Raw genomic sequence first — 72,089 nt, forward strand, 5'->3', positions numbered from 1 at the left:
TTTCATTTGCTCCCTTTAAAAATATCATTTGGCAATTACCAAGTATAGGTTCCCTGTCGGGAACGATCTCAATTTCAATTGCATTGCTACAATGTCCCCAAAGAACATAAAGACGTATTAGAATTTCCACTGACTTACCTCTCAAATTGCCTCTTAGTCCCCAAAGTGGCATGTATGCTTTTTGTCAAGCCAGGAGCTTCGGTTTTTGAATTAGAAACCATGGTCACTGTTATCAGATGGGAGCGACAGAAAATCACCAAGTGACAGAAAGACCAGAAAGACGAGGGCTGCCCTCCCGGGGCTTTGATTTTTCAAACAGCGCTTAACCTTTGGGTGCTTATGTGCAATGTTTGGTGATCTACAGAAGACCATCTGCTTGTCTGAAAACTCAGGATCGTAAGAATGCCCACGTGACCAAAACCATAAGAATGCACACACGATCCGTAGTTGTTCTCAGGAAAGGCGAGGCAAACCCACCTGAAACAACACTGTGCCTTGCATTTTAAGGCACAGACCGTGAGGTTTTAAAGATCCGGGCTACAGGTAATGTTTTTGTTCACAGAGGTAAGAGACGCCGTGAGGTCAAAACAAACACTAAGCAGTTAGGATTTTATCCAAATATCATAGCCCATTGTGCCTACGAAGAGACGGGGGACCCGTCATAGGTGTTACAGACAGACGCAGCTTCTGCAACCCCTGAGGATTTTCGCTGAGCAGAGCCTCTCTGGAAAAGAGAGGCAGCGTCCAAAAGCAGGCAGCCTCCCGCCAGAGGGACTCCTTTCGGAGTCTTGGGCTCTATGGGATCCTGAGCTCACCCAAGTCGCCCTCAGCGCCTGAGCCCGGTCCACTGGTGTTAAGTAAGCTGAATCCCCGTGGTGAGCGCCAGGGCTTGTCCGTCAGTGTCAGGTTGGAAAGCGGGACACGTCTGACTCCCGGACAGTTGCAGACGAAGGACACGCCCTCTCGGGCTGGGAACCGTGGCCCCAGACTGGGGTTCCCTATCACCACTCCGGCAGGTGCCCACCGGAAGGGTTCACGTGGGAATCCGGCTCCTGAGAGAGTCTGCCACGCTAGCGATCGCCACGTCACTTGTCCACATCTGTCCCCGTGCCGTGGGCACGGCAACACGTCCCTCACCACACCTCGCACAGGGCCCAAAGCGAAGGCTTGGGACTTCCTAACGCAGAAGCTGCCACTGCATGCCAGACCCTGACAAATGAGCTCTCTTGCCCCTCCCTGGGGGGAGCCACCTCGAGGGTGTGTGTTCCTTGGTGCACCGGCTCCCCTCACACTGCTCTCTGTGCTCTCTGTTGACTCGGGGAATCGCAGGACTCACCATACTGCCCTGATTCCTGAAGTGAATCTGTGATGATGCTGACTTACTGGAACCCCGGATTTCTGGAAACAGCAACGATCAAGAATCCTTCACCCTGGACGCCTGGGTGGCTCAGTCGGTTGAGCGTCCGACTTTGGCTCAGGTCACGATCTCACAGTTCGTGAGTTTAAGCCCTGCATCGGGCTCTGTGCTGATGGCTCAGAGCCTGGAGCCCAATTCGGATTCTGGGTCTCCCTCTCTCTCTGCCCCTCCCCTGCATGTGCTCTGTCTCTGTCTCAAGAATAAATAAACATTAAAAAAGAAAGAAAGAAAGAAAGAAAGAAAAAGAAAACTGTAAGATGTTGATGAACAGACAAAGAGAAGAGAGGGGGTGCCTGGGTGGCTCAGTCAGTTAAGCGTCTGACTTCGGCTCAGGTCATGATCTCACGGTTCGTGAGTTCAAGCCCCGCATCGGGCTCTGTGCTGACAGCTCAGAGCCTGGAGCCTATTTCAGATTCTGTGTCTCCTTCTCTCTCTGACCCTCCCCCGTTCATGCTCTGTCTCTCTCTGTCTCAAAAATAAAAATAAACGTTAAAAAAATTTAAAAAAAATTTTTATTGCTGTTTTTAAAGTAGACTATTCACCTCTTGAATGTACTTACTCAATTAAGGAATCCTTTTGAAGTTTTATTGGACTAATTGCCTCAATTCCTTCGATACTAAAAAGCTGTGTTGCTACATTGAGCACTATTTGGGGAAAAAAAAGAACAGCCTTGGTCATTAGATTAAGATCCTAATGCAAAATTCTTGGCTCACATTTTCCACATAAATTTAGTCTCAAAAGGGCACTACACAACACAGGAAGGAAGAGGCAATGCTTCATAAAATCCTAATTTCTTAACTGACAAAAAAAAAAAAATTGAGACATCAGGTAGGTGGTTAAATAGTCCACAATTTCTTTTTTTTTTTTTTAATGTTTATTATTTTTTGTCCGGGGGAGAGGCAGGGAGAGAGGGAGACACAGAATCCGAAGCAGGCTCCAGGCTCCGAGCTGTCAGCACAGAGCCCAACACGGGGCTTGAACTCACGGACCACAAGGTCATGCCCTGAGCCAAAGTCAGACACTTAACCGATTGAGCCACACAGGTGCCTCGACAGTCCACAATTTCTAATTTGTTGCTTTGAGGAATAAATATTTTTAAACTGACCGTCATGCTGTTCTAGAAAGTACCATACGTGTATAATATTTCCTTGGATATATTTTAAGATACTTTAAGAAAATAATTTTTAGTTTACAAGTTTAAATCTATGTAATAAAAGAAAGCTGTTAATGATAAAAATAATTTTTTGAAACATTGCTAACAATAATCTTGCTTCTACAGCAGGGTGCTCTCTCTCTCTCTCTCTCTCTCTCTATATATATATATATATATCCAGGGCTATACAACAGGTAAGAAGAAATAGGTAGAAATTGGTAAGGGGCCTTTTTTCACACAGAGGGGCACCCAGGGAGTGTTGAGATCGGTACATTTTTGGGGTACTATATTTTTGCCTAAATTCTCAGCTCCTAAATTCAATTTGACCAGTTTGAAAATGCTTTACGGACTTATTTCCACAGCCTTAGCACAGGCCTTACCAGAGTCTGTGCTCAGTTGCAGGTTTTATTATGATCATATGCCACCTGAATTGAAATGAAAGATAGATGTAGAAATAAGAACATTTTTAACTTCCAGCCGTTAGATATATAAGTTCTCATCCACTGTCCAAGATACTTCCCTTTCCTTGAAGAACCAGGAAACTGAATGGATTGTCTGAATGTTGGTAAATGAACAAGAACATAGAGAAAAAATAATGGTGTTACCTTAAAGACGTGTCTACTTAGGACATGAAAACAGTATGGTGAATTATGCGGATCTCATCACAAAATAAATCTGTGACCAAGATGGTTATGCCTCCCAGATTTGAATTCTTTGTGCAGATAATACATATTTATTTTTTAAGCGTTCGAAGCATATTTTTTAATCGATGAAGCATATTAAGTATTTATTAAGCATTATCTAGGTAACTTACAAAGATGTTTGCCTAACTCCTCACGATGACCGTGTGAGGTTGCTATGTCCCCATGCCCATGTTACAGATGAGTAAACTGAGTTCCTCATTCAATACCATGTTCTCGGCAGGTGGTACAAGAAACCAAGCCCTGTTGTTTTGATGACACCGGTAGTTCTCGCACATTTTTGTCTCAAGACCCCTTTACACAATTAAAAATGACCAAGGATCCCAAAGAACTTTTGCTTATGTGGATTATATCTATTGATATTTATCACATTAGAAAAAGAAACCGAGACTCTTAGTAATATTTGTTGATTTGTTTTAAAATAACAATAATAAATTGGGGCACCTGGGTGGCTCAGTCGGTTGAGCGTCTGACTTCGGCTCGGGTCATGGTCTCACGGCTCGTGAGTTCGAGCCCCGCGTCGGGCTCTGGGCTGACGGCTCAGAGCCTGGAGCCTGCTTCGGATTCTGTGTCTCCCTCTCTCTCTGCCCCTCCTCCGTTCATGCTCTCTCTCTCTCTCTCTCTCTGTCAAAAATAAATAAAAACATTAAAAAATTATTTAAATAACAATCATAAATATGTCATGTGAATAGAAATATGTTTTTAAGAAAAATGGGTCTTTTCCAAAACAAATAAGCAAAAATTAGTGGTCAGTATGGCTCTGTTTTACATTTGTGCAAATCTAATGCCTCGTATAACAGAAGACAGCTGAGAGCTCCTAATTGCTCTTACATTCTGTCTGTTGTTGCAAGATGTTGTTTTGGTTGAAGTATATGAAGCAAACACCGAGGCATTAAGAGTTTCTCAGTTTTAAGATTGCTTTCCTGTGGGATGGACCCAACTGCCAAGGTCCCAGCATCTCTATGGGAACAAGCTTGGAGAGAAGGGGGACATGGGCCTCCGTGAAGAAGAAGGCATCTCACGGCAAATTTAGATTTTTCACAGTTCTTCCCTGAGATTGGCCCCACTTCAAATGCTGTCAATGTCATCATCTCTTTCTTCTCATTTTGGAACATCCCAAGTCTTAAGCCCCGTGTACGACAGCTAATTCTACCATAATGCATATGAAGCTCCAATGAAATTATTGCTTGCTTATTGTTCCCCCCAACGGAGTCGCGTGAGACTCTAAAGCGGACAAGAGTAAGAACTGTGTCACTCAAATCTGTAATCCCAACTCCTAACCCAGCGCCGATCACTGAAAATATATCGCCAAGTATCTGTCTGAACAAAGTATTGCAGGAGGAACTGTGCACCTCACTCAAGTCAATCCCACCTCTGCCTAACATAAAACCCACTGCCCATTCCCAGCTTCTCGATTACTCTTAATGCTAAACCATCTCCTACTGAAATAGTCTTAAATGGCCATTGTCCCACATGGCCACTGCCTTCCTTAAGGCCCCAAGGCCCTCCAAGGGACCCTTAGAAACCCTCACTCCATTTTCTTTCCAGAACAAAACCTACTGTCATGCACTTTAAGGCAATAAGGCAATTACCTTGATCCTAAGCAGAATCTTCTGACTTGAGTTTGCATTTCTCCACAAATGAGAGGTTGGAACCTTGTGAGAAAAGCTATAAATAAAATACATTTTCTTTAACATAGGATTGCCTTAAAATAATCCCGTTTGCTGTTGGATCTTCAGTGAATCAGGGGCCTGTTTCATCTCCAGGGTAGCCTGTGCCAGTGAGACTGGAGAGCCGCCCACTGATGTTCTCATCAGCCCTACTGCAGCCTGAATTCTTTCCAGAACTCCTTGTCATTGCCAGCAGGAGACCGTCCGCTTCTCCAACAGTCTTCCTGTGTGTGAATTGTCGACACGCAAAATACAAACACACTCACAGTCACACTTCGAAAACATCGAAACTACTTAACGCAGGTAAAATTGTAACACAAAATAAAACGAAGCCGCCTGCATCCAAACTGCTTTGATACTTAAAGGAAAACAGGTTTCTCCTCATGTTTTTGTGGGTTTTTTTTTTTCCTGCGGATATCTGCCCTCTACTTTTGTGATCAGCGTCCGGTTGTGAAGACAAACAAAAAGCGAAAGAGAGAAGTGGCAATAGGCTAGGAGTCCTGTGTGAAATGCATGCTAACGGGAAGGAGTCGAATCAGTTACAAGTAGCTTTGCTTCGAGTTTTTCAACCTGATTATTCACCCTCTTGAGAGCGTCGTGGTAGAAGTAATGGCAAGTATTTCTGTCTAGTAGTGAGCCCTCAAGATCATTTTTTACTCATTTCCAAGAGCCAAGGAAAATAGAAAGTAGGCAAGACTAAAAGGGTGAATATTCGTTTCTTCACTCAATCGCCTTAGGCCACAGCCGGTCCTGAAGTTTGCCTTCGTCCAATCGTCTGGAATCCTGCCGTGAGATCTCAGGCTCTAGCCTTCGGATCTGCCAAAGCTTTACTTTGGACCTGTGTTTCTCTCCCTATGTCAGCCAGATAAAGACTTCGATTTTCTGCCTCCATTTTCCAGTAGGAAGTCGGACCTCGTTCTGCCTTATGAAGGTGCTGAACGAATCTTGACTACAGGGTGCACGGCACAGCAATTACACAGACTTTTCAGATTTCAGTGTGATTTCAGTGTGTCCGATCGAAGGGTCCTTTTTTCAATGAGGTCTTCCCTGATGCCTGAAAATCTGCCCCCACGCTCTTTCTTACATAAAATTCCCATTTATTTTTCATTGTATATTAAATACTGGGTTTAGTTATCTACTATCTGTCTCCTCCATTGGCCTGCAAATTACATGAGAGCATGGGGATCAATACACATTTATTGATTGTAAGAAATGATGAATGAGGGTGGCTCAGTCAATTAAGCGTCTGACTTCGACTCAGGTCATGATCTCGCAGTTCATGAGTTCGAGCCCCGCATCAGGCTCTGCACTGACAGTGTGGAACCTGCTTCGGATTCTCTCTCTTTCTCTCTTTCTCTCTCCCTCCCTCTCTCTGCTCCTCCCGGACTCGTGCTTTTTCTCTCTCTCAAAACAAATACATGATCTTAAAAATATATATGATGAATGAATATGTAGTGAGTAAATACTTTTCCTATGATTTGAAAAAATAACCACTCTCATACTCTCTGCACAGATTCTTTTTCTTCAGTCTTCATGTGGGTGACCTTAAGAGTGTGTTGGGGGGGGGGCGCCTGGGTGGCTCAGTCGGTTAACGTCCGACTTCAGCTCAGGTCACGATCTCGCGGTCCGTGGGTTCGAGCCCCGCGTCGGGCTCTGGGCTGATGGCTCAGAGCCCGGAGCCGGCTTCCGATTCTGTGTTTCCCTCTCTCTCTGCCCCTCCCCCATTCATGCTCTGTCTCTCTCTGTCTCAAAAATAAATAAACGTTAAAAAAAATAAAAAAAAAAAAAGAGTGTGTTGGGAATTCTCAGAAAAATCCCCCTAAAAGTAACCCCCCTAAAAGTTGCCACATGGCGTGTAATGAATACTGAACTATGCAGAGACATGGCTCTAATTCCCACTCTGTGAAAAATGCTTACCGCCTTGGGCTCTAATACCTTCTCTAGGTCTTTGTGATCTTATCTACAACTCTGTGGTCAATAATTTTGCCAAAAAAGGCTTCAGGTAACTAAATAACCTCGATCAATAATTTATACAATCGCTTTTCTTGGTCTCACTCACCCACCTTTCTGTGTCCCTATCATCCATTCTGTGAATGGATGGGTTTCCTGCCAGGATTCAACTATGAATTTCCCAAAAGCATCCTGTATATTTAATTCTTGGAACGTGAATTCTGTCCCCCTCATGATATTACAACATGTTTCAGAGAAACTCTACGCAATGATATGGATCTTTGATTGGCAGGAATCGCTGATGATTAAGCTTTAGAGTTTTGGGTCAATATCCCTGACATTCCAAGTGATTGATAATTAAAGATTTAAAAGGAAGGAACAAAGAAAGATAAGAAAAGAGGAGCTGCATTTGAAGGAATTCTGCACTACAGTGTGTAATATTCACAGTACAAGTTTTTTAATAGAAATAATGCTTAATTCATTAATTTGAAAGCTTTGGGCTTTTTAGAGTTTTAAGAAACCTATCCCACGTGTAGTATTTATTGTGTATTAACTCTATAAACTACATATCATACTCTACTGATTTATTTTATTTTTCTTCTTATGCTTACTCACTTAATTGCAATTGCCACACCTCCTATAAATACCGAGAACTTGGGGAGTAGTCAGTAGTTACTTTTAACAATAATTTTGTAGTTATTTGTGAAATTATTGTTTAAAGGTTTGCATTTAGTGCTATTTTCTATATGCAGGCAATACACTCTAAAAGTTGATGGGTTTGAAGAGGAGAAGGGCACAGTCAACCAAAATTTTCACTATTTTTCCATGTCCATTTTTTCTAATATTTCTCTGCTTTTACTCTTGCTCACTTACTTCATTCTAACATTAAAGAAAAGCCCACGTTGGGGTGCCTGGGTGGCTCAGTCGGTTAAGCATCCGACTTCAGCTCAGGTCACGATGTCGCGGTACGTGAGTTTGAGCCCCCCGTCGGGCTCTGGGCTGATGGCTCAGAGCCTGGAGCCTGCTTCTGATTCTGTGTCTCCCTCTCTCTCTGCCCCTTCCCCGTTCATGCTCTGTCTCTCTCTGTGTCAAAAATTAATAAATGTTAAAAAAAAATTAAAAAAAAAAAAGAAAAGAAAAGCCCACGTAACTGAAAAGTCCACTGATGCTCAAAAAATAATTCTTACAGTTACTTTGAAATTTAATTAGTTTGAGTGGCATCCATGAAACTGTGGACTAAGGACCTCTGAAAATTCTGTTCTCCATAAAACCAATTAGAAAGCGGCTAGAAATAGTCAGAATCGACTTTTTCAGACCTCTGGAAATTAAGAAAAGGCTTCCAGCTATCTGGGGAGAAATTACTTAAGAAAGTGGATGAATCTGGGTAAGAATGGTGGACATTGTGGCCTTTCAATTTGCCTGATTCAACTCCTTCCTTCTCCACACCCACAGTAATCTTGGAGACCAAAAGTCACAACACAATGAAAATGGAAGTCACCAGAGAATGCAAAACTTAAAACTTCTTCAAGACCTCATTCTTCCCCAAATGGTCATGTTTTGTTCTGTCTGATGGTTGCCTAGAAGATTCTACTTGCAAGACTACCTTTAATCTGACTCAGAATTTTCCCAGGGAGGCCTTTTGCCCTGGGATCATTTGTTGGGGGTTGGGGGTTGGGGGTGAGGGGCAATTGTTAAATTTATCAATTGCTGGAGGAATGACAACTGGGGCAGGCGTCAGACTAACCAAAAAGCTTAGAAAGAAAATATAAGCGACAAGATCTCCGTAGCGGCTTTGAAGAGCTCCAACATATTCCTAGGGATCTAGAAGGTCACTCACAGGTGTAGGACCGGGCACATACTGAGGACACACCCGGGAGCCCCTGCACATCTCACCTTGGGCTGATCTTGAGCTCTGCACAAGCGGGAAGCGAAGGGCGAGACAGAGGTCAGTTGCCTGAGTTTTGAAACTGTCTCAACCAACACACAGAGGCCTTCAGCAAAGACTGGGAGACTGGCTGGTCCCGGGAGCGCAAGGAAGTCTCTGTCCGGTCATTAGCCAAACACTAACTAAGAAAAGATTTCAGTGGATACACACAACAAATAACGTAGACTTTACAGAATTAGTTCAGAAAAGGCCATCTCTCCATCCCATCAGTTGTGTCGCTATGCATTAAGAACACAGTATTTTTTAGAAGAAGTAAAGAGGGGCGCCTGGGTGGTTCAGTCGGTTAAGCGTCCAACTCTCGGTTTTGGCTCAGGTTATGATCTTACAGTTCGTGACAATGAATCATGTATCAGATGATTCTGATACAGAATCATCAGGCAGTTCAGAGCCTACTTAGGATTCTCTCTCTCTCCCCCTTTCTCTGCCCCTCCCATGTTTCCCTCTCTCTCAAAATAAATAAATAAACTTGAAAAAAAAACATTAAAAAAAAGAAGTAAAGAAAACAATCCCAATCACAATAACATCAAAAACAATAAAATATTTAGGCATAAATGTAACCAAGGGGTTCAAAGATCTGTACACTGAAAATTACAAGACATTGTTGAAAGAAATTGAAGAAGTCACAAAGAAGTGGAAAGATATTCCATGCTAATGAATTGGAAAAATTAATATTGTGAAAACGTCCATACTACCAAGAACCATCTGCGAATTTAATTTAACGTCCGTCAATTCCAACGACTTTTTTTTTTTTTACAAAAACGGAAAAAAGATTACAAAATGTGTATGGAATTATAAAAGACACCAAATAACTAAAGCATTACTAAGAAAGAACAAAGCTGGAGACATCAAACTATATTACACAGCTTTTGGAATGACTATCATTTTAAAAAGACAGTCAGTAAGTGCTGGTGAGAACATGGAGAAAAGGAACCTTGGTGCTCTGTTGACAGGAATGTGAATTGGTACAGCCACTGTGAAAAGCAGCAGGGGGTTCCTCCAAAAAAATTAAAAATAAAAATGCCATATGACCCAGTGATCCCACTTCTGGGTATATACCCAAAGGAAAACTAAAGCAGTCTATCTAAATAATATCTGTACTCTCAGGCTTATCACAGCATTACTCACAATAGCCAAGACATGGAAATAATCTAAATGTCCATCAATAGATGAGCGAATAAATATTTCATCTATGAAATATTGTTCACAATATTTCACAATGAAATACACAATGAAATATTGTTCAGCCATGAGAAAGAAGAAAATCCTGCCATCTCTGACAACGTGAGGGCATTATGCTAAATGAAATTAGTCAGAGAAAGACAAATACTATATGATCTCACCTACGTGTGGAACCAGAAAAAATGGAACTCCTAGAAACAGTAAAATGGTGGTTAGCAGGAGGTGGGGGGTGGGAGAATTGGGGAAGTGTTGATCCAAAGGTACAAACTTCCAGCTGGAAGACGAGTAAGTTCTGGGGAATCTAATGCACAGCATTGTGATTCTAGTTAATAGCACTATATTATATATTTGAAAATTGTTAATGAGGTAGTTCTTAAATGTCCCACCACAAAACAAGAGGTAATTATGTCGTCTAATGAAGCTTTGAGCTAAGGCTAAGGGGGTAATCATATTGCAGTATAGAAGTACAGTCAACCTTTGAACAACATGAGTTAGGGACGCACAGTTGTAAATCCAATGGATAAGTTTGAACTCTCCAAAATCGTAACTACCAATGTTAGGCAGGAAGCTGGGCATGAGCGACAGGTGGATGGACAGCCCCAACCCAGGACCGCCCCGGGACCACCCGTTGCAACCATCTGGCAGTGGGTCTGTGGTCACAACATCCCGGCCCAGGAAGAGTTAACTTTGATATGCTTGTTGCGCTTGTACAGACCTGACCTATGTCCCTAGAATAGAAATAATGTTGCGACTTCCTACCCCATGCAGGTATGTTAAATACATCTTGGGAAAGGACATGCCTTGTTGGCTAATTATTATATAATCCGGGACTGTCCCTCAAATGTTGCCACCTTAGAACCCACGGGAAAAGCGAAATTGATAGAAGCCCACACCCTAGAGTTTCTAGGGCCTTTGTCTCTTCTCACTTGGCCTGTTCCTCCCTTGGAGTGTCTTTTTTTTTTTTTTTTTTAATTTTTTTTTTTTCAAATTTTTTATTTATTTTTGGGACAGAGAGAGACAGAGCATGAACGGGGGAGGGGCAGAGAGAGAGGGAGACACAGAATCGGAAACAGGCTCCAGGCTCTGAGCCATCAGCCCAGAGCCCGATGCGGGGCTCGAACTCACGGGCCGCGAGATCGTGACCTGGCTGAAGTCGGACGCTTAACCAACTGCGCCACCCAGGCGCCCCTGGAGTGTCCTTTTAATAACACCTTGCTCAGCTGTACTTTCCTTTCCCTGTCCTGGAATTCTTTACTGTGGCAGCGGAAAGGACCAGGGCTTTGTTCCTTTTCCATCTAACTCTCCGTGACACTAAGAGCCTACTGTTGACCGGAAGCCTTACCGGTAACTTAAACAGTTGATTAATACATTTTGTATGTTTTACGTATTATATACTGTTATCTTAAAGTAAACTACAGACAATAGAATGTTTTAAAGAAAATCATAAGAGAGAAAAAATAAATTTGTGGCACTCTACTGTATTGAAAAATAGCCACTTATAACAGGACTCATGCAGTTCAAACCTGTGTTGTCCAAGAGTTGTCCTATGTGTCAATGGATACGTTGTTCCCAAACTTATGCAATGCTATACGCTCTATGCAATGCTATATGTCAATTAGATCTAAATTAAAAAATTCTGCTAAATGAAAGAAGGCAGGCACGAAAGGCCAAATATTGTAAGATTCTATTTATATGAAATCTCCACAAGAGTCAAATCGGTAGAGACAAAAAGGAGATTGGTTGTTAACAGGGGCTGGAGGAAGCCAAGAATGGGGTATAATTGCCAACAGGACCCTGGTCTCTTTGCAGGTGGTGAAAATGTTTTGGAATGAAATAGGGGTGATGGTTGCACAACCCTGTGGATACTAAAACCCAATGAATTATACCCATGAAGGTGAACTTCAGACATAGGAATCACATATCAACTTCAAAAAGGAAAAATGAAAATGCAAACGCCAAATGGGAAAACACTCAAAATACATTTTGTATAATACCCAAAATAGTTAAACAATAATCCAGGATAAACGCAAAATTTACTTAAATCAATAGAAAATAAAAATTGCTGGAGAAAAATGAGCATAAAATATAGAGAAAAAAAGTAAAAAATAAGTACAAGTGTGAAGAAGCATATGGAAATTTTCAAACTCGTTAATGATTCAAGAAATATAAATGCGAAAATAATAAAGTATTCTGACTTTATATCGGAGATTCTCTGATATGACAGATGGTGAAGCAGAATTTCTTGATGTTGCTAATGGAATCTTCTTGATTACAACTGGGCAATATCTGTCAAATTTTCCATTGAGATAAAATTGACATATAATACTATGACATATAATACTAATTTCAAGTGTACAACATGACGATTCAGTATTTGTATGTATTGCAAAATGATCACCACGCTAAGTCTGGTTAACATCTACGTATCACCACGCACACAATTTTTTTCTTGTGATGAGAACTTTAAGATCTACTCTCTTAGCAATTGTCAAATATGCAATACAGGCACGCCTGGGAGGCTCAGTCGGTTAAGCATTCAATTCTTGGTTTCGCCTCAGGTCGTGATCTTGCGGTTCCTGAGATCCAGCCCCACAGGGGCTCTGTGCTGACAGCATGGAGCCTGCTTGGGGTTCTCTCTCTCCCTCTCTCTCCGCCCTTCCCCCATTTGCATGTGTGCTCTCTCTCTTAAAAAAAATACACTTAAAAAAACCCAAATATGCAATACAATATTATTAACTACAGTCACCACCGTACATTACGTCCCCAGGATTTATATATTTTATATCTGGAAGTTTGCATTTTTTGACGGCCTTCAGCCATTTCACTTACCCCCTCACGCCCTCCCTCTGGCAACCACCTATCTGTTCTCTGTATCTGTGGGTTCAGAGTTTCGGTTTTTGTTTGCTTTTCAGATTCCACTTGCAAGTGAGATCATACAGTATTTGTCTTGCTCTCTCCGACTTCTTTCACTTAGCATTATGCTCTCAAGGTGCACCCACGTTATCACAATGACAAGACTGCATTCTTTTTTATGGCTGAATAATATTCCGTAGATACATATACGCTATATTTTCTTGACCCACTTCCTCCTTGATGGGCACTCAGGTTGCTTCCAGATCTTGGCCATTGTAAACAACGCTGCTGAGAACATGAAAGTGCATACGTCTTTCAATTTAGAGTTTTCCTTTCTTTCACGTATATACCCAGGAGCGGGATGGCTGGATCATGTCGTAGTTCTGATTTTAGTTTTCCAAGGAGCTCCCGTGCCGTTCGCCATGATGGCTGCACCAATCTATCTCTTGTCTATCTGATAATAGTCATCTTGCAGGTGTGAATAAGTGGTATCTCATTGTGGTTTTGGTTTGCATGTGCCTGGTGATGAGTGATGGTGAGCCTTTGCGTGTTTTCTTCAGAAAAATGTCTATCGAGATTTAAAAATAATGATTGTATCCCATAGTTCCTTCTCTAGAAACTGAGGAAATAATTAGCTGTGTACGCCTTCCTAACATAAGAATACGTATTAGAGTATGAGTGATACCTATACCAATACTAACTAAAAACCTTATACTATAAACGACATAAACTTATAAGTATAGAAAATACTAAATTATGACACTCAGATACAATGGCATGCTCTTTGGTCATTTAGAATAATGTGTTTGAGGAATAGTTACTGGCATGGGGAAACGCAAAAGATATCATTCAAATAAAAAGTAGGGTACAGGGGAGCCTGGGTGGCTCATGATCTCACGGCTCGTGAGTTTGAGCCCCGTGTTGGGCTCTGTGCTGACAGCTCAGAGTTTGGAGCCTGCTTCAGATTCTGTCTCCCTCTCTCTCTTCCCCTCCCCGGCTCTCTGCCCCTCTCTCCCCCAAAAATAAATAAACATTAAAAAAATTAAAAAAGAAAGAAAGAATTTTTAGAAAGTAGGGTACAAAACTTACAGAGAATAAACCCAATAATGAAGCGTTTGTAGACGCCTAAGAAATGACTGGAAGAAAATACATGTTCATGATAGTTAACCATAAGGTGGGATTATGTGTCACATTCACATTTTTTTATAGAATTCTACAAATGTCCTTCTGATGCATAGGTACCAATTTACTTAGAAATCTGCTACTAAAAATCCCCAAATTCCTTCTCTTCCTATGCTGAATGCCAGGAACTCCTGGGTAACCCCTACATAATGTGAACCTGTGCTCCTAGACCACCATTGGACGAGCTTCACTCCATCCCTCAGACTTTGCCTTTTATTGACCAAGCTGCCCTCTGGGCTAGTCTTGTTCTGGTTTGTTTTAGGCATTCCTAAGGCTGACGCATGGGCTATAGGACGGGCGTCAGCCTAACTCAGCTTCTACCAAATGCACTCCAATACTTATGCCAAGGTGCTGTTGAACGAGGTACTTGAGTCTTTTACTCTTGAAGAAAAAAGGAAGAAATTGTATGAAAGAGTTATTTTAGTATAATCATTGGCTTTTCTGCCCCTGTGTTCACATACGTTTCCAGATTTTTCTTTTCTTATTTATTTATTTATTTATTTATTTATTTATTTATTTAGAGGGGGGTGGGAGAGAGAGCACGAGCAGGGGAAGGACAAGGAGAGGAGGAGAGAGAGAGAATCCCGAGCAGGCTTGTCGACCCAGAGCCTGACGCGGGGCTCCAACCCATGAACTGTGAGATCTTAGCCTGAGCCAAAATCAGGAGTCAGTTGCTTAACCGACTGAGCCACCCAGGCACCCCGATATTCCCAACTTTTAAAATGGGCGGCTGCAAATAACTCTTTCAGTGCATCGATGGATTGACCCAAGCCATATCCATATGAGTTCTGGGGCAGAAAAGACTTGTGCTAACATCAACTGTAATGCTTAGAAGAGTTAAAGAGGTTGTCTTCCATAATGTCACAATAAACTATGAAGCTGCAATTAAGTGAAACAAGTTGAGCTCATATTCCTGATCTAATATTGGGTACGTTATGTTCTTGCTAGTGTGAAAGCCTTTCCTGCTGTGCTTATTGTTTGCCTATTTCAGGCTAGTAAATATCAGAGATCTTCTGCCTAAGGGCTGTGCTTTTCCCTCGAGTCCATGGGAGCCTGGGTTTGAGTGTTCACCTTCATAGTTGCTTCAAAAACAAATCTGAGTGATAATTCTGTAAAGTTAAAAGAGGCAGATAATATTGAAAACCTCCCTGCTTGTTAAGTGCGTCATCCACATAAATTCTCCTGTCCCTAGTAAAAGGGAAAAGACAAAGTTCTGCATCATTTGACTTCGGCCTCCTCTCACGCCTCCTTCCCCACATCCCAATTTCCTCCATCAGCCTTTGGATGTTGCCACGGGGTCCCCTCGCTCCCACCCACCCAGAAGCTCATCCTGACTTCCACCACGTGCCGGGTTGAGTCCCTCTGTCACATGTCCAATCATTGGTGCCGTGGGCAGATCAGGTTTTGTGGGGCCTGAAGCTTATGCATCATGGGGGCCTTATTTTAAAAGAATAATTAAATAAATATGAAATTGGGTACAAGAACAAATACTTATTTAGGATGAGAAGATAAATCTCAAAGGTCACAAGCATAACAAAATCCAGAAAAAATAGCATTACAATTTTACCAATTAACTGCCCGACACTCTGCCGAAATACTTTTTGCCTACATTTTTCCCCCCCCTGTGGTCGCCTCACTTGTCTTCTAAATACTGAGAATTTTCATCATCGTGTTCTCTAAAGAAAACAAGATGATGCAATCCTTCCACTAACACATTTGACCAAAGCTTATTTTATGTTGGTAGTTGGGATGCATAAAATATGAAACGTCCCTAAAGTTAATGCATAAAACATGAAACTTCACATGCAACCACAGTACTGCTATTTCTTTATACTCTCAAACACAAGAATTCTGATTACTTTGATTTCCTATAATTCAGGAAAGATAAAGTGAATGTATGATACATTGGTATCGATTGGTCTCTGATTATAATTTAAAAAAAATTTTAACGTTTATTTATTTTTGAGACAGAGAGAGACAGAGCATGAACAGGGGAGGGGCAGAGAGAGAGGGAGACACAGAATCCGAAGCAGGCTCCAGGCTCCGAGCTGTCAGCCCAGAGCCCGACGCGGGGCTCGAACTCACGGACCACGAGATCGTGACCTGAGCTGAAGTCGGACGCTTAACTGACTGAGCCACCCAGGCGCCCTGATCTCTGATTATAATTTTACAGTCTGATTATTGAAAGAATTTTCCAGAGACTAGCTTCTGGTTTCTTGAATTTCAAACTTTTAGTGCTTGACACTGTGACATGCATTCTCCCTGATTTGTAGCCAATAGCCTCCTTTCCAGCACTCCATGAGTCACCCGTTGGGCAGTAGGAATATTCCTGGAACATTCCACCCCGTATTAGTTTCCTATGGTTGCTGTCACAAATTATCACGAACTTGGTCACTTTAAGTGGTAAACATTTACTCTCTTACAGTCCTGGAGTTCAGAAATCTGAAATCGCTGTTAATGAGCCCAAGTCAATATGTCAGCACGATCATACTCCCTCTGGAAGTACCAGGAGAGAATCCATTCCTTGTCCTGCATGCCGTCTTGGCATCTTGTCGTGTGTGGCCTCTTCCTCCATTTTCATATCTTGCATCAGTGGTGACATTTCCTTCTTCTCTCTTCTCACATCTCTTTGAGGTTGCATGTAAGGCCTGCCTGGATAACCCAGGATAATCTCCCCATGTCAAGATTCTTTTTTTTTTTTTTTTACTTTATTTATTTATCAGGAGAGACAGAGTGAGGGGGGGCAGAGAAAGAAGGAGAGAGAGAATCCCAAGAAGGCTCAGTGCTGTCAGCACAGAGTTCAGTGCAGGGCTCAATCCCACGATCCGTGAGATCATGACCCGCACTGAAACCCAAAGTCAGTTGCTTAACCAACTGAGCCACCCAGGCGCCCCTCCCCACCTCTGTTTGGCCAGGTAAGGTCACGTTCACAGGTCCCAGGAATTTGGACCTGCGGATCTTTGGGCGCCATTACTTATCCTATCACATACCCCTTCCTTGAGTCTCATAAATGACTTGACTTTACGTGGAAGTAACTACAAACCACGTAAATGGCTCTCACTAAATCCAAGCTAACATAGTCCCAACTTAATTTTTTCTTTGCTGGACACCCAAAATGGCCTACAATTATTTCAATACTATCTTGCAAAGGGGGAAATGTGACAAAAGTCAGACCGTAAGAGACAGCTATCTTCATCAATTGCGATTAAAATATCTAACTTTTGCAAACTGAACAAAAAAACACAAGACAATCCTATAAACGTCTTACTGGAACCCTTCCCAGCATTTTGCAACTTCAATTTTATTAGATTCAAAGCAAATGCAGCTCTGTGTGGTCCCTGCCTCAATCATTACACTTAATACTTATGCTATAATTGTCTCTTTCCTGGCCTGTCTCCACCAAAAACTCTTTAGGTTCCTGCAGTTTGGGACGTCATTAATGTATGCCTGGTACTCAAAAATACTTCGTAAGCAAGTAAACCAAATGAGTGGGGACAGCAGCACTTTGGATTTGAACCTGAATGGGAAGCCCAGACCTGTTATAGAACTTTGGAGAAGTTACTTGCACTTCCGAGCTGCATTTTTCATCTGTAGCATTGTTAAAAACACCTACCAGAGAGTAGGATTAAAATGAGACCATGCATAAGAAGAAAGTTTCTTACACACACACACACACACACACACACACACACAGTGCTCACATCAAGTACCACAGTTTTGTAAAACCATTTCTTATCTTTTTTTTAGGAGATGATTTGAAGTGTCTCAACTACATAGAAGGTTGGAGCATCAAAGAACCGTCGAACCTTCGAAACCTCTTGTGTGTCAGTTTACTTTATCTATAAAACGGGAATGATAGTTCATGACCACCTAAACATTTTCTGTGAAGACAAATTTGTATAATCTCCTAGATCACTCAGTTTAGCATGCGGTTGGTATTCAGACACATCAGGTATTAATCACGGCAGTAAAAATATACAACTAGTTGAAGGGGAAAGTGCAGGTTAGAATCTGACGTTCTTCTGGTCCAGAGCCCCATGCTGCCTGTAGAACCATGTTAGGTGATACAAATAAAAAGGAGCTGCTCAGAGAAGGTGAAGAGAGCACACTGTCCCTGCTTTTACCTAAAGTATACGAAAAGGGACAGGGAGGGGTGCCTGGGTGGCTCAGAGGGTTGGGCATCTGACTTAGGTTCAGGTCATGACCTCACAGTTTATGAGCTCAAGTCTAGCATCTATGTTGGCACCAGAGAGCCTGATTCGGATTCTCTGTCCCCCTCTCTCTGCTCCTCCCCAACTTGCACTCTCTCTCTCAAAAATAAACATTAAAATAAGAGAAAAGGGACAGGGGATATTAATAATGTTAGTATCGGATGAAAATAGCATGGAGGTAGGAGGATCCTACATGGAAACAGGAAGGACCTCGTGGTTATTCCCTATCCTCCAATGTCAACTTCTTTTTTTTTTTTTTTTTATGTTTTTATTTATTTTTGAGAGAGACAGAGAGCAGGGGAGGGGCAGAGAGAGAGAGAGGGAAACGCAGGATCCAAAGCAGGCTCCAGGCTCTGAGCTGTCAGCACAGAGCCCAACATGGGGCTTGAACCCACAAACTGTGAGATCATGACCCGAGCCAAATTCGAACACTGAACCGACTGAGCCACCCAGACACCCCTCCAAAGTCAATTTTTTTAGGGAGACCCACCCTACCCGACTCTTCCCTACCACTCAGCCTCACCCACCTGCGCAAAAGTCTTCTTCCTGTGGCTCTATTTTTACTTAGCGTTTCTCACTTGCCTATATGATAGATACTGTATTTATGATTTTCATTTTCTTTCTTCCTGTACTAGACTCCCCCAAAACAAGAATTATTCACAGGCTTTTATTTTATTATTTTATTTTTTTGCCTCATGAAGTATCCTCAGTTTCTAGAAAAAAAAAATGCCTGGCACAGAGTGAGTATGTGATAAATATTGAATGGATTGTGTTGAATGGATGAATAAAAGATACACGTTCCAAAAGATACACGTTCTTTTTTGATATATAGCTATGGGGGGGGAGGGGGATGTAAGAATTTTGTAAGCTCCCAATTATGAAAACAACAGATTACACTGAGGTTGGTCTCATTTTAATAAATTACTTAATCAGTTAGTGTTATGCCCAGAATTCGTGATCCCCAAAGACCACCAGGGAGCTGAGTCCGATGCAAAAGCAAAAGAGCCTTGATTCGAGCTAGCTCGAGCTCAGTCCCCTACCTGCACCCACGCAGCGGTGAGATACCAGGGAGAGAGAGCGAGTTTCAAAAGCACAGAGGTTTTATAGGGGTCTAGGGGCAGCTGATTGGCTGGGAAAGGGTCAGAGTCCTGTTACGCAGGTCGCTGGGCATGTTTTGATCAGGAAGTTTGAATGGGTGAGCGGGAGGTTACTCAAGGGGAGGAGGTGTGGTCTAGGTGAAGGACACAGAACAAAATGGAGTTGGCCGGCGTAGGCCTGCCCTTTCATTAGCAAGCCTTGACTCAATCCAGTTTGGAATAATCACTGTGCCAAGCCCTTTATAAAGGTGTACAGAAGAATTTATAGACAAACTACTTATAATCTGGCCAAGGACACAAAAGCAACAGACTTTTGGATGATTACTGCCCATTGCCAACTACTATGGAATTGTTTGGCTCAGACAAAGTGTATTGATTGAGTTCAGCGTACGGGGCAATAATTAAGGACAAGAGGAGTGGGGACGTCTCCATGGAGGGTGTAAGGACTTTTGAAAATTGGATGTAAGACTGTCCTCTCTCTAACGATCTTGTCATCTTTTCATCAATTTCACTGTTGAAATGGAGACATCGTCATTACCCTGACCTCAAAGCTCCTCCACCTTAATAATTTCATGCCTTTCATTTCATATTCATTCCCACTCCCTTAGCTCATATTCCTTTTTTATTAAAATATAATTGACACATAATGTTATATCGATTGCAGGTGTACCACCTAGTGATTCAATAATTCTATACATTCCTCAGGGTTCAGCACGGTAGGTGTAGTCACCATCTGTCACCGTACAACATTGTGACAATATTATTAACTATACTCATTACACTGTGCTTTTCATCTCTGTGACTCATTTATCTTCAAGCTGGAAGTTTGCACCTTTTTAATTCCCTTTACCTACTTCACTCATAGATTTCTGTAAAAGAAAAACACAAAAAAAGAAGCCTGAAGCAAAAACATGCGTCACTCTGTTGCCGCATGCGCAAATCCAGAAAAGGAGGAGTGAGCACGAAGAGGGGGCAGGAAGAGGGGGCAGGAAGAGAAGACGGCAGGCACAGAGAGGTAGGATACGGAACTGGCCCTCCGTGGTCCCAAGTGCACCTGCTTGTCGAACTCATGGGACTGCCCTCCATAAAGCCACATGAACTCCCCTCCCTCACAACATGCAGCCAGAGAAGAGGGAGCAGAATTTCTGGAAGAGCCTCCCGTTAGTCAAACGTTGACTGTGAGGAATGTTAACTTACCTAAACTTGCGGGTTGCACATGTGCAGCGGCCAAATGGGCACCAGGACATAGTTGACGCCTCACAGGAGAAAGATGGCGGGCAGAAGGCCGGAGGCGTGCGGTGTGGGCAGGGGGGGGCAGGCGGGGGCCGCCAACCACTGCAGCTGGGCCTGGGTTAGAACCAGTGGCCGAGATCTCTTCGTAGATCTGAAGCCGCTGGACCAACCGCTGAGCAAAGCACTGTGCAAACGAGAACAAAACACCAGAGACAAAATCCCACCACTTACATTGGCCAGACACACTGTAAAGAGTCTCAGGAGACTTGAAACCGGGCCCCGTCTTCGACTCTTCTCTGGCTCTGGCCTTCCCTTTTGCTCATATCATCGTAAGAGTAAAATCACTCTTTCTGACTAATGCTTAAAAAAAAATTAAAGAAAAAAAAAACCTAAATAGAAAGTAAAAGAAAGCAACACCGTAGTTTTGTGAAGGCCTTTCACGGCAAAAATCAAGGTTAAGGGTCAGGAGACTATGATTTTGTAGCAAAACAGACTCCAGATTATCGCTAGGACTTTGAACTGCCTTCAGAGGAAAATTGTGGCCATGCTGTCACTGTCATCATCAACACCAGGACCTGTCAAAGCCTGGCGGCAGGGAGGTCACCCAGTTAACAATGCAATGTTTGTTGTGCGTTCACAATAAGAGGGTAAAGGAATGAAAGATCACAGCCTTTTTGAAGACGCGGTATAACAAAATACTCTTCCTCACTGTGTTTAGGAGTATCTGTGGAGATGTCAACACTAAAAAAGATAACAGGGTGTCGCTTAGCTGCCTCTGATGAGATTGGACAATGACATCACTCAGAATGTAACCAAGGCTGCCCAGGCCACGTGTCCCTCAGACACTCTTTCTCTCTGTTGCGGAGAGAGATCTGGAAGCTCATTCCCTCTCCCAGGTCCCTGGCTTCTGAAGCTTCTCTGGCCCCACTGTTCCCATGAGATGAGCATTTTTTCCAGAATGGACGTTTAATATGTAAGCAAAGGAAAATGAGTACAATTCTCCACGTGCAAAGACATGGGCGTGTTTGGACAGCATGTGCTAAAGCCGAGATCAGCGGGCACAACAATGCTGGTGGGGAACACAGCTCCTGGTTCCTTGTCTGGAGGGGTTTTTTTGGTGTGAGATTCGTCACCTTAAGTACTTCAGGTACGAACTGCATCCCAGCCGTTATATAGTAAATAAGATAAATCCAAACAGAAATGATTTCTTTTCCTTGTTAGTGTCAGTCAGTTCACGATGTGAACCGCAGTCAGTTATTTTTCTAATGACAAGACATAAACTGCCCGATCATGGAGGCTTACACACACAATTGCTGCTGTATCAGATGATTTTATTAGCCTCAGACTAAAAAAAAAAAAAAAAGCCTCTATGAACCTCTAGCCTTTTGATTAACTGCCAATCATTCTATTACAGAGTAAAGCCAGTTTGAGTTTCAAGTACTGTAATCAGTCCATCTAATCAGTGAATAGCCTTTGGAAGAAAGTTTCGAGCCAGCATTTGGAAGTCAGGCAGGGGCAGTCATTTGGGGACTAGGTTGCTGAATAGAAAATTCATCTTTCTGGCTGCAGTTAGAGTAGCACAATAGCTTGGAGGTACAGCTCCTTTGAGAAGGGATCTAAAACCAACTCTGGCTTAATGATTCCCTTTTTGGGGGCGGTGGGTGGCAAAATTAGCTATCTATTATATAATTTGAGTCTCAATACAATTCTCTGTGGTTGGGAAGTTATCTCAATTTTTATGCTACAGACAAGGAAAAGTGAGACAGAAAATAGCTGGGTTCACATTGGGCCAGTAACTGTGTGGACTAGATTTTCGGTCCCTTTTGAACCTTAGTTCAGCGCTCTTCCCGTACATCAACATTCACTATCCGAATGTTGTGCATTCACACTGAGTGCACACACACGGTACTGTGAGGTGACGGCCCAGCGTGGCATGTCCTCGTGCTGGCTCGCGCGGACCAAATGAAGGGGACGACAGGGGAACAAAGCCATTTCCTTGCTCAAAAATGATCACCAACATTTATTGAGCCTTTTCTATGAGTGAACACATACTGGATCCTGTATTTGAATCATAAAAGGCTTTCTGCCTCTTACTGTCCAGTAAAAAGAGGACCTCAAACGCGATCGCTAACCAAATGAGTGACTCATGCTGAGCATCAGATGAGAAGAGCCATGAGAGGGGGCATGAATGTGCGTAGAAGACCCTGCCAGGGACAGGCTGCATTAGACGCAGGGAGTTCGGTTGCCACGAAGCGTGTACAGAACGCAGTCACGTGACAAAAGCTGCAGGTGGAGATGGGATTTCCAACATAAAGATCATTTTTCTTGGAATCTAGAAAGGGATTAGTCTTGGTGGTAAAAATGAGTTGAGCAGCGTGATTAAAGCAGCTAATGCAGATTTCGGTACAAAATTTTAGGAGCCTACGTGAATCAAGTATTGTTGCCATCCAGCCTGAAATTCCCGGATAACTTAAGCAAATTGTTTTGTTCTATGCTTATAGACAGTGTCACTCCACTACCTAATAATGAGGTTTAATAAGCCTTTCTCCTACTTCTTTTGCATGGAACGTATAGTGGAAAAAAACCAAGCTATTTGTCACAAGGCATTATAATAATATGCACTGAAAGGGCCTTAATAATTTAGTTATTTCTAATGTATTATACATCGCATGTTTTTTAAAAATTCAGAAATGAATTCCGTGCTTTTAAAACATCTTCTGTATTACTTCCTCACAGACATCCTGGCGAATGGACGGTTTATATCAAACTTTGATAATTGTTTTAACTGATCGACAACTTCCCATGATTCACTTTGAGGCTCCCCAAGGACCTCAGGGTTGGTCACCACTCGTCGCAATGGAATAATTGCTTACTTACTTGCGTTCTTGAAACATGGATTGATTTTTATAATAAGACTCCACGGAGCCTGGAGTAGAACCGAACACGGAGACTTTGCAGATGGGACACTGGTCACGTCTTGTTGCTAGGTGCTTGAAAATGTTAAGCAGAGTTCACAAGTATTTCTCTTACTAAAAATCGAGTTCTTATTCTTTTTTTCTTTCATATTGGAGCAAGCCCATCTGGAGACCATTAAAATAGACTTCTACTTTGGAAGGTTTGCTTTCTCACAGAAGGGAAATCTGTGGAAATGGGAATTTGCTCGCTGGAAATGAATAGCAGACACGCGAGACGAGAACTCTCCACAGAGGTGTGAACAGGCTTGAGGAAAAGCAATTAAACAACTTGAAGTGGCCTTGGCCTTCAACAGTACGGAGCCTTCGTCGGTTGCATGGGGACGCAGGGGACTGAGGAGAGGCAGCCGCTGAAGGAGAGGCCCCTCTGACCGGAAGGAGCTCGGGCCTTCCGGAAGAAGAGGAGGAAGCCGCTGCCAAACCACAGGGCCGCGGGAAGGAGCCAGGGAAGCAAACCCCTTGACCTTCCCCCACTTCCGCCCTCTAAACTATTAGTGCCTCTCACCGACAAGACGCGGCCAGAAGCTAGAAGGCCAGGATCGCAAGGGATGTAGCTCAGACAGCAGGGCAGTGATGTAGCTCTTGAGGAGCAGAGAAGGAGGAAGAACGGTGGTCAGGAACTATGGGAAGGCCAGACAGGGGACGCTCAGGACGGTCCAGGCCTTTGTCCCTCAGTGGTCACTCTTGCCTTTGGGATGTCAGGAGTTCTTTATATGGACGAAAAATGTGTCCTCAATGCAAGGGTCACACAAATTTCCATGTCATTGGAAGTACTATTGTGAGATGATGTCAGTTGAGTCGTACTCCCTTCTAAAACCTAAAATGTTGACATCACTAATGATATTCATTATATAAAGTGAGGAGAAGGAAGAAAACCATTCATTGACATAAGATGTTACTGCTCCGGCTTCGGATTTTGTAAGTTGGTCGGGAGACCCGAGTTTACCGTCATAACCGTGATTTTTTACAACTTACCTTCCTGTGAACTCTCTGCCAGCATCTCAGCTGGAAAGGATTCTTTAGTTGGTGAAGTGAGCCAAAACCCTTACTCATGCGGGTCTGGGTTCTTGGAGGTCCTGTCTTTATAGAGTGACCACAGTTTTCATTGAATGCAATTATTCGACAAGGCACTGACCAGAAAGCATCCCTGAGAATCCTCTCGATTCCTCACATGGAGAGCCTTTCCCTGTTCTGTATCAACCACCCAGTTTCCTCTCCAGGTAACTGGGATTGAAATGTCTGGATGTGGCGTGCATCGTAAGAACTCCAAAGAGCTAGGAAGCATTATCAGCTTCCAGTGGAATGGGAGCGGGATTCTGGTGGGAGCAGATATTTGAACCTTTAAGCATACTTGGTCCAAAACGGTGGGGAAGCAAAGTCAATTTTTCTGATATGCGTTATTGGGTTTAATAGTGACAGAGGCCACTCTCAGCACCTCTTCTCCTTGGTTCCACACCTGAATATTCTGGATGTAGGAGGAATGACACTCTGATTTAAGGCACATACGGCATCCTGTGAATGGTGTCCTCTCCTAGATAATAACTGAAGCTTCTTCTGCAGGTGATTTCACCATCATATCAGGCTGGTGATATGTCATCTGGATGACATGACCTCTGGGTCAGACATGTTACTTCTGTGGGCGTGGGCTCATTTGTCAAAAGAAAAAAATGACCAGGGGAAGTTTTGATTGAGGTATCGTGTTGATGAAGAAGGCCTTCTGTAGGTTCACAAATAGTGCCAGAGACAAGGAAGGTAAACTCAGATCTGAGGGGTGATCCATGCTGAGTTGTGGATGGATTCTTGGACTCCATCCCTGCTATCACACCTTGGTGGTGGTGCATGGGCCCAGGACACAAGCACCAGGGTGGCAGGAAAAGGCTGTCTGACACCACAGAATACTCATTTCATTCCTCCTCGCCGTGGAGGCTACCTCCGTAGCACTGGTGGCAATGCTCAACTAGCCTCACCTTCTGAAACCATTCCAAGAGGGCTGGCCACAAACGTTCTCGTCACATGTCCTTCTTCTTCTTCGTTTAACCGGGCAACTCATTAGTCACTGTCCACACATCACCGCAGACCATCCCTCAGACCGTCGCTTCCGTAGAGTGCCCAAGCAAACGTACTGCTCACCGTTCTCCCCAGTAGGACAATACCCTTTCAAAGGCACGTTGGAATGGTGCTCTAGAAAGATGCAAATCCCCTTCCGGCTGGGGTCATACAGGTTACAGATTTATCTACAACTAGGCCCGTATTCTTTTCTGTTACTTGGTCACAGGGAACTTTTCTTGAGATGCTAAGTGTGGATTGAGGGAGATATTTTGAAGCAGCAGGAGAAGGCCGCCCGGGGGGGGGGGGGGCTGTGACCTTCATTAAGGTCAATCTCTCTCCAAGCAGGGAGGGAGCTGGAACATAAAAACTCTGATAGCTCTCTTCTAGCACCTCCAATCTGTCAGTGCGTCACTTGGCTAACCCAGCTGGAAGCCAAAAAGCAAGTATCAGGTTAATTCCAGGGCTATAAAGCACCATACGGAAGGATGGAAAATCAATCTGCAGGGACCAGGGACCAGAGGGAGGAGGTATGTATGTATCAGATTTCCTCTTTGCTTCTTCCTTCCTTCCCCCTCTTTCTTCTCTGTGTCTCTTTCTCTGTGTCCGTCTCTGCCTCTCTCACACGTCCACACACACCACACACATAGGCACATTCATGCCTGCATGAACGGTAAAAGCCTCTTGTTAATTTGCAAGATAAATGTCATTCGTTGCCTTCTGTGATGGCAAATGGGCTTTTGAAAATCATTAACAGTGCCCTCAAACACGGCTCTTCCGAAAAGTACGCGGAGCCTCTGGCTGTCGAAAAAGGTAACTTGCTTTTCCAAACCATTGCCCCAGAGTCTAAAAACGCAGCGTCTCAGCCTAGTGACTTGAAATGCCCGTGGGAAAACGTTTATTTTAGGTGCACTCAGTCCTCTGACAGCTTGTCTCATGGGCAGCCATCATCGTCAGCAGCATATTTAAAATTCTGGAGCCCGTTTATATTTGTTTCAGGATCTTTTAATTGAATAATAAATAATTTTGAGGTACTGGGCTCAGGGCTGAGTTGACTCCACAGATGATGGATTTTCTACAAAACTAATCAAAGAAAGTTTCAAAATCCATTCGGGGTTAATGTAATTACAGAATGATTCCAGAAGATGGTTTGAAAGAGTATAATGACACAGTGGCGAAAGAGCCGAAGTTTGGAAGAGGCTGTCAAAATTGCTCAAAAATTAAACCTTTGGGGCGCCTGGGTGGTTCCGTCGGTTAAGCTTCTGACTCCGGCTCAGGTCATGATCTCAAGGTCTGCGAGTTCGAGCCCCGCGTCGGGCTCTGTGCTGATGGCTCGGAGCCTGGAGCCTGCCTCCGATTCTGTGTCTCCCTCTCTCTCTCTGCCTCTCCCCTGCTCATAACTCTGTCTCTCCTTCTCTCTCTCAAAAACAGATAAACATTAAAAAAAAATTTTTTTTTAAAGATGAACCTTTACGTTTTAAGTAAATATTTTGATCGGTATTCATAGAAAGCATATGTAAACGAAGTGGGTGCGAACTTGCTGGGCAAACCATGTTCTTTTATTTTATTTTTCCCTCGGAGCCCAGAGGTTCTAATCAAATACTGTCCCTAGAAGAAGTTTATAAATGTATTCAAATAAAGATACCAGGAAATTGAAAATTATGTCACTTGTGATACTGTTTATGACATCAAGGGCATTCAAGACATTACAAAGCAAGCTCAGATGTCCAGTACCCTATGGAAGCTTTGGTCTACACACAAAGAGGGCACCTTCCGGGGGGCCTCTGAGAACTGTACCCAGCCACTCCCGTCCGATCCCCAGGCTGAGACACCTGACCAGCTTCTAGTGGCTTAAGACCGCTCTCCTGGGCCCACCCAGCCCCCTTTCGAGCTTCTGTCTGGAAAAGCTCGGGGCTGCCAAAAGAATTTATTGTTTGCTCTTGCCTGCACTTGAGGATAGGCCCTTTCCTCCCTTAATTAGAGCACTTTGGACTTACAATTGTGAATCCTTCCTCTGTCCCTTTGAGGTATATACGCGTCTCCTACAATTTAGGAGTGAGTGTCTTTCTCACAGACCTGAAAACCAGTCCTTTGAAATGTACTCATCAGGAAGGACTGGCCTCTATGTCCCAGTCTCAGTGGGAGAATAAAATCTTAACTTGTATAACTAATTGCCAGCTAGCAGATACATTGGGCCTAACTGCATCTCCGCAGACCCTTTGTAATTTCTCACCCCCCTGAACCCTACTGAGGTCCCGCTTGCCCCCTCCCGCTCCTTATTCCTATTCATTCTCCCTTTAAAATGCCTAGCTATCTCCTGGGCCCCTGGGTGGCTCAGTCTAAGTGTCAGACTTCGGCTCAGGTCGTGATCTCACGGTTCTTGAGTTCGAGCCCCGGGGCTGGCTCTGAGCTGTCTAGCCGCTGCCCAAATTAGAAGGGGGCTCAGCTCTTTCTCTCACTGTCAGCAGTCACTGGATAAGATGTTTTCACCGCTTTAACTAATATCCAGCTTTGTTTATCTTTGACCAAACCACCTGTGGGCACCAGTGGAGCGGTCCCTCTGTAACCAGTAGTCATGAGACCCCCTCCCACCCCCCCTCCTGAAAGTTTTGTTACATAGTTTTCTTGTGCTTGCTGCTTCCAGTTTAACAAACTTCAGAAGCAAAATATAAAATAAGAGTCTAAAAGTCAACCCCGAAAGAGAGGCAGGTTTGGTCCGTAGTTGTTTGCCCACGAGGATTCTGCAGTCAGTTTGCAAAACCAATGATACTTGCAAATAATCATCCGGTGGATTTGGAGGGCAAAAGAGAGAACCTGCAAAAGGTCTTCGGGGGTATTCTTGGAACAGACGAAAACCAATTAATTAGAGAGAATAAGCCTGGAAATGAAACCCTGTAACATCTTCTGGATCTTGGCACTTTCAAGGAAATAGTGTTCCCGGGAGATTTTAAGGCCAGCTTTCAGTCAAGGGCAAACGAAAAAAAATCATCTCACTTGTCAGGAATGAAGTGAGGTGCTACCAAAATAGAAAAAGAGTGACTAAAAACCTGGATTTAAATTAGCATTTACAGTTTCTTAAAAGCTTGCCAAATACCACCAAGCATTTTGAAAGTTCTCTTCTTCCCATCTGCTAAATGCGGAAGAGCTTTACAGTACGGGACTGATAAATTACTGTCCCTTTTTTAATTTTTTTAAATTTATTTATTTTCAGAGAGAGAGAGTGTGTGTGTGTGTGCATGTACGGAGGAAGGGCAGAGAGAGAGGGAGAGAGAGAGTCCGAAGCAGGCTCTGCGCTCCAATGCGGGGTTTGAACTCAGGAACTGTGAGATCATGACCTGAGCCGAAACCAAGAGTCGGATGCTTAACTGGCTGAGCCACCCAGACATCCCATAAATTGCTATTTCTATCAGTAATTTTCATTAACCACAAAACCTGAGAGTCAACACAACCAGGTATTTATTTGCAATAGTATATATCGAGAAGAGATATTCAGAATTCCGACTCGCTACTTGAAAAGAAAAATTAATTCACGTTCAATAATTACACTCTAATACATATGTAGTAAGAATATCTGGGACATTTAGTAAGTTAGAGTATTCCTAATTTCCCAGCAATCATGAAAAAATGGGAGTTTAATGGATTTACTTTTCTATATCTGCATTACAAAACAACCCTTGTAGAGGGGAAAATGGTTATATTAATCAACCAACAAATCAATAAATATTATTAAAAACCCATCAAGAGTAGTAACACTAGTCTGGGAGCGGTAGTGATATAGAAAAGTAACAGAGATATTATAGGAAACAAACAAAAAGAACATGATACCAGCAATAGGAGAAGAAAAATATTTTTCCCGCTATCCTTCCGAGTCTCTAGGTGAGATCCTTGTCATGAAAGATTTACAAGAGTAAAACAAACACAAGTTCATTAACGTGTATACCTCATGGAAACGTAAGAGATACCGAAGGAAAACTGAGTAATTCTCCAAGGTGGCTTAAAATTCCAGCTTACATAGCATCTCCAGCAAAGAACCATACATTTGTGAAAAGAGATCTCCAAAAGGCAATCAGTTTTAGGCATCCAAAGCTAGAGATAAAGGCTAGTGAGCGAAGATTTTTATGTAGATTCCTCTGTTGCTTTCTCTAGGCTGATTGGGTCTAAAGTTGTCTCCAGGGATTAACCTGTGTCCTTCCTGCTAGAGAAGGAAAGAGGGACGCCTTTGTAAACGTATGGCCTGCTTCAAATAGGAGGGAAGAGAGCTTTTCTTATATCTCAGTTGTCTTCAGCTCAAAATAATTCTGCTAAAGCGGCACATTTTAGGGTGGCCTAATGTGCTACCCTTCAATAGTGAGTTTGAAATATTAGGTGCTTGTAGCACCAAAATGGCACCATGGAATTTCTAGTGCCTTCCTCCCCCCCCTCAGAAAGGTCAATCTGAATAATTACCTGCACGTGAAAATACCTTCACAAGAGCCAAAGATCCCGGGCGATGGACCACAGCACCCGAGTGAAGCACAGACATAAGAAAAGACACAATGAGGAGGGTGGGAATAAACCCACACTACCCCATCACCCCTCCCCAAAGCCGGGCAGCCCAGCAAACAGAGACACTCACCCCACGGGAGAAGGAAAGTGAGCACCTAACTTCACCGTGGACCCTGGAGATGGCCTGCCCCGACACCAGTCCCCCTGTCGTGACCCGAGGTGGCTCCTGGAGAGCTGCTGTGTCCTCAGGCCCCCGGTTCGCCCCGCACCCGCCAGCTCAGGTGAGCCCAAGTGGATCCTGCAGCCCTAGGATTTTACCACAGCAACAGGTGCCCTGGCAGACCCAGGGGCCCCCCAGCACCAGGCTCCTGTCTGGCTCCCGTGAAACCCAGGCCCCAGATCTCCCCGGGGAACCGGCTGTTTTCAGCAGCCCTGTGCGGCTCTTGAGGCTCCAAGAGATTTCCTTGGCTCCAAACAGAAGGCTCCCACAAAACCAGGCCCCCAGCCTACCTGCTCTCTTAGCTGGTTCTAGCAGCGGCAGGGTTTTGGGAAACACGGTACGACAAAAATCCTTTTTTTTTTTTTTCTCCCTGTATTTGAAAACATCCGTGGAGGTATCGACGCTGAAACAGACACTTAGGTGTCGTTTTATTGCCCTTCTAAGAAGACCGGACCACGCAATCGCTCAGGCCCAACATAGCCCAGGCCACGCGTCTCTTGGCAATTCTTTGAGTCCGCTTCAGAGAGCAGGGCTGGGGTGAAAAGAACACTCTTGCCCTTTTGGGAGGCCGCTCCCCCTATTCAGCAAATCCAGGGCCTCCGTCCTGCCACTTCTCTATCCCCACTATTCTCGGGAGATGAGCATTTTCCAGGAGGAACTTGCATAATGCACGCAAAGGAAAATGAGTAAAATCCCACGCAAAGCCGTCGGCGCGTTTGTAGCGCACCGGGCAGCCGGGACGCAAAGCCAGCAGGGAACACGGCCCCCAGGTCCCTGTGCGCCCCTCCATGCTGTCCGGCTGCTAGACCGAACCACTACCTTGCAGCTTGAACTGATGTGGGCTCTGGGTCTGAGCTGATAGCAACCCAGGCCACGTGGAATCCCCGAGCCCTCCTGAATCTGTTGACCCGTGGCTGCGGCTAAACTAGTCGTGTCGCTGGGCGCCTGGCCACCCGACCCTCCTGCCCCGGAACCCGCTCCTCTTCAGTCCAGTCTTGCCGTTCCACGTAATACCAGTCACGTGAAAATAATTAGGTCAACATTTAGCGCCTACTGCGCACCGGTTTCGTCTCATTTTCCACACGAAGAAAGGAAGGCGCAGGGCACAGGCTTCGGGTCCAGATTTACGAGGCAGTGGGATGCGAGTCAACCTAGAGCCGTCTGGCCACAAAGTCCATGCCCTGACCTGACCGTAAGCCTTGGCTTTGAGACTATCGTGGCCTGAGTTTTCAACCTTTCCCTCTCCTGGCAGTCTCTAGCTTCCGGTTCCGTTCTGCACCGGAAGCCTCGCCTCACCCCGGGCCCCGGGCTTCGGAGCTAGCAGGTGTGAAGGCTGTGTCTAATTACAGAGGTGCCCAGCGTCCCTGGGGCAGGCTAGCACCTCACCCCTGCCGCCTGAGGAAGGAGCAGGGCTGAAAGTGAACCCGGAGGGCTCGCCTTGTGCAGCTCTTCAAGGAGACCCTCGTCAACCTAACAGAGACAACCTTCTTCCTACTTCTGAAGCATCTCTGTTCGGGTCACCCACCAAGTTCCTCTTGCTGGAATGCTCCCAGCTCTTGTTCATTTCCACGGTTTGGAAATAGCACGGGTTCCCCCCCCCCCTTCCCACTGGTAGCTCAGTGTGCTCTCGTCCTTTCCTTCAAACACAGGCATTAACAACACCTTTTCATGTTCTTCTTCCCACCTACAAAACTTCAGACACATCTCCATGGGCATTCCCAAGGCCCTCAGATTTTCCTACCCTTTCATGAAGTGAAAGTTATTCATCCACAATATGCCATATTTAAGCCACGTCTGATAGATACTAGGCACCGTAGTATATCAGAGATATAATAATGAACGAGGAACAGTCGTACCCTGGAGGCATTGATAGTCTAATGCTGAGGCAGGTCTGCAAACAACTTGATTTGACTGAAGACAGAATGACAGAGATGCTATAATAAAGATAAAAATAAAGGTCTTCTTTGCACACAGAAACGGATAATTTATTTCTGTTAAATGCCATGCTGAATGAAAATGCAGAAAACGACAGGCCAATGATTTGGGAAACTAGTTGAGTTCACGTAGCTGGTGGCTTCCAGAACAAGTGAATTGCACGTACTGTAAAGAGCAGATGGTGGGCGCGTCGAACGAAGAGTCTGGTCACGGGCCAACCTTATGACCAAAGGCCATCAAGACCCATTGAAAATTGAGTTCCAAGAAAAAGCAGTTCTACTGAGTGTATGTAAAAGCATTACTTGAAAACATTCTAGAAACGGGTCAGGGGTCCAAAAGGTCAAGCCTCAAATAAATAGGCAAGAGAGAAAACTATGATTACTGTCTTGTACTTGTCAAATCACCTCTTCGGAGGTAAATGCTATGTTCCAAAAAAAAGAATGTGTTCATTTTATAAACAATATTCATAAGAAAGTGGAAAGCTGTCTACTGTAGCATAATTTTGGCAGTCCTCCAGGGTTCCATCTGCCCAATATGATGCCTCCTGGGATAGCGTACCCCTTCTGCTTTCTGAAATCCCACTGAAATTAGGGGCAGGGCCATAATGGCATTTTTATTTTTATTTTATTTATTTTTTTTAATTTTTTTTAACGTTTATTTATTTTTGAGACAGAGAGAGACAGAGCATGAACGGGGGAGGGGCAGAGAGAGAGGGAGACACAGAATCCGAAACAGGCTCCAGGCTCTGAGCGATCAGCACAGAGGCCGACATGGGGCTCGAACTCACGGACCGCGAGATCATGACCTGAGCCGAAATCGGACGCTTAACCGACTGAACCACCCAGGCACCCCCATAATGGCATTTTTAAAAAACACATGTTGGTGCCTGAGGAGGAAGGTCAGTTAGAGAGACATTTGTTAAGAGAAACACTTTTTGAAGTATTATTAAAAGTCTCAACTTCCCTCAAAATCTGCCCCTTCTATCAGAGGGCCGCAACTGCTTCTGATGGATGTGCCCTTGACCATGAGAGTGGTTGAAACATTTTGGACTAATGTCAAAAGATTTTGTAAAACACTACACATTATTGTGGAGCATTTGACTGGATAAATACACTTCATCAGTTTGGGGAAGTTTCCTACTATTCCTAATTTTCTGAGCACTGGTTTAATTTGTCAAATGCTTTCTTCTGCATCTATTGAGATAATCACATGTTTAGAAATCTGCTGACTGAGTGAATTATAGTGATTGAATTTTTAATGTTAAATCAAACTTCTATTCCTCAGATAAACCCTCCACAGTCACGATTATTCCTTCTGTATATTGCTGAATTCAATTTGCTGATGTTTTCTTAGGGATTTTCATAGTTTGTTTTCATAAGAGATATTGACCTATAATTTTCTTTATTTGCAATGCCTTTGCTTGGTTTTGGTATAGGTTAATATAGGCTCCATTAACAGATTTGGGAAATACTCTCTTAAGTTTTCTGAAAAGTATGCATATAATCAATATTATTTCTTCCTTCCATATTTATAGAATCATCACTGGGGTCACTATGGTCTAGAGTTTCTTTCTAGAAAGATTTTAAACTATGAGTCTGTTTTTAAATAGATAGGCAGATATTCAATGTATTTTGACTTTAATGAGCATGATTTTGTATTTTTAAGAAATCTGTTTTTCTAAGTTATTGAATTTATTGGCCTATTGTTTTATAATATTCCATGTTACCCCTTTAATCTCCTAGTCCTGTGGTGAAGTCATCTTTTTCAGTCCTGATGTTAGAAATTCCTCTTTTCTCTTTTTTTCTTGATTAGTCTAGCTAAAATTTATCAATTTTTTTCATATTTAAAAAAAATGGCATTTGCTTTCATGAATCTTCTCTGTTTCTTGTCCGTTTTCCGTTTTATGGTTTTACACTTTTATCTTTACCATTTATTTTCTCCTGCTTCCTTTATTCATTTTTTTAAGCTTATTTACTTATTTCGAGAGAGACAGAGACAGTGCAAGTGGGGGAGGAGTAGAGAGAGAGAGGGAGAGAGACAGAATCCCAAGCAGGTTCGCGCTGCCTGTGTGGAGCCTGACACAGGCCCAAACTCACGCACCATGAGATCGTGACCTGAGCTGAAACCAAGAGTTGGACGCTTAACTGGCTGAGCCACCCGGGCTCCCCTCTTCTGCTTATTTTAAATTTAAGTTGCTTTATTTTTCTCGTCCAGTGAAAACTGATATCACCGATTTAAAACCTTTAACGTTTTCAAAAGCGTTTATGCTATAAATTTCTTTCTGAGCATTGTTTCAGCTGTAGCCCGCAAAATTTGGGATCTTGTAAAGTTCTCACTTTCCTTATATTTAGAATATTTTCTAATTGCGATTGCTTTTTTGACCCGTGGTTTATTTAGTCTTGTGATGTTTAGTTTTTAAGTGTTTGGGGTTTCTAACATTAAAATTTGCTTTAGGCCCTAAGTGGATGGTCTAATTTAGTGGATATGCCCCATGGCTCAGGTCTTGATCCCAGGGTCATGGGATCAAGCTCTGTGCTGACAGTGCGGAGCCTGCCTGGGATTCTCTCCCTTCCTCTCTCTCTGCCCCTTCCCCACTCGTGCTCTCTCTCCCTCTCAAAATAAATAAATAAGCTTAAAATATAATAAATAAGCTCAAAACACATTTTATGTTTAGTGTAAGAGCTTTGTAGCATTTGGCTTCCATTTCCCACTCCTGGCTTTTTTTTGTATTTAAAATATTTTTTTAATGCTTATTTATTTTTGAGAGAGAGAGAGACAGACCATGAGTGAGGGAGGGGCAGAGGGAGAGGGAGACGCAGAGTCCGAAGCAGGCTCCAGGCTCGGAGCTGTCAGCACAGAGCCCAATGCGAGTCTCGAACCCATGAACCAACCGGGAGATCATGACCTGAGCGGAAGTCGGACGCTTAATGGACTGAGCCACCCAGGCACCCCTCCCACTCCTGGCTTTGATGTTATTTTCTCATACATGTTTTTACATATGAAGCATAAGCCAGACAGTACATGGTGGTTGGTTATTATTTTGTTTGAAATACCTGATTGTACTTCAAAGAGATTTAAAAGTGGGGGGAAATATTTTTTATATATATCCATATACTTACCATTCTGGTACTCTTCATTCCTTTGTATAAATGCAAATGTTCATCTGGCATTATTCTCTGACTGCCTAAACAACTTCTTAACATTTCTTGTATTTCAAGTCTGCTAATAATGACGTCTTTCAATTTCTGTTTGTCTGAAGGATCTTTATTGCACTTCCGCTTTGCAAGTCTGTCATTCTAAGTTGACGGTTTTATTGTCAGTACGCTAAAAATGTTGTTCCAGTGTTTTCTGGCGTGAATTGCTTCTGAAGAGAAATTGGTTATTCTTCTTTTCTTTATTCTGCTATGCATAATGTGTCTTTTTTCCCCCTCTGGCCACTGCTAATATTTTCTCTTCAACACATGTTTTCAGCAATTTGATTATGACGTGCCTTGGTGATTTTATTTGTGTTTATTCCGCCTGGCGCTAATCGAGCTTCTCAGATCTGTGGATCTATTTTATGCATTCAACTTGGAAAGTTTTCAGTAATTACTTGTTCAAGTAATTTTTGCTCCCTCCACCCAACCCCCCCACCGCCAGCACTCCCCCCCCCCACCGCCACTCCTTTCTGAGACCCCATCACATGTATGACAGGTTGTCGGATGTTGTTCCACAGGTCGCTAATCTTTTACAGCTTTTTCCCCCTTCTCTGTGCTTCATTTTAGATACATTCTACTGCTATATCTTCAAGATCACTGATTTTTTCTTCTAATCTGCTATTAATCTCATCCACTGTGGTTTTTCATTTTAAGTGTTGCTTTTTTCATTTCTACAAGTTCCACTCGAGTATCTTACATGTCCCATGCCTCTCCTTATCATATTCATGCTTCCGGCAGGTCACTGAGCACATAGTGATCAGGTTCATAAAACTGGCTTTGACATCCTCACGAGCAAGTCCCATCATCATTGTCATTTTTGAATCTGCTTTTGACTATTGATTTTCCCCTGGTTACAGGTTAATTTTCCTGCTTCTTTGTGTGCTTGATAATTTTAGACAAAATGCCGGGCGTTGTGAATTAGATGTTTTTGAGTACTGGATTTTGTTTTATTCTCTTGAAAAGATGTATTTTGGCGTGCAGATATGTTACTTGGGGAATCGATCAATTCCCTTGATGCTTGTTTTAAACCTTTGTTTAGACAGGGCAGGGCAGTCTAAACTACTCCAGAATTAATCAGCCCTAATAGAGAGTGCTATGGACTGAATTATGCCTCCTCCCTCCACCAAACTCTTATATTGAAGCCCTAACCCCCCACAGTGACTGTATTCGGAGTTAGGGCTTTTAGGAGATATGAGTGAGGTTATAAGGGTGGAGTCCTAACCTAATAGGTTTGGTGGCCTTATAAGAAGAGAAAAGAGATCGGTCTCCCTACACACCCACCAAAGGAAGACCATGTGAGGCCATAAGGAGAAGGTCACCCTCTGCAAGCCAGGAAGAGAGCCCTCACCAGAATCCAAGCCTTGCTGAAACTTGGTCCTGGACTTCTAACCTCCAGAATTGTGAGAGAATTGATTTCTGTTGTTTAAGCCCCCCAGTCTATGGTATTTGTCATGGCTGCTCAGACTGACTGATACCTTGGATGAGAATTCTAATCAGCCCTCTTGTTTTACAAAGCTTATTCACCCCAGCTTCTGCGGACGTGGACGGTCCCCAGCCCCGGGGAACATTCCCAGCCCCGTGGAAGCTCCGAGAACTCTCTGAGCTAACATTGTTTGGTGGTCCTTTTTCTTTTTATGTTTTTATTTTAATTCCAGACAGTTAACATCCAGGGTTATAGTAGTGTCAGGTGCGCTGGTGATTCTGTCAATATCTGTCAAAGCCTCAAGAGGATCCCTCTGTCACTCTCCAGAGCCTCCTCTCTGGTGACCTACCACCTACCCCGAACTTTCCCCCTCGAATTCTAGCTTCCTCGCCCTCCTTGGATTCTGGTCCTCTTCTCCTCCACTCTATCTGGGTTTCCTGCCCATGCAGGAGGCCTGAAGGTCACCTCAGATGGTCAACTGGAACCATGATAGGGTTCACCTTGCTTGTTTCCCTCCTCTCAGTCTTGCACTGCCTCTTGTCCGAATAAAAATACTTCTTCTTCTTCTTGTTTGTCTGAATGATTTTCTCGTGGTTTGCGGAGAGAAGGCAAGTTCCATAGCGATTCATTTTTCACGGGTAAAACTGAATTTGAAAAATTTCCCCGTAAAAGTCAGAAGCACTTTGAGTCAATCGATAGCTTTTTGGTGCTCACATCAATACTATCTTCTATGTTATTGTATCGAATCGTTAGTCCCTGGATTACAGGGTTTTCAATCCTTACCAAACACCGGGAATCAATGACTTGGGACAGTCTGTGAGGTTTGCTCTGGGATAGAGGAAGGACAGCAATGGCATTAAAACAGTGAAACCTTTCAAGACTTTTCTAAATTTTGAGCAATTTCAAAATTTGCTAAAATTCAGACTAAAGGGATCAGGTTTGTTATAACATTTATTATAAAACGGAATGCTTCTCACTAATTGTTGTAGAACAATACTGGGAGAAAAAAAAATCTAGGTTTGTTTTCGGTAACCCTCAGAATTTTCTGTCTATTAGCAATGACTAACTTGAATAAACAATATTAATGTTAAACATGTGACATTATTTTTTTGCAAAGTATGTACTAACTTTTAAACACTTTAGTTTATCCAATGGGTAGATTGATTCTAATATAACATTTAACTCCCCGGGATCCTTTCTGGACTTTCTGAATCCTCAGCTACATCATCTTAAATTCAGCCACTGGGCGGAAGCCTGCCTCTCATACGGAACTATGAACAACTTCATTGCCTGCCATGTGGTTCAGCGGACCGATCAGCTGCAGACAGAAGCAACCTGCCCTTCCTCAGGTGGCAGAATGCCACACTGGCCCTGCTCACAGCAGGAGCGGATGGTCACCCGAAACCATTTACCCCTTTTCAGAAGCCCCTGTCATACACTGACTTCAGGCTCCCAATACAGCTGAATTTTTAAACAGCCATACATTTCACATAGGACCTTGTAGGAATATTGCCAACACTTTCTCGACTTAATCATAGATTAAACACACGTTTAGCCTGGCCACCGTATACAGTTGAACAGTATGACATGTCCCGTCAGCCTCTAATAGTTCAAGGGTCTACCGACAAAGTCCTGGGAAACAAGAATATGACCTAAGCCTGTATTGGAAAGGAATTGATCAGTGCACAAACTCGGTTACTTGAAACGCGTACCTGTTTTAACACAAATCAGTGGGAACACTTTTGGTCTATCTGGGCAAGTATTCTAGTCCATTAGGATATCTGCAGATAAAGTGAAAAACAGATGACTCCAAGAGGTATGCTGCTTTTTAAACCGATTTTGTCTTCCTACTTTGTTTTCTGCAAACAGCTTTCAGACTGTGATGAATTTGCATGATATTATTATTTTTAATTGATACATAAAATCTTCGTGATGGATAATGTTCATGTTTTTATTCCTCACCACCATCTTGTGGTTTTATTTATTTCAAAGCCGAAGATTTTGTTTCTTAATTGTGAAGTGTATCAAATGTGCTGAACGGTCATAAAATAGTATTTCTGAGACCTACGAGAGCAATGTTGTGCCACACTCACGAGCTCTTTCTGTGTTTCTGAAAGAAAATATTAAATGCTAACGACCCCATCCAATTGCCAAACCTTCTCTTCCTTCTTTCTTTAACTCCCCCACAATCATCGCTATATTTAGGTTGGTGCCTATGGTTCCATACATGATTTTGTCACGTTATCGCATGTGCATATATCCGCAATCACATTTCTTTTATGAACTTGGCCTCAGAGTGAATAGTTCAATAGGATGTAGGAAATATGCAAAATGCCGGGGACAAATGCTAACCAGTTTTCTTTTCTCCCAAATGGGGCTCTTATATCCATCTTTGGCTTCCATAGAAATCATGCACAAATTTATCCTAAGTGGTGGCAGTCAAACACATATGAGGACTGTGACCTCTACCCCCTGGTTATGAAATACATACAGTTCAAACTACCGATGTTCCTTTGCATGCATCTTACCAGCAAAAAGTGAACTACTTTTCATCAAGAGATGAAGCTGGTTTTTTGCCATGGGAAATTATTCCTTGAAAATTCGGTACATTTGTGGGAATGTCACTGAGAACTTTGTGCAATAGGAAGTAGAAAAACTAATGGAATAACACCAATTGGCCTGTTATGCATCTCAGGGTTGTGCACCGTTCACACTGGGTTGTAATTGGAACAATTCAGAGACAAGTTAATGCAAAATTTAGGAATGGGAACCTTGGAAGGAAAATGCACACGCAGACCGACCTGGTGAGTTGCGTGCGTATGTGAGCGGTGTTAAATAACGAAAATTCAACCAAGTACATTTTAAAGATCTAATCGGCTTTCTTCATCGATTCATGAGTCAGACAATGAGCCGTCTAGCAGGTTGAGGGGAGCTCCAAAGGGCTACAGAAAAAGAAAGGTTAAGGTAGAGAGGGAGCAGGATAAAGGAAATTATTATCAAAGAATCTATTGTTTTAGGTAAGGTTACCCTCCTAACAGGAATGGAAGGCATCCATCAGTAATTTCCTAGTGTGACCAGAAAATTCCCACATTGACTGGCTAAAGGTGACATTTCTGAGGATTATAACTGCAGTTAGATATTAAGTCTTGGTTTATTGACCTAGGGCCTTAACCTAACTGACGCCATTTTGAGACTGTCGTTTCTTTTTAACAGTGTCCACACCACATTCTCTTGGTCCTCAACACACTGTACTCCATTCCTCATTCAGCACCTCAGTCCAACGACTTCACATTCCGGCCTCACGGAGAGAGAACTTGGAAAACAAGCGGAACGGAAGTACCCTTAAGCCACCTGCCCTCACTCAGCGTTCCTGGACAACTGTTCAACTTCACATAACTCAGTATTTACATATGAACAGTGTTCCATTTGAGCTATTATAATCTCCGCTTCCATTTGTCTAAGGAGAAATTGCTGCTTCATATTTACCTTCAGAGAGTTCCCTCCCCTGGGTTCTGAAAGCATTCGCCACATCAGGGCATGGTAATTGGTTCTCGACTGTCTGCTCTCCGAGGCTGTGAATTCTTCAGAGGCAGTGTCTCCTGTCCGGAAGGAGTGTTTAGGGGGAAATACAAAAGTAAAGACAGTTTGCATCCTTGATGAACGAGTAGTATCTTCATTTGGTGAGTGCATACTTCTAGTGTGCATATAATTTCTCAAAGGATATAAGCTGCTCCTTTCATGTTATTTTTATAAAGTTTTTTAATGTTTATTTGTTTTTGAGAGAAAGAGAGAGAGAGTGTGAGTGGGGGAAGGGCAGAGAGAGAGGGAGACACAGAATCCGAAGGAGGCTCCAGGCTCTGAGCTGTCAACACAGAGCCTCACGCGGGGCTCAAACTCCCGAACCATGAGATCATGACCTGAACCAAAGTCGGACGCCTAACCGACGGAGGCACCCAAGTGCCTTGAGAGTTCCATATTTTTAAAAGCCTCCATAATTATATGAAACCTTAATATTTATTATCATCCATAATTATTCAAAGAATTTATTTTTACCTATTATACATGAGACTTTGCTTGGGCTCTAAAGATGCGACAGTGAACAATTTAAAGTTACTGTCAACTGGTTTCTGTTCTAGCACGTGCTTTGTTTTCCCTGGTATTATGTGCTCTGATTGTTGATCTGAAATACTTTCATTCATCACAACTATGTTAGAGATCCCTTCTCTAGGAAAACATTAAGAACTGCTTTTTTAATAATTTATATCGGAAACAGCCCTTACGATGCAAAAAGTCTGCATTACCGCGTATGTTACCTTGTTACTTTCATCCATTCTTCATATCTTGAGGCCCTGATTGGCTCTATTGTACATCTAGCAAAGTAGAGCAGCCCATATCAAAAACTTCTGTGAATTCCGGACATTCTCAATTGTACACAACTTTGCGGAGTCTCGCAGAGAATGTACATGGAATTGAAAATAGACCCGGCACCTTCCTCGGGTAGCCAGTGACTAGGAATTGTTGATTTGTACCTGTCCAACTTGCCCCACTCCTAGACACAGGCTTCCGGGTATGGAACGAATTGGCCATGGGGAAGAAAGACACGGCATGGGGAATAATACAGTCGATGATACGGTAATCGCGTTGCGCGTTGACTGATGGTAGCCAGACTCGTGCTGCCCACAGCATCACACGGAGAAGTTGAATCGCTGTGTCGTACCCCCTGAAACTAATGCACCCCTGTGGGTCAGCTAGACTCAAACGAAAACATGAAAACAGGTAAAGTGTTTTACTATCGCAGAAGAGCAAACGGCCCCACTCCGACTTCAGAGAAGTGTCGCAAGGCTCAGCCAGCTAATGATCAGAAGCATTTGGATATCCATTCGAAACGGGGGACTGGATAATGATCACAGGAATCTGAGGTCACACGTGCAGACCTCTTGGTCTGCCTGCTGCTGCCTCCTCCCATCCCATCTCACCAATCCATATGGTTGTAATTTTTATATTTATTTTTGAGAGACAGAGGCAGAGCGTGAGCAGGGATGGGGCAGAGAGAGAGGGAGACACAGAATCGGAAGGAAGCTCCAGGTTCTGAGCTGTCAGCACAGAGGCCGACACGGGGCTCGAACCCACGAACCACGAGATCATGACCTGAAAGTCAGACACCTAACCGACTGAGCCACCCAGGTGCCCCTCACCAATCCGTATAAATTACACTACCCTTTGGAGAAAAAGCCTATTTGCCTGTAGCTACGGTACCAGTATATTCTTCTCAGGTAATGAGAATCGGGATAACCTTTTTGCTTCCAAATCAGTCAACTTAAAGTGTGTCAATTAATCACCTACTTAAGAATACTAAGAGATTTTAATTTTAGCTTTATATCCAGTACAGTTTATGGATGAGTCATTCAGAGGAGACCAGCACTTGTCGTAGGTATTTACGAGATTTATTGCACAGTAGAGATTGTATTCAGTCAATTAGAGAAACAACCAAACTGTCTGATACAGAATTTTCATAACGTTCTACTACCTAAGTTAAAATCATTACCTGCAGCTAAATAAACATTTATAAATTGGCAATGTTTGATATTCAAGTGGTCAAGCAAGTTTTTGCCCTCCTACTAAAGGAAACAGGATAAATAAGGACCCCCCCTGGGGCGCACTTAAACTGGGCAGTTTGAGCAGTAAGCTAAACACAAATGACTTTGTTTTCTTTTGTTTTGCTTTGGTTCCAGGTGTTTTCATAGAATGTGAAGAGTAAGTCAGTTAAAAAGGTTCGTGGAAACAAGCATTTCAGGGCGGTCTGGGAGCCCATGTGCCTGACTCAGAGGCTTCAACCTGAGGTCCTTCCCAGCGTCCGTCCCTAGGAGGGCTGCTGTCTCATCGTGAGAATGACAACAAATCCTTATCGTTCAAAATGAAATGCACCTGAAAAATAGTATCATTGGCAACTTACGCTTTGGGGGAAAACTAGTTCAGACAAGGCTTCCAGGGACAGAGGTGTTATTATATTATTGTTACACTGAATTCATTCTTAGCAATTCTGACTTTAAAAAATTTCTCCCACTGGAGGGGCGCCTGGGTGGCTCAGTCCGTTAAGCATCCGACTTCGGCTCAGATCATGATCTCACGGTCTGTGAGTTTGACCCCCGCGTCGGGCTCCGTGCTGACAGCTCAGAGCCTGAAGCCTGCTTCGGATTCTGCGTCTCCCTCTCTCTCTCTGCCTCTCCCCTGCTCACGCTCTGTCTCTGTCTCTGAAAAAAATAAATAAACATTAAATTTTTTTGTTTCAATTTCTCCCACTGGAAAATGTTCCCCAATCAGGACTCTAGACTCTTTCTTCTTTGCCTGGTGATCAGCATGGTCGAGGGGGTGAGAAAAGTAAGACTCTGCAGAGGGAGAAGTTGCGGACTCAGAAGTTGAGGACCCCCACCCCCACCCCGGGGCAGTGGGGAAGGGGCAAAACTCTGAACCCAGGTCTTAGCACTTCATTGATAACCTCTGTCCCATTTCCTGACCATCTGGGATTCTAACACCAGGCATGGCTGAGCCTTGTCTCCTCTCCCATGAAACAGATTGGACAAGATCAGTTCCTAACTGATCTACCCTTCCGAATCATCCGAGGATGCCTGTTAAGGACACAGACCCTCTGGGTGACACGTAGAGATTCCAACATGATGCATCTGAAGATCTGAAGAGGACGGGCTGAGGGAGGGGACAGCAGGAGGCAGAGGGCCAGGGCTAGTCCCTTTGAACAAATGCCTGGGTTGTTAAATCTGGTGCATTCTCCCAAGCTAACATCCTAACCTCCTGCAACTCCAGGCACACACGAAGCATCCCAGGCGTATAAGAGCGTAGAAAGGGGCATATACGAAGCTAGGAATCAAATACCATCGGGCAGGTTGCATTTGAAGTTTCGTCTCCCACTCGCTGCACGTGTCAGCCCAACTGTGGGTGAGAAACAGAACGTCACCTTTCTGTTACACACACACACACACGGGATTCACACGAGCGTAGAGGACGTCAAGGCGGCCATCGAAAAATAATAAATGAGCTTTCACTTCTGTGAAAGTTAGAAGAAAATTCTAAGGTCTGAATATTTTCACATCCCCTGGGAGACAGTCAACAATGTCTCAGTCTCCTGTGGGAACATGAGCGATTTTTGTTATATCTGATCTGTTTCGTATGCCAATGGCGAGCTGTCAGAATTAGAGCACTTCATTCCCGAACTCATAAAGTGATTCAAATGAGAGGAGTAGCAGAGAATCTGTCGAGAAAATGAAAGAATCTTAGGCCTATTTCATTTAGGGAGGGTAATAGCTGAGACCCTTTCCCATTCAAAAAGAATCACTTTCATCAGCTAAACCAATTATCTTCTGAAAAAAAAGTTTTTTCTAAAAATAATGACACTTTTAAGTTGAGTTACCTTATAAAGACAGGCTAGAAAGTAAGAAAAAACGAACCCTAATACATACCCTTTTTGGAGAGTGCTCTAAGCGTTTATAACTTACGCTGAGGTATGCGATTCTTTTAGTGGGCAAGCACGTCCACCCATCAAGACAACTCAGCGTTCTTCTTTCTTCTCAATCTGGGTTCCTCCTTGCAAGGGAAGAAGTTTATAGCTGCTGAGATTTGTTGCTAGGTGCGATGAAGCATTTTCTACCCAAGACTTTATCTACAAAGGCCCTCATTCTCAGTTCCCGGTTACAGGGTCCGGGACTGCTACCCTCTGTATTGGCTCAGGGACCACATCCTCTTGGTCCCATTCAGTGGTTACTCAGTTGTTAGCCACGCCTGGAAGACTGGCCAAGGTATGCCCAGGAGGGAAAGCCTGAGGCTTCCAGAAAAGCTTTTCAAATTGCAGAGTGGGTGCTTGAGGCTCTTTAGACCTGCTTCGTTCTCACCTGGCGTCCAGAGACTTCGGTTCATTAATTCCTATCAACAAGATGCTGAACTTTCTCTTGCGCCCTTGTTCCTCACTCAGGTTTGGTACTTCTGCGCTGACCCTGGCCATATATGGCCCTGGCCCTGCCAGAGCTCTGCTTTTGTTTCTTAAAATTATATATATATATATATATATATATATACACACACACATATATATCAAATATATATATATATATCAAATATATCATATATCAAATATATCAAATATCATATATATATATCAAATACCATTGGGCAGGTTGCATTTGAAGTTTGTCTCCCACTCACTGCACATGTCAGCCCAACTGTGGGTGAGAAACAGAACGTCACCTTTCTGTTACACACACACACATCGGATTCACACGAGCGTATGTGTGTATATATATATGTGTGTATATATATATATATATATAACCTTATTCATTTTTTGATAGAGACAGAGAGTGAGTGGGGGAGGGGCAGAGAGAGAGGGAGACAGAATCTGAAGCAAGCTCCAGGCTCTGAACTAACAGCACAGAGCCCAACGCGGGACTCGAACCGTTGCGGTCATGACCTGAGCTGAAGTCGGACGCTTAACCGACGGAGCCACCCCGGCGCCCCTGCTTCTGTTTCTTAAACTAGCTGGAGCAGTGATACATGGAGCCGGTCCAATGTTATATGCTTCTTGTTTCCAGTTGTCCCATTTTCAAATTAACTGAGAAAGCAGAAACACTGTGCTACAAACAAAATGTTCCTCATCTACGAGCTTTTTAAAGACTCTCTTACGTTAAAAAGGGGGGGGGGGGAGGAGAGGAAAGAATAACCAAATTCGAAGTAAAAAAAGAAAAAAACAAATTGAACCACCCATAAGAAATGAAAGTTTACCCAATATATACTCCAAGCTTATCTGCTCATTCAGAATTATTCATTAGGGGGAACCACTATTAAGTTAGGGTTATGCTGGAGACAATGGCAAGCAGCTTCCCCAGAGGAGGGTGAAATTACCACCCCTTCACGTGCGTCGAGGACTGGGGTATGCCATCCTAACTGCACGCTCCCAGCATTTGGTCCCCACAGACCCCTCTCCTGCTGTGGATCTGCAGAGCTGAGCCTCTAGATTGCCCCTGCTCTCCGGCCTGGCGGTGTTACTCATGCGGACTTCACTATTCAACTTCCTTCCTTAGCCCTGTGACAGATAACCTTGTAGAGTTTTGGTGAAAAGCAACCTGTAGTAAATGTAGGGGGTCAGAATCATCCCTAGCCATTCATATACATTTTAAGCAGTAAAGTTTGAATAAGCAGTGACTTCTTGTTCATTCCCCTTGGGGTTTTAAGGCTATGCTCAACACACTAGGAGTCGAAGGGAACTTCCTCAACCTGATAAAGGGCATCTATGAAAAACCCGAAGCGATCATCGTACATAATGATGAAAGACTATATTCTTTTCTCTGAATATCATGAAGAAGACAGAGATGTTTGCCCAGCCACTTCTATTCGACATTGTACTGGAAGTTTTAGCCAGGAAAAATAGGAAAATAGGCAACCGAGCAAGCAAGCAAGACAGGCATCCAAATTGGAAAGGAGGAAGTAAAAAACTCTCTACTTACAGGTGAACGATCTTGTATAAAGAAACTCCTAATGGACCCACTAAAAAAAAACCTATTCGAGCTAATGAAGGAGTTTAGCAGGGTTGTAGGATACATGGTGAATATACAGAAATTCAGTTGTATTTCCATGAAGTAGCAAAGTACTAACCAAAACTAAGAAAAATTTTTCATTTAAAATAGCATCATTATGTTATACACCAAAAACAAATATAACTCCATGTGTTTAAAAAAAGAAAACTCCTAGAACAAAATACTTAAGAACAAAACTTTTAAAGGAAGTGCAAAACTTAACTCTGAAAACTGCAAAATATTGTTGAAAGTAATTAAAGCAGACTTTAAAAAATGGAGAGACATCCCATTTTCATGGATCCAAAGACTATATTGTTGGGATGACAAATCAATCTGTAGATGTAACACAATCCCTATTATCAAAATCCCAAGTGGCTTCTTTCCAGAAATTGACAAGCTGATCAATATGGAAATTCAAGGGACTCAAAATAGTCAAAACAAGGTTGAAAAGAACAAAGTTGCAGGTTTCACACTTCCCAATTACCAAACTTACCACAAAATAGCAGTAATAAAAACTGTGTGATGCTGGTATAAGGATAGACACATAGATTAATGGAATAGAATTGAGTCCAGAAAGAAATCCCACGTTTCCATTTAGGGCCAATTGATTTTCAACAAGAATGCCAAAACAATTCAATAGAGAAATAGTCTTTTCAAAATAGCCGTGGGACAACGGGATATCCACACGCAAAAGAGTGAAGTTGGACTTCTACCTTGTACTATATTCAAAAATTAACTCAAAATATCTCAAAAGTAAATGCAAGAGTCCATTTGCAACTACATGGATGGAACTAGAGGGTATTATGCTAAGCGAAATTAGTCAGCGAAAGACAAATATCATATGACTTCACTCATATGAGGACTTTAAGACACAGAACAGTTAAACACAAGGGAAGGGAAGCAAAAATAATATAAAAACAGGGAGGGGGACAAAAACATAAGAGACTCTTAAATATGGGGAACAAACAGAGGGTTATGGGAAGGGTTGTGGGGGGGGGGATGGGCTAAGTGGGTAAGGGGCATTAAGGAATCTCCCCTGAAATCATTGTTGCACTATATGCTAACTAACATGGAAGTAAATTAAAAATAAATAAATCAATAAATAAGCAAACAAACAAAAAGAAAAAAAAGTAAGTGCAGGAGCAAATACTACAAAAGGTGTAGAAGAAAACAGAGACTTAAATCTCAGTGACCTTGGAATCAGGTAATGATTTCTTGGGTGTGAGACTAAAAATATAAGCAAAAAAAGAAAAAAAATATAAGTTATATGTGATCAAAATTAAAACCCTTGACATATGAATAATCCTGTCAAAAAATGATGACAGTCCACAGAATGAGAGAAGAATTTTGCAAGTCACATATCTGATAAGGGATTTTTATCTAGAATACATTTAAACACTCCTACAACTCAGTAACAAAAAATACAAATAATATGATGTTTTAATTGGGCAAAACATCTGAATAGGCCTATGTCCAAAGTTAGACAAAGGTCCAGTGACACATGAGGAGATGCTCAACATCATTAGGCATTAGGGAAATGCAAATCAAAACCACAACGAAATACACTCTCACGTTCACGAAGATGGCTACAATCTGTCAAAAGACAGATGATAACACGTGTTGGTGAGGATGTGGAGAAACTGAGACCCTCATATGGCACAGGCAGAATGCAAAATAATGCAGCAACTTTGGAAAACAGTCTGGCACATTCTCCACAAGTTAAATATAGAGTTTCCATATGACTCAGCAATTCAACTCTTAGGTCTATACCCAACAGAAATTTTAAAAGGTGTTCACAAAAAACAAAAAAACAAAAAAAAAAACCAAACACCTGTGTGCAAATGTTATATAAAAAAAAGGTACTAGTGCTAAAACATGGATACGTCTTGAAAACATTACACCAAATGAATAAAAAGAGTCACTAAAGACCCAGGATCATGTGATTCCATTTACATGAGATGCTCAGCATCAGCTAATCTTTTGAGACAGAATGGAGACTCAAAGTCACCGAAAGCTGGTGGAGATAAGGGGGCTGGACTGGGGAGTAATGGCTAAAGAGTATGAGGTTTCTTCTGGGGTGATGAAAGTGTTCTAAAATGTATTATGCTACTAGAAGCCTAATTCTGTGAATATACTAAAAATTATTGAGTTGTATGGTATGTGAATTACATCTCAATAAACCTTTTACTAAAAAATACTTTAGGGGCGCCTGGGTGGCAGTCGGTTAAGCATCCGACTTCAGCCAGGTCACGATCTCGCGGTTCGTGAGTTCGAGCCCCGCGTCAGATTCTGGGCTGATGGCTCGGAGCCTGAAGCCTGTTTCCGATTCTGTGTCTCCCTCTCTCTCTGCCCCTCCCCCGTTCACGCTCTGTCTCTCTCTGTCCCCAAAATAAATAAAAAACGTTGAAAAAAAATTTAAAAAATACTTTAAGGGTATTAGTTAAATGGTTAAATAAAATGTTAAACTCCTGAGCCCTGTAACGCATTAAGGTAGACTTCTTCTCTCTCCTTATGTATTTTAAAGACTGTACTGAAAATCATTAAAGATGCTGAAGAGACGAAAATGTGTGCAGGAGATCAATGAGGCCCTGTTTTTTTTTTTTTTTTTTCCAGTTATAACAGGAAACCAATAATACCAAAAGAAAAGAATATTCGCTCTCCACACGAAAAAAACTTGACCGGCCTTTTGTTGTTGTTGTTAACATTTAAATGATGCAAATATTCTCTGGTCAAAATATATAGTGTATGTATACATTATGTCATTGTGTGAGAGGAGAGTATGACTGAAATTTCTACAAATGTAATAAGCTTCTAACATAACTTTCTGAAATGAGGTTTAAAAAAAACCAGAGCTCATTAAAAATCTACGCAGGAGTCGCATGGCCAGGAAGAAGGATGCGCACCAATCTGTGTCCTTCCGTTTCCCACTCTGTGATGCAACTCCAAATCTCATTTCATCACGTCTCCTCCTCAGCAAACAGCTAATGGTGGTCTTCTACTGATAGCAAAACTGGGGCCTGGCTCTCTGTGGAGGTATGCCACCCTGGAGATTGTCCCTTTCTGGATTGTGTCATTAGGAAAAAGATCGAGGAGTAGAGCCTGTTGATACTCCTTTTGACATCGAGCAGAACACAGCGATTAACAATAGTATTTAATTAATTCGTATAATGGTACTAACATTCATCCATACATAATACTCAACAAAATAAATGAGTCAAAGGCCAGTGAGGCTGGAAATACCTGTCGGTCAGTGTCTACAACTCCATAGACTTGTCAAAGACCTGATGAGATCAGTTGGGTCTGACTCTTCCTGAGTGAACGTTTCAGCAACTGTTCCTCTGCCTCAGTTTCCTCCTGTTCTTTCCTCAAGTATTTGGTTAACATCTACCACCCACATGTGCAGTCCTGAGTGAACCCTGACGGGAAGAGGCCGGAAGACTTCCCACTAACTGTCTTCCCACTAACACAGCCCACCAACCAGGCCTAACAGCCCTTGAACCTCAAAGGCAGAGTCAGTCTGTGAGTCACTCTCCCTATCTCCTGCCCATTCCAGATGCTGGCTCTCTCTAGAGATGAACTGCCCGAGTTTCCCTGAACTGCTTCCAGGTTCCATAACTAGTTCGGCTGCCCCTATCTGGTCCTTCTTTGAGCAGGGAATCTGACAACCTGCCTAGCTCCCCCAGACCCCTTCCCCCAGCACTGGATGCGGGCCTCTGTGCCCACAACTCAAAGGGAAAAGGGTTCCCAGCACCAGCCATCTTGCCTGAGTTCAAAATTGAAAGGAGATTTGGCCATATGTCTTTTTATATCTGGCCTCATCTACCTTCATAGATTTCCTGTCACTTCCTGTAAAGGACAAATGACAAATCTCTCGTCCAAGCACTTACCCCGTCCCCGTGGGAATGTTTAGCTCCAAATCGTTAGCTCTCTGAACTCAATCAACCTTCATGGAACACTGTTCATATTTTTAACTTATTATTTTAATATAATTTTAGGCTTACAGAACAGTTGCAAAATATAGGGGAAACAGTTCCTGTGGTTATGTTGTACTGTAGAAGGGATTTCACAGATTTAATTAAGGTTCTGAACAGTTGCCTTGGGGTTCACCAAAAGCAAGATTGTCCTGGCTGGGCCTGAACTACGAAGTGGAAAAGACTGTGCTGATTTTCACGGAGAAAGCTGTAGGTTGAAGATAAGGTCCTGTTGCTGGGAACAGAGTTTGCATCTAGGATTGAGAAGGGCCCTAGTTGAGAGCCATCAAGAAAACACAGTCTTCAGGGGCGCCTGGGTGGCTCAGTTGGTTGTCTGATTTCGGCTCAGGTCATGATCTCACCGTTTGTGAGTTTGAGCCCCACATCAAGCTCTCTGCTGTCAATGCAGAGCTTGCTTCGGATCCTCTGTCCCCACCTCTCTCTCTACCCCTCCCCCGCTTCTGTCTCTCTCTCTCTCAGTCTCTCTCAAAAATAAGTAAATATTAAACACACACACACACACACACACACAGTCTTCAGTTCCACAGCACAAAGAATTCTGGCAACACTCTGGTTGAGCTCAGAAGACAACCTGAGCTCCAAACAAGAACTCAGCCTTCTCACACCTTGATTTCAACCTTCGAGACTGAACAGAAGACCCTCCCCGGACTCCTGACCCACAGAAACTGTGCTAATGATTACGTTTATTTGAAGCCGCAAATTTGAGGCAATTCGCTATGCCGCCACAGAAAACAAATACGTACGCTATCTTGCACTTTGTAGTTAATGAGTATTTGGGGAGAGAGACTTGGAAACTATTCAAATATCCAGTTTCTCCACAAACTGTTGCCCACAAATTTTAGCACCCATCACGGGGTCTTGCTGGTTTGCTTACTCCTCCAGCTTGTCAAATTATGAAACCCCCTGAGTTGCCCATCATTGTACATGGGTGTGCTAAAGCAGGTCCCTTAACAAGGGCGCAAGTGGTCTGCACTCATGATGTCGTGTGTCATCTGACTTCTGTAAAGCGTAATGAGTTATAATGGAAATTGTAAAGGAAGGTACAACATTAAGAGCTACTGGAGAGCAATTAAGTCCGTAAAGGCAACTGGGTAATTCGGCTAAATAAAAATCCAATAGCTGCAAAAGCAAAACAAAGAGCACTCTGTAATCAAGTAAGTACTAATGTTAAATGCAAAATGACATAGCTAACTAGGTAATTCTGTTGCCGATCGGAATCCTGAGACAGAATTAAGAAAAATGTAAATGGTGGACAACACTATGACTCACTTCCCGCAGTGATGTAAGGTCAGTGTTCCCTGATGGAAATAGCACAGGAATTGGAAACAAAAGGTCTGGTTGGAGCCCTGGGTGCACCATTGGTTGGCTTGACTTGAGCGTGCCACTTTTTCCAGAATTTTCAAATATATTGAGGGGAATTGGCTTAGATCATTTTTTTTTTTTTTTTTTTTTTTTGTCTCAATCTCTAAAATTTTATGATTTCGGCCTCAAAGAAGAGCAGTAAGGCCTGGAAATATAGAAGGACCAGATACTTCTCTTTCTTTAAAAAAAAAAAAAAGTTTATTTATTTTTGAGAGAGAGAGCGAGTACAAGCACGGGAAAGGTAGAGAGAGAGAGGGAAACAGAGGATCTCAAGCAGGCTCTGTGCTGAGAGCAGGGAGCCCGATGCAGGGCTTGAACTCACGAAGGTGAGATCATGACCTGAGCCAAAGTCGGATGCTCAACCAACTGAGCCACCCAAGCCAGGTAATTCACAGCCCCCATGGGCATTGCCATGGTGGTGTTTGTACCACAGGGTTTCATCTTCTCTCGAGAAGAAGGAGCACTCCTAGGAGTTCCTATTCCAGCAAAGCTCACAGCTTACCGGACCTCTGTGGGATCTGTCCAGGCCAATGTATGCCTAGCCTGTTAACCAATCTGCATAGCTTCCTTCATCTGTTAAACACCTCCTTCCCTTTTAAGCAAAGTCAGTTAAGTTCCAGACGTATCCCGACTTTGGTGACTTTGATGAAATGGTAAGATATTTTACATCACTGTGTTGGGCTAACCAGAGAACTAAATGGTCCATGGTCGTAATGCTTTTACTCAAGTCGCAATCAGCCAGTTGCCCTCTTAATGGCACACCGGTTAATTAGGTTTTCATTTGTAGGTGAATGGATGTATAACAAAATAGCACTGTTTTCTCTCTGTGAGATTGGGAGGGAACATTTTAGAAATCACATCAGCCATCGTGATGCTTTTAAAACCCTTGCAGAAAAAAATAAACGAAGACCAGCTGATGACAAAAACAAAGGCTATTCATTCTGACCTTGCAACGGCAAATAGTCAGTCATCGTCACTCAGTTTTGGCAAAGACTCAAAAGCAGGTAGAGGAGTGGGAAAGCTTTATATTGGAAAACGGAAAGGCTTCAGATCTATCTCAGTTGGGAACTGCCATCATGGAAAAGCTGCAGATCAGCTGGGAAGCAGGGAATCCTATGTGACTGGTCACAAGTGCATATTTGGTTTTTTCATGTTTGTTATTGTTCAGTTAGTATTTATTGTGTCTCATAAGTGTTTTTTTAAATGTTTATTTATTTAAGCTCCGAAGCGTGAGCAGGGGAGGGCACAGAGAGAGGGGGGCAGGCTCCAGGCTCTGACCTGTCAGCACAGAGCTCGACGTGGGGCTCGAACTCATGAACCATGAGATCATGACCTGAGCCAAAGTCGGACGCTTAACCGGGCCTCCCAGGCGCTCCTCCCATAAATATTTTATTATAAGTCTTTAAGGTAAGACTTTTTACCTGTGGCCACATACCATTACCACACCTAACAAAAATGACTGTAATTCTTCAGTATCATCTAATAGTCTATTTTCAAATTTCCCGAAATGCCTTTCTTCGGTTGGCTTAAATCAAGATGCAGACAAGGTCCACAGACTGCACGTGGTTGATTTGCGTCAAGTCCCTTGCGATCTATAATGGTACCCTCTTCCTTCTCTAGAATAAATTGTCCTCTAGACTTTGTGGATTTGGTTGATGACATCCCAGAGTATTCTCTGGATGTTTCTTTTTGTCCTCTCTCCTGTGAACTGGCAGTTAGTTACATCGAGAGATCTGATCAGATTCTGGTTGAATTCTTTTGGCGCGAATGTTCCATCCAAGGGGCCACGGGCTGTCAATTGCGTCAGACAAGGAAGCACGTAAGGTCTGGCTACTTCACTTTCAGCGGCGCTGCGATGGGGGAAGCTGTCAGCCTCTCACCCATCGTGAAGTTCCCCGTCAACCCTTCGTCTTTTCATTTGGAACATCTTTACCATGTGCAGGCATCCCATTGCAAGAATGTTGTCTCGCATTTCATTTAAATCTACATTTGTGTCTTTGAGGAGGGTTTTAGAGTTTAAAAAAAAATGTTTATTTTTGAGAGAGACACAGAGAGAGGCAGAGAGAGAGGGAGAGAAAGTGCGAGCAGGGGAGGGGCAGAAAGACGGGTACAGAGGATCCAAAGTGGGCTCTTTTTGACAGCAGTGAGGCTGGGGTGGGGTTGGAACTCACGACCTGAGCCTGAGTCAGACGCTTAACTGACTGAGCCACCCAGGCGCCCTGAGGAGTGTTTGATAGTTTTAATCAAAAAAGGTTTATACATTTCCAGTGAAACTATTCTCAGAAATTTTGTGTATATTTTTGGCTATAGTAATCTTTCCTGTATCTTTTTTTTCCAGCTTTGCTGTTATTGGCGTTTAACATAGCTACAAAGTGACGATATGATACACACATATGCTGTGAAATGATTACCCCAATAGGGTTCGTTAACACTCCCATCTCCACACATAATTACCATCTTTTGCGATAATAACGTTTGAAATCTACTGTCTTAACAACTTTAAAGTATAAAAAGACCTTTGAGGTACATAACACAATACTGTTCATTATAGTCACCATGCTGTTTGTTAGAACCCCAGAGCTTAATCATTTGGAACTTTGTTCCCCTTCTCCCAACATCCTCCCCTTCTCCCAAACCCCATGTTTCCTAACAGACCCAAGTATCTTTTTAACCTTCCTGTAAAAATAAGAGACGAAAAGTAGATAAATTGAAAGTTATGTCTAGCAATTACGGTTTTATTTAGTATTTTGGCTTATTCGCGGATGATCTCGGTGAATTAATATCCACCTTTTAAATAGCTATAGTTTCAAGGTTTACAGTTACCAAAAGGATTTTGGAAGCTATTTGGAAGCACAAAGGTTCATTTATAAATTTTGTCTCATTTACATCCACTTAACCCACGTGATCTTAATAATTATGCTTGGAGTGTTCGTGAAAATTTCATGAGGCTTTAGAGAAAACCAGCCATTACCTTCAGTTGCTTTCTTGTTCACAAATTTTGTAACATGGGCATGAGAGGCAAGCATCAGAAACCACAGAAGTAAAAAACTTCAAAGTTAAACATATAACTCTTCCTGCCTACTTGTTTTTTGACATGAATCAAGCTATTTATTTTTATTATACATTTTGTTCTTAGAATGCTTTTATAATTTTATAATCTCAAATATGTAATAGTGATAACATCAGTTTATTTTACTAGTAAACCCAAGTAGAGTGACTATGTATCCATTTAACCAAAGTGACAATAAAAGATTTTGAAGGTAAGTAAAAGCAACATGGTTTATATTAAAAAAAAAAAAAAAAAAGCTTTAGGGCTTTCCATATTGAGGAGAAATGATTTTAAACATAATGCAGACAGCTCTGAAGACATACATGTTTTAGCTAAACCAACAGCATTAAATTAGCCTTATTCACCAAAGATTATTCCTGAAAACCACATATATTATGACAAGGGGGCATAGGGCAGGCTGAAGACACAGTGTAGGCTAACAGCACCCACCCCCAGGTGGGGTATGTGTGCTATTTCTCGGACACTCCCGGCTGCCCCAGAACAGGGGAAAGGAAAGAAAGCAGATGGTTGACTGACGGAGATCACAGTCGTGCAGGGCAGGAGCCTCCTTCACTTTATGGATAACTTAGTAACTGCAAGAAAAAGGCAATCTGATCCATAGCTTAATCTCCAGAAACCTGTAGACTCCATTTTCTGGAGCCCTAATATCACCCTCATCGGATGTAAGAAGGTTTAAGTGCTTGTCGTGGTGATGTGGGGAACAGAGGCAAATGAAAAATGAAATTCCCTTACTGCCTACAGGCCAGTGACCAGTCCTTGAAACAGGCAGGGTGACCTCCCTCTAGGAGCTCAGCTGCATCAATGATGACACTTTGCTACGGGCAAAAGGGAATCTAGGCTTAACATTATCCTGGCCTCCCCGGGGTCCTGTAAGTCTACTTTAACATATAAAAATTCCTTTGGAAACTTCCTTTATCTCAACACCCCCAAGATATATGCTGGCAATCAAATACATGATTGTGGCCCCTGATATACATCTGAAGGGTCTCATGACTGAGGTTTTACTAACAGGTAATAAATGGCATTTTCCTAATAATACCAAACCTCTCAAGGTTCTGGAAACCTTGCTTCCAAAATACTCTAGAGATTTACTCTATCCGTTACCCCTCCCAACCTGAAGGTATGTAATCAGTTACCCGTCACAACCCCAGTGAAGCTCTTTTTGCCCACGGGTCCTGTCCCCATGCTTTAATAAAATGACCTTTTTGCACTAAAGGTGTCTTGAAGAATTCTTTCTTGGCCATCGGCTTCGAATGCCACCATCACCCCCAAACTCCATCCTATTAGTTTCCATATTTCTGAGAATTTTATGAATATTTCATTGATACAGGTACTTATTTTTTTCTAAGTAAGTTAACACAGAGCTCTTTTACAAGTTCATTTTGGTAACACCATCCAGAGGTAGAAAAATACCACTACACATAACATATATACATATACATTCATGACATACATGCAGATAGAGATCTTACAGTAAAATTAAACTATTGGGACTATACCAAAATAAATAAAAAGCTTTTGCATAGCAAAGGCAACCATCAACAAAACAAAAAAGCAACCTGCTGAATGAAAGAAGGTATTTGCAAATGATATACCTAATAAGGCGTTAATATCCAAAATATACAAAGAATTTATACAACTCAACAAGAAAAAAAGAGTAATGCAATTAAAAATGGGTACAGGACCTGAATAGACATTTTTCTAAAGACATACAGATGGCCAACAGACACATGAAAAGATGCTCGGTATCACTCATCAGGGAAATGCAACTTAAAACCACAATGAGATATCACTATGTATCTGTCAGAATGGCTAAAATAAAAAACAAAAGAAATAACAAGTATTGGCGAGGATGTGGAGAAAAAGGAACCCTTGTGCACTGATAGTGGGAATGCAAATTGGCACAGCCACTGTGGAAAACAGCATGGAGACTCCTCAGAAAATTAACATTAGAATTACCATATGATGCAGTAATTCTTCTACTGGAAACACTGACTTGAAAAGACATATTTACCTCTGTGTTTATTGCAGCATTATTCACAATAGCCAATATGGAAGCAACCCACGTGTCCATTGATAGATGAATGGATAAAGGAGATATGGTACAAATGCTATGCAATATCACTCAGCCATAAAAAAGAATGAAATCTTGCCATTTGCAACAACATGGGTGGATCTAGAGGGTATAATGCTAAGGGACATAAGTCAGTCAGAGAAAGACAAATGCCATATGATTTCACTCATATGTGGAATTTAAGAAACAAAACAAACGAACAAATTAAGAAAGAGAAAAACTGAAAAACAGACTTTTAAATATAGAGAACAAACTGGTAGTTTCCAGAGGGTAGGTGGGTAGGGGGATGGGGAAAATAGGAGAAGGAGATTAAGAGTACACTTATCTTGAACATGAGTAATGTATAGAATTGTTGAGTCACTTCATTGTACACCCGAAACTAACATAACACCGTATGTTAATTATCCTTGAATGAAAAACAATGTTAGCCATGAGTCAGGTAAACACAGTAATACAAAGTCACTGGTCCATATAAAATACTTAGATCCAATTTGTGTTTCTGGAAGACGGAACAAGTTAAGATTATCCACTCAATGACGGCTAAAACTTTTTACCAATATCAGTGGAGATTACTTTTAAGATTTTCCCCTGTACGTAATCTAATGGAGACTGTGAATTAAACTTTGGGCAAGGAACCTTATGGAAGTGCTAAGTGGCTGTCTGGAAGTTTTTAAAGGTCATATGAGTGGGTAATATATCTAATTTGTTTCCAAGTAGCACCTTAAAATTTTTTCCAAATGTGTACCTATTCCAAATGTGACTCAAAACTAAAACCAATAAGCTTTTTTTTTTTTAATAGCTTAACCATAAACGCAAGAAGGTGCAAACGATATGGTGTAGAGTCACTTCCAAAGTGACTAGCCGAACACTCTGACAGCTGACAGCGGTCAGCAGGACATCAGGAAGTGGGGGTCCAACTCCCATTTGCAATAGAGCCCATCACAAATTCTCAGTGCCCCCAACCTCACAATAAACAGCCTCAGGCCCAACAGGCGGACCGCTGACAGGTGGAAAGCTAGGGAGATCCAAGCCAAGCTCTCAGGATATCAAACGAGGCAGAAGGGGAATCTTACCCTGTGATTCCCCTCCTTAGGCAAATGATACATACGACATAAAAAGGAAAACAATGCTGTCCCTGGAAGGAAAAGAACCAATAACCAATGCGGACCCCAAAGCGAGAGTCACCCTAGAGTAATGTCCAGAGAACTAGCTCCTTCAAGTGGTTTCTCCTGCTGATTTAGATTTAGACGAGACGTGCTTACTGCCCTCATGTGCCTGGACTCTGAACAGAAGTCAGAGAGGCCTGCCTTGGTAAGGATTTTTGCCTTTTCCGCTTAGATGTCTCCAGACTCAGCTACAGCCCCCCAGACCCCCCCAGGAAAATGGGATGCCCACGCCATCCCATGTGGGTCTCCAAAGCTGCAACGCGAGGAAAAAATGCTTTTTCTCTCTCCTCTTAATTTCAGTAGCTGGAGTATGACAATGAAAGAGAGAGAGAGAGAAAAAGCCAGATTAACAGGAGACACTGTTTATTTCACATGTGCACAGAGGCTTCGCAGAAAAGAGGTGAAGATCCACTGTGGGTTAGACCTGGGAGCTTACACACTGTTTTTAGAAAAGCACAGCGGACTGTGGAGAAGTGTCTACACAGAGGAAACGGGGTGTGGGCTTTGGGGCGGTGAACTGTGGGAAGGTAAACACAGGGGGGGGAAACTCAATGAAAGGCCAGGGTTCTTTCAGCGAGGTTGCTTTATGCAGACTGAAGCCACGCCATCTCCGTGACTAATTCTTCTCTTCCTAGGGCAGGAGAGGGGAGGGAGCCTCTCACAAAGGGGATTTTGTGCTCTGCTTCTCAGCAGATTGGGGGAGGAGCGGGAGCTCTGTTTGTTTGTGACTGCTGTTTCTGAATTGCCAGCAGCTCAAAATAATCCTCATATTTGGGGGGTGGTCTCTTCTGACCCCCTTGCTGACTCACAGCAGGTGGCTTACCGGGCTGTTTGTTGCAGATAAAGGGGCGGTTCCCTGGGTGAGTTGTTGCGGTTGCGAGTCAAAGTTCTATTTTTATCTGTGATCTGGCCATCGTTTGTGTATTCTGTCTCTTTCGCTCTTCGACTTTGTGGTACCTGAGGACCTGGCAAAGATCGAAAGCGGCACCAGAAGCCCTTAGACTCGTTTGCGGTGGTCTGTCCCTACAAAATAAAAGGTTAAAAACATTAATGTAATTATAAAATAGAGAATTTAGTAACTGTTCACATAATTAAAGAAAAATTAACTTCAAACCCCACCAATATTTGTCTTGGAGCCTGTTTGGGGGGAATTATCGGGACAGTCATAATTCTGGAGATCTGAAACAACTCACAATCAACTTCCCCAGCATGTCGAGGACAAAGATCAAAAAAACAAAGTGATATTATTGTTGCTTCACCTGTCGCATAAAATATTGTGGTATTCGGTTCCTTAATGAGTGCCTCAGAGTTGTGTGTTATGATGAGAGATAATACGATGACATCTAGAAGTTACTTTGAATTAAAAAGAAAAGTAAGATACTACCTTGAAATAAAGGCTTGTTATGATTTTATTGTAAAATTTTCTTTATCGCCTTTTGGAGCAAATCTATCGTTTGCGAGAATAATGGAATAGTCATTCACAGATCTCTGTGCAACAACATACAGCTGGCAGTAAAATGCTGAGCTAAAATCTGTGTTGTGTGTGATTATACATTTGAAAAGCTAAGATTTAAGAAGCTACAGTAAAGATCACATTGCACTTAAAAACATTTTTTACTGTTTATTTAATTTTGAGAGACAGACAGTGTGAGTGGGGGAGAGTGCAGAGAGGGAGAGAGAGACACAGAATGCGAAGCAGGTTCCAGGTGTAAGGGTTAGATTGTAGCCTAGGGCTAACACTGTAGCTTGAGAAATAACAGCTTTGTTCTGACACTGAAGGTCAAGAGATAACAGCCTTGCTTTACTCTTGTAAATTACGCGTCATTCTCTTGTAAATCAGGCTTCACCAAAGAAGGAAACAAAAGCTCAAAGAAAGAGCATCAGAGGCAGGGTCTAGGAGATCCACTGGTTGCAACTTAGCCGCAGAAAGTCTAAAATCATCACCTCATCCGGCAACTGTTTCTAACTCCTCTGGGAACTGTTTCTCTGTTCTGTTCCCAGGTGATGATAAGATGACGTGATCGGCCATAAAAACTCTGTACCCCGGCTGTTGGAGGCCGCGCTCTTATCAAGAGTGTTGGTCCCGATCGGTCGGCCTTGCCTCTCATTGTAATAAACTTTGCTGTGACTGTCACTGGTGCCCGTGGCATTCTGTTTCAGGAGTCGTGTGGATGCAACACAGGCTCTGAGCTGTCAGCACAGAGTGCGAGGTGGGGCTCGAACTCACAAACCGGAGAGATCACGGCCTGAGCTGAAGCCAGACACCTAACCCAGCTGGGCCACCCAGGGACCCCGATCACGTTGCATTTTAGATCAGGCATCCCGGTTGCTTAGGGTTAATGGGAGATGCAGTCAAGTGTTGAGATCGTTTTCCAGCGGACGAGTAGCATCGCTGACTCATTTGGGGAATGAGAAACAAGATCAGCTATAAACCGTCCCTGGGGATCTCATCAAATGAAGGATTTCTCTCCCTGCGGTAAGTTGGTGCTCGCCACGAAGGCCACGCAGCTCCGAGAGAGAAGCCCCTGCGCGCACTTGACTCTTGGCAGCCTCCGGTCACAGGAAGCGACCAAGCCACGGGGCTTCTCCGCGCAATTCTGGAGGCTCCACTTGCAAACCTGTCCGGAGGCCACTAATTGGGGGGAAAACAAAGTCCCCGACTGGGCAGAGACTTGAGTAAAAGAAGCAAGCCCTCCTCAGAGAGGGAACATTCTTTGGGTGAGTTTCAATAGTTTTTGGACATCAAGAAATCCTGAAAAGTCTCCCATTATCTGCATTCCTTCCCCTGGGAGAAAGGCTGTTTTCTCCCAGAGGCCAGAATACAATCCGCCCTCCCTGTGAGATGCAGGGGTGAGCCCTTGGGATGGGGCGGGAGGCTCTGGAGGCGGTGCGGGAGGGAGGCGGCTCTGCTGCTCACAAGTCACCATTAAACGCTGGTGTGTGCAGGCCCAACAGTGTCACGTGGCGAAGTGAGCGGCTGGGGTGCTTTCTGATCTCCTGAGTCTGGTGCAACGCGCGCCAGGCGCGTTTCCCAGGACAGAGGGAAATGTCCCGCAGTTGAGATGCCCCAGACCAACCCCCAGGGACAGCAAAGTACCCCGCGGGAGGCCGGGACACGCTTAGAATACTTGTAGGGTGCTTCGAGGTGCCGAAATGAATAGGAGCTAATACTAAGTGATAATACACTCCACTGCTGTTAGCACTTAGCTTGCAAAACTCCTTCCCACGCATTGTCTCGCCAGATCTGCAACTCAGCCCCGTGAGTTTCAGTGGACAAATGCCGCCATCTCTGCCTTAAATGAGGACACTGAGGGGTGCTTGGGTGGCGCAGTCGGTGAAGCGTCGGACTCTCCATCTCAGCTCAGGTCGTGATCTCTTGGTTTCTGGGTTTGAGCCCCGCACAGGGCTCTGTTAAACAAATAAACAAACTGAAAGAAAGAAAGAAAGAAAGAAAGAAAGAAAGAAAGAAAGAAAGAAAGAAAAGAAAGGAAAGAAAAGGGAGAAAGGAAGGAAGAAAGAAAGAGAAAAGAAATGAGGGAATTAGGGCTTAGAGCAGGTGCTAGAATTGCCCAAGGGGAAGTTGCCTCCTAATGGAAACAAAGTCTAACCACCCTCTCTTGAAATCCAATACAAAATATTTGCTTTGTTTCTATTAAGTGTTAATTCCAGTACAGTTAACACACAGTGTTATATTAATTTCAGGTATACGATTTAGTGATTCGACAATTCTGTACATCACCCAGTGTTCATCCCAGCAAGTGCACTCCTTACCCATCTAATTCCAAACTGGGATCTTGTTCAATGGCCATAAAATCTCAGCTTCTTTTTAACCTTTAAATCGGGAACTGAAAAATAATTGTCATGAAAGTGATCAAATAATGTAGCTAAGTATTTGAAAAACACATATTTTAAAATATGTGAACGTTTTAGCCATTCTATTCAAGTCTTTTGACTATAATATTTGTGGAATTTTTATAATAGAAATGCCAATATATCTGGTTTTTAAAAAATCCACTATCACGATAAAAAAAATTAACAAATTATTTAGACCAAGCCAAATTCAACTCTTTATTAGCACAAAATAAATAGACCATTACTGTTCTGGTTATTTCTGTGCAAATAACCAAATTAGGGCAACTGCTTGACCATATAATTAATTGTTTGGGCTCAGCTGTTTCATAGCAGAGAAGAGCCAATTTAACATGATCGTTCTTAGAGGCATACAAACGCATTGACAACAAATGCTACGTTTAAATTTTTTTTTTTTAACTTCCAGGAAGCCAAAAAGACAGTTTTCTGCGAATATCACGGTATTCCCTGTAGAGGGAACTGTATCCATATTTATCCTGGAGCATCTCCTTACTGGAGTGGTCATTTGGCTATGATGGGAAATGTGGACACCAAAGCAAGACCAATCAAATAAGAACAAGCCAAACGCTGTTCATTCAGAGCTTGCTGTCAGCAACCCACCATCACTGACATTCGTCACGGACTTGAAGTTAGGCACAGGAGAGGGAAAGCTTTATAGAAGAAAGAGGTTTCAGGCGTGCCCTGATTGGAGGCTGTTGACCTTGAGGAGTTGAAGTTGAGCTAACTAGAATTGGGGACCCTATTGATCGGTTAGGGGTGTGTTAGACTTTCTCTGGTTGGTCTTAAGTTGGAAGTGGGGACAAAAATTAGGAAAGCTACCAATTTTAATCAAGTCCTGGCTGTTTGGGGCTGATGGTCCCAGGGGTCATTGTTTGGCTTCCTGGGTTGTTACTGGAGATAGTGGTCTGACTTTCTACAAGCTGACGTAAAGGTGGCAGGCTAACTTCCTGGTCTGGTTGCTGCAGATGATGGGTCAGAGTTTTATTTTTGGATACGGTCTGACCATTCATTGTCCATTCGTTTATTCACTCTCCGGGACCTGGAAACTCACTCTTATAAGAAAACCGTGGTCAGCATAAGAGACTGTTAAAAACTGAGAACAAACTGAGGGTTGATGGGGGGTGGGAGGGAGGGGAGGGTGGGTGATGGGTATTGAGGAGGGCACCTTTTGGGATGAGCACTGGGTGTTGTATGGAAACCAATTTGACAATAAATTTCATATATTGGAAAAAAAAAAGAAAAAAAGAAAACCGTGGTCAATAAAAACCGCTTTGGCAAAATTCAGTTCTCCTCTCAGGAACGGCGTGCTGACGACCCGTAGCTCCACATCCGCAGCAAGATCTTTTCCTTCCACCCCAGGCTCACGGCCAACCGCCCGACACGTATTTCCACTCAAATATCTCAATTAAAACATGTTCAACGTGGAGCTCCTAGGATTCCCACACAGTCTAGTTCCTTGTGGTTTTCTCTAAATGAGCCAGGGGCGGCTTCATTAAACCTGAAGTCACTTTTGAGTTTCTTCCTCTTACAGTCTGTGTGGAGGCTGTCCGCACATGCTGCGAGCTTTACCGTCGGAACAGAGCGGGGACCTGGACACTTCTCCCACCCCAACCCCCTTGCAGGGACCGTACCCTGCACGCTGGACCATTCCAAAATGGTCTCCTTGTTTCTCTCCTTAACTCCTGCCTCTCTTCAACACACTGTCTGAAGGCTATAGTGAAAACCTAAGTCAAATCTTGTCGTGCCTTTGCTCAAAACCCTCCAACAGTTTTCCCCTTTACTAAGGGTAAAAAGCCAAAGTACTTACTTTAATCCACAAGCTCTACATGATCTGGCTTCCCATATCTCTGCTCCAGCATTCTGGTCTTCATATATTTCTCAAATACTCCTAGGGTGCTCCTGCCCCAGGACCCTTGCACTTCCTGTTTTTCTCTTCCTGGAACCCTTTCCCCAGGTATCTGCATGCTGACCTTCTCATTTCCCCCCAATCTGTCATGGTGAGCTCCCGCCCTTACCTAAAATTTCCATATGCTCTTTCATCATCTTATATCCCCCCTCTCTGCTTTATTTTTTTTCCCCCTTACCACTCATTATTACCAATACTCTATATATTTTCCTTACTTACAGTGTTTCTTTTCTATTCCTCCAACAGTGATGGCAGCCGTTTTGTTTGTTTTACTCTACTGCCAGAACTCCAGAATCTAGAACAATGGGTATATAGCATCTCAGAATTTTCCATTTTGCAAATCAAGAAACTCATCTCAGCAACTTAAGAGAGTAGCTTAGTCAATGGCTTGGAAGTGACAGAATCTAGTCTCCAATGTCCATGCCCAAAGCTCTTTTGACCAACCTTTAATGTCTTTCTGAAGACCACGTTTGTTTCCATAGTCTCATGGCTTTTTCCCACATAACTTCTAACCCAGACTCTGACAATGATGGTCTCCTAGCGGTCTTCTGCCTCCAGTCTCCCTCGTCTCCAGTCCATCTTTCCCTGTTCAAAAACCTTTACTGGACTTCCCATTCTGGTTCCAGCTGGCATTCAAAGTCCGCCAAAGCCCAGATGTGATCTACCTTTCCAGCCTCTTTGGAAACTCTATGCCCGGATGGCACCCATCCAGCTAGACCCTTCTTTTGCCTTCCATAGCTACAAGACACACTTCCATGCCTCTTCGTCCTTATTTAGCTCCCTTGTCTAGAATCCCCTTCCCTCATCTCCCACCATGCACCGAGGTCCTTTCTGGAAGCTTTCTACAGAGCCTTCATCAGAATGAGCACCTGGCTCAAGGAGGGCACATCACACCCTCTTCCGTATAGAGCGGGTCTCGTGTTTATCCGCGAGTGGATGTCTCTGTCCTTGAACACAGAGATCATCTCTCACTCTTCTCCCTCACCTGTCCCACCACATGGCACATAAAAGGTGCTCAGCAGATACTCATTTAATTACGGTGAATAATGTCCCATTAAGAGGACAGGTAGGTTAACAGTTTCTCATCGGCAAGCATGAAGTCTGGTCAAACCAGGGAAAGCAAATCTTAGAGACCTGGGATCCACCTGGAATTCTCCCCTGAGCATATGTTCTGCATATTTTTCCTTTTATTTAGAATAAGGGAACAATTATGCCCAGTGCAGCCTGTCTTATTGGCTTGTGACAATGATAGGTTGTCAGGTGAGGTAAGAGTCTCAAGGAAAAGAGGTAATTATACCCCAGAGGGGGTCATTTTGAAGCTTTTCCATCCTTATTCTTCTCTCCTCCTCAAGATAGCAAAGGGAAGAGTACCTACCGAGCACGATGCCTGCCCAAGAGGAAACACTCGACCAACAGCAATTCCTTTCTCTTTTTTCTATCTGTTCTTGCTCGTTCCCACATTGCTTTTTCTTTAAGATTATTTTCCCCCTTATTTCTAAAGCTAAAACTCAACATAATTAGCCAGGTGTGTATTTTTTTTTTTCAACGTTTATTTATTTTTGGGACAGAGAGAGACAGAGCATGAACAGGGGAGGGGCAGAGACAGAGGGAGAGACAGAATCGGAAACAGGCTCCAGGCTCCGAGCCATCAGCCCAGAGCCCGACGCAGGGCTCAAACTCACGGACCGCGAGATCGTGACCTGGCTGAAGTCAGACACTTAACCGACTGTGCCACCCAGGCGCCCCACCAGGTGTGTATTTTTAAAACGCTGGCCTTATCATGATCTCGCAGTTCGTGAATTCGAGCCCCGCGTCAGGCTCTGTGCTGACAGCTCGGAGCTTGGAGCCTGCTTGAAATTCTGTGTCTCCCTTTCTCTCTGCCCCTAACCCACTCACATTCTCTCTCTCTCTCTCTCTCTCAAAAATAAATAAAGCTGCAAAAAAATTTTTTAATGTTGACCTTATTTTCCACACTTGTAAAAGCTAAGGTCTATGTTAGTTATGGAATAGAGTAACCTCCTATCTATGCAAGAAAAAAATGCTGATGATAACTCACTTACATTTTGATATTTTAATGATGCATTTCTAGGCCAGCCAAATCCAAGTTTTGACAAACTATGAGGTATTTTTCTTTCAAGGTGACATTTAGCTTAACTTTTTCATCCCAAACCATGGGAAACAAACCATAACAAGTTACTTACGAAGCAGAAGACTCAAATTTATACCCGCTTTGTCAGTAAAGTACGTGTTAGACTGTGTCAGTCTCATTAAGGACTAACTTCCTAGGTGCAGAGGTGGTCTATGCACAAGTCGTTTTTGCTCTGAATGAGACTTTGCACCGAGATATAGTATGATTAAATACTAACAAGCTTTAATACCACCTCTTGTCACTGGTGGCAAAGAAAGGACGAAATTGTTCTGGAAGTCTGTGGGTCTCCAAAGAAACCCAGCTTCTGTCAACTAGTCAAAGGGAGGGTCTCTCCAAAAACCAGCAACACCGGCACTGGTCAGTACGTTCTGCACTGACTCAGGCATGGCCATTGGGCCCCCTCAATCCCAAGGGCCAGGGAGGTACCCGATCCCTCCCTAGCATTCAGATGGGGCTGCCTAGGTACCGACAGCCCTGCAGCCTTTTAGGAATAGATCGCTAAAACCAATCACATTGTTACTTTCAAACATTTCAGGTCAAGGTGCCTACGTTCAAACTATGTGTTCTGACCAAGTTGCATCAGACGGCTTTAAATTTAAGGACTTCGAGTCTGAAATAATTTATGGGACACTCTGGTGATGGACGAAAATGCGCTCTTTATCGGATAAAACACATTCTGAGAGCCTGTGGTCCAAGGGAGGCTGTACTTGAACTCCTACCAGCACTGAGGGCTTCGAGCGGTCAGAACACAAAGGGGAGAGACTTTGGGGAGCCCACGGCCTCACACCTTACTGCATGCCTCATGGTGGAAATGAGCAACTATACAAGAAAAGTAGAAAATGAAGGGGGTCAGAATGTGCTGCTCAATACGGCACGCGAGCATGTGGACTCTTTTGAGCTGAAGGCGATTAAAAGACAGACACCAGAGTACCTCCAGGCTCTCGTCGTTTCTGCCTAAGAAAAGCAGGGCATAAGTCTCCCTCTGTGAAGGTGTGCCCCCTCCTCTCTCCCCCATACCAGGAGGAAGAGAACAACCCTTATCACAGGGAATGGACAGTCAGCACCAGCTTGAATCTGCATAAACAAAGCTTGCCGAAACAATCTTTATCTTCCAGTAATTTATCCTGAAATATTTGGCTCCCCACAATGTATCCTCCCTAGCAGTCCAACCCCCCCTGGCCTTTCGCTAGCCACTTCTCTACAATTTATCAGCCTTTGGTCAAATGGTACAGGGGCTCTCACATCTGGCCAACTCCTTTGGGGTTGCATTTCTCTTACGTGAGGCTTCTGTGTGCATGTGAAATAAACCTTTTCTCCTGTCAATCTGTCTTCTTCTTCTTCTTCTTCTTCTTCTTCTTCTTAGTTTAATTCAAAGGCCCCAACTACTAAATTGAAGAGGGTAGGGGCACTTGAGTGGGTCAGTCGGTTAAGCATCAGATTCTTGATTTCAGCTTAGGTCATGATCTCAGAGTTGTAAGATTGAGCCCAATGGGTCAGGAGATCGAGCGTGGCATGGAGCTCTGCACTGGGCACAGAGCCTGCTTGTGATTCTCTCTCTCTTTCTCTCTCTCTCCCCCTTTGCCCCTCCCCTGCTTGTGCTCTCTCTCTCAAAACTAAATCAAAGAGGGGAGAGGAAAGGAAGGAAGGAGAAAGAGAAGAAGGGAGGGCGGGAAGGAGAAGAGGGGGAAAGGAGGGAGGAAAGGCTGGCAATGAAATAAATGTTCATTTTCTCCTAATCATCAAAAAATGAAATAGCTATCTGGGGCACTCGGGTGACTCAGCGAGTTACGTGTCTGATTATTGACTTCATCTCAGGTCACGGTCTCACGGTTCATGAGTTCGAGCCCCGCATCAGGCTCTCTGCTGTCAGCACAGAGCCCGCTTTGGATCCTCTGTCTCCCTCTCCCTATGCCCCTCGCCCACTCTCTCTCTCTCTCTCTCTCTCAAAATAAGTAAATAAACTTAAAAAAAAAAAAAAGGAAAGCCTAGAGAGTAAAGAAAAAGACCTGACCATAAAATAACCATACACCGTCCAAATCACACATGCAGGTGAGAACCACAGCACAGCACTCAAGACATGTGGTTTTCACACCGTTTCTCAGCCATTGCTTCATTCGTTTCCCTGTAAACTCCCATTAAGGATGCTAGCAAAAGGGTGGTAGGCGGGTATTAAAAGTTGCATCGGAAGCTTTTCGCGGCAATGGGCATGTTCGTTATGCGGATTGCGGTGAGGGTTTCAGCTTTACGTGATTAGAAAACGCAAAATAGATTACACATGTCTCAAAGACGATCACGTGGAGCCCTTTAAATATACACAATCGATTGTACGATATACCGCAATTAAGTTCTAAAACACGTACTGACAACCCGCCCCCCACCAAAATCCCACTGAGGTAGATAAAAGTTCTTATCTACCCTACGCTACTACGGCTGTGGGCTCCGACACAGAATGAGCCACAATCTGTGAGTTTTCTTGCTTCGTTTTCAGTGGCAAATCCATTGGCAAGGCTTTTGAATTATAAGGTGATTTCCAGTTTATTAAAAATTTTGATTTCTTTCTTTAAAAAGTTGAAGAATTTGACAAAATGTTGATACGTACTAACATTGTGTCGAGCAGATTGGTGTCTTTAAAGTAGACTTGACGGAATTTAAATACACTTTCCAACAACAGCAAAAAGCCACAGTCGCGGCAGTGGAAAGGGGATTGTCCTTTTAGGTAATTTCAGTAGCCTTGGAAAAGGGTGAAATTGAGTTTCCTTCTTACAGCAGCATAAATAAAAGGAAACAGTCAAGAATTAGGAAGGTTAGAGTCAAGAAATCAAAAAATAGGATTTGCCAAAATGAACCATCAATGTACTGGCAAGGTATCTGGATGGAAGGAATGGTAAACTAGAAAAGAAAAGGTCCCTCCGTGAAGGTGTGAAACCACAATCCCTGTGACTCTATCTTGAAGTCAAGCAGACAAAGGGTCCTTGTCAACCAGGGCCGCAATAGGTGTTTAAAAACATTTTTTTTTAATGTTTTTATTTCTTTTTGAGACAGAGAGAGACAAAGCGTGAGCAGGGGAGGAGCAGAGAGAGGGGGAGACACAGAATCGGAAGCGGGCTCCAGGCTCCGAGCTGTCAGCACAGAGCCCCACGCGGGGCTCGAACTCACGGACTGTGAGATCGTGACCTGAGCTGAAGTCGGCCCCCCAACCGACTGAGCCCCCCAGACACCCCAGGTATTTTTAACAGTCATCACCCCACCTACTAATCTGCCGGTAGGTCATGAGGACTGACAGCTCCCACGTTCCAGATAATCCCTGCCATGCTGAGATCCGGGATGTGTGCTGCGATGGGGCAAAAGCTTGAAGGTCTCATTTGGAAGCAAAATATTTTGCCCCGACAGGAAAGCGGATTGGCTAACCTTGCAGTGAATTTCCACCCCCTTCTTCTCAAAACTCACATACATGAGAATTCATAAAAAAAAACGATCCCACTCTAGCATACACAGGGGAAGGATCAATTACCACACCACCCAGCTACCCTCTGTTACTCACGCAATTTTTTTTGCGATTTACTTTGTTGCTAAAAGGCAATGCTGTTGAACACTTAAAGTAGTAATTTGAATGATTGAAAGGTGTTTTTCTAAATTTAAAGTGAACTTTAAGGGGGCGTCTGAGTGGCTCAGTCGGTTAAGCATCTGACTTCGGCTCAGGTCATGATCTCACAGTTCGTGAGTTCGAGCCCCACGTCGGGCTCTGTGATGACGGCTCGGAGCCTGGAGCCTGCTTTGGATTCTGTCTCCCGCTCTCTGCCCCACCCCTGCTTGCTCTCTGTCTCTCAAAACTGAATAAACATTAAAAAAGAAAATTTTTTTAAAGTGAACTTTAAGAAATGAGCTCCATCACAAAAGAGTGAGATTACCTTAGGAAATCATTTAAGTAGGAGAATAAGCAGACAACACATAAAACTTTCACATGTCCCAAGTCCTAACATATTAAATAAGCAGAGAAGGTAGAACGAGAGTGTTTTTGTGAGAGCTGCAGACTTGATTTTCCAGATTGAGAAGCTGGCCCATGAGACTCAGATGGGGAAAAGAGATAAGGTGGAGATACCATTACCTGGATATTATGATCACCCAATGAGACGTGATGTGATCAACCAATGTGATGATGGTTTTGATCAGGAAGGTAGCCGTGGAGGAGAGGACAGTATGACAGACCCAATGTATATTTCTTGAAGTTAAGAGGTGACAGACTGGGTGTGGGATATTCGAAACACGAATGGCAGGTCAAGGATGACACCAAGGTTCTGGGCCTGAGCAGCTGGAAATATACATTTGGAAATTGTAAGACAATAATAAAATCTTGAAAGCAGCTAGAGAGAAATGACAGATCCCATATAAGGAAATACCAATTTGAATTGCATCCTAGTTTTTACCTGAAACCACGGATACTGGAAGGAGATAACACAATGTTTTTTAAGTATTGAAAGAAAAAAAAAATCAACCACAAATTCTATATCCATTGAAAGGATCCTTTGGGAATGAAGGGGAATTAGAAACAATTTTGGATAGAGGAAAACTAAAAGGATTTGTGTCATAAACCCATCCTTAAAGAATTTCTAAAGTAATTACACTAGGCAAAGCAGAAATGATAACAGAAGTCTTAGAACTTCAGGGGGGGAGAAAGAACATCTGTAAAAAAACAGGGGAAAATATAATAGGTTATAATAGATTTTCTTATACAAAATATAGGAGATTATCATAGTGCAACATATAAGTGTGTCAAATCAGACCACAGAGGGGCGCCTGGGTGGCGCAGTCGGTTAAGCGTCCGACTTCAGCCAGGTCACGATCTCGCGGTCCGGGAGTTCGAGCCCCGCGTCGGGCTCTGGGCTGATGGCTCAGAGCCTGGAGCCTGTTTCCGATTCTGTGTCTCCCTCTCTCTCTGCCCCTCCCCCGTTCATGCTCTGTCTCTCTCTGTCCCCAAAATAAATAAACGTTGAAAAAAAAAATTTAAAAAAAATCAGACCACAGAGCTTAAACGCATGCACCGTTAGATGTCATTATATCTCAATAAACTAGGGATGGGGGGAGACAGGAGTGACAATGCAAACACTAGCATCTTCCAATAATGTGGCCTGTGCAACGAAGCGGGGGATGACCACACTAAGAAGGATTGGTGAGCAATATGGACCAAGAGCACAAGCTGCAAGCTGAGGATTTTGAAGAAAGGGGAAGGACAGTCATCTGGATGTGGCAACAAGGACAAGGGAAGACCTCCCTCCAGGCCTGGTTCTGCGGGGGTGAATTAACATAGACACCGAAAGCTACAAGGAACCAGCCATTCTTGGGTCAGGTCTAGACAGTTAGATGAAGAAGGACAAGGGCCCACACGGGGTCTATAAACAAGTTGCACTGGGGTCCACACGAGCTCCAGAGGCTTCAGGGGAAGGGTTTCAAGTGTGGAAAAGGGATAGGAGATAGGGAAAAGAGGTGAAGTCTGGAGTGGTGTTCTGGGAACCAGGAGATTCTTTTGGTGACCGACATAAATAGAAACAAAGAGCCTTGTACTACGATGTCTGATGTTCTGGCGCATAGAAGTGCCGAGGTTGTGAGCACTATGATAGAAGGGAGAGAGGAGAAAGGAGTGGCCAGGACCACACGGCTCTTGGGGTGGGGGTGGGGTTGGGGCATTTAACTCCTGCCTATGTCTGTGTGGTGACAGGGGAGCAGTGCGGTTGCCAGGAACACGGAAGTTTGGCGGCCTTTCTCAACTTTGCTGATGTCAATATGGAGGCTGAAGGAGTGAATATCCCCGTATGTCTGAGTGAGCCAACTCTGGACCTTGAAGATGAGCATCTAGAGATCTCAGAGTTGGGGCTCCACCCCAAATTCTACCTTCGAGGTTTCCCCCCACCCCTCAGCGTGCTAGGGAATGCATGTGGCAAAGGAAAGGTCGTCAAGTCAGTCAACAGTCTTGACTGTGATAGCTACAGGGTACATGTTAGGGTGATGAGGAAGCAGACAATGCCCTAGAGTGGGTGCGGAGGACAAAAGGGTAAAGA

Source organism: Lynx canadensis, chromosome F2 (genome assembly GCF_007474595.2).
Source record: "Lynx canadensis isolate LIC74 chromosome F2, mLynCan4.pri.v2, whole genome shotgun sequence".
NCBI classification, from domain to species: domain Eukaryota; kingdom Metazoa; phylum Chordata; class Mammalia; order Carnivora; family Felidae; genus Lynx; species Lynx canadensis.